The sequence below is a fragment of the Candoia aspera genome, chromosome 4 (assembly GCF_035149785.1).
Source record: "Candoia aspera isolate rCanAsp1 chromosome 4, rCanAsp1.hap2, whole genome shotgun sequence".
Taxonomy (NCBI): Eukaryota; Metazoa; Chordata; class Lepidosauria; order Squamata; family Boidae; genus Candoia; species Candoia aspera.
This window is the reverse complement of record NC_086156.1, coordinates 94432516-94504604: the sequence shown is the minus strand read 5'-3', so window position 1 is coordinate 94504604 and position 72089 is coordinate 94432516. Positions and strand designations below refer to the sequence as shown.

Genomic DNA, 72089 nt, shown 5'->3' with positions numbered 1-72089 from the left:
ATTGGCTAACTCAGCAAGGAATTTCTAGCCCAGAGCCCTTATTTATTTAGGTATAACAACATGAACAAAAGCTAACAATCATCAAGATAGCTCTGCTGCCTTATGTATTGAGGGAAATCTTTACATATTTAAACAGTTGTTTTCTTTTTCCAGATATGGATGCCTGCATGAAATGTCCAGAATTTCAGTATCCCAACCAGATCCACAATCAATGTATTCCCAAAGGATTGACCTATCTCTCCTATGAAGAACCTTTGGGAATCCTCTTCATATTGTTTTCTCTTTGATTACAACCTTTGTGCTTGGAATCTTTTGGATGCATCTGGAGACTCCTATAGTCCGAGTCAATAACTGGAGCCTCACTTGTATCCTCCTCCTCCCTTCTTCTCTGCTTCCTCTGCTCCTTCCTCTTCATTGGAAGGCCCGAGAAGATGCCCTGCCTTCTCCAGCAAAAAGCTTTTGGCATCATCTTCTCAGTGGCCCTTTCATCTGTATTGGCCAAAACCATGACTGTGATTCTGGAATTTCTGGCAACCAAGCCAGGCTCCAGAATGAGGAAATGGGTGGGGAAAGGACTGACCAATTCTATTGTTCTTTTGGGTTCCTTCATGCAGGTGGGAATTTGCATCGTGTGGCTGAGTACCTCTCCTCCTTTCCCAGATACAGCTCTGCACTCACGGAAGGAGGAGATCATACTGGAATGCAACGAGGGCTCAGTGATCATGTTTTACTGTGTCCTGGGTTATATGGGTTTCCTGGCTAGTGTCAGCTTTCATATGGCTTTCCAAGCCAGGAAGTTGCCCAACAGTTTCAATGAGGCCAAGTTTATCACTTTCAGCATGTTGGTCTTTGCAGCGTTTGGCTGTCATTTGTTCCAACCTACCTGAGCACCAAAGGAAAGTACATGGTAGCTGTGGAGATCTTCTCTATCTTATCCTCCAGTGCTGGCTTACTGGGATGTATATTTTCCCCCAAATGCTATATCATTTTATTGAGGCCTGAGATGAACAGGAAGGAACATTTGATAAGGAGAGAAAAGTAATTATCTTTTTGTGTTTTCTTGTAATGCATAATTCATTTAGCATCTTTAGATCACTCGACTTCCTAAAGTTTCTTAGATCTACTCCTATATGAAAATATTTAGCTTTATATTATTTTCCCTTCAAGGAATCTGGGAAAGACTCTGTGACCATACACCAAATAGATTTTTGGTAGAAAAAAATGATTTTTTAGGAAGAGATGTTCAACATGAAAGGATGGATTCAGCCCATTCAATATAACTTGAATGATCCTTATAGGAATGCTAAAGTTTATGAAAATCACTTGTATCCATAGGATCCCCTAACCTGAAAGAAGTATCATGCATAAACATGTAATCCCCTTAGGGTTCATCTGTTCCTGGATATTAAAAGAAACTATTTTTCAGCAAGTTGATATTTATATTATTTTCATTGTGATGTATTTTTATTGTAAATAGATCTATTATGTGTGCTATGTATTGAATATATCTCAATGGGAAGTATACTAGTCAAATTTTGGATTAATGGGGGAATTATTTCCTCCCTCCTTGGTTTATTGGAGTAACTACAATAGGTGAAGATTTAAATAAACATCTGTATGATTTGTCTTCTGTAAACCATGGATTATTGCTTCATAATCCAACTGTAGTTTATTCAGTAAACCAGAGTCTCTTAGCCTTGGCAACTTCCCCGAATTCCCCAGCCAGTAATGAATAACAATTAAGGAAATTATATCTTAACTGTGAATCTCATCTCATATACATAGATCTTTTTATCCAAGGCAGTCTCTGAAAAATATTCACAGAATAGAGTTGATTCAAGAGAGTGAGATCAACTGTTTACCTTTTTAAGTTTATTTTATAGCTGCCAAGAGAACTACCAGAGTATGTTTACAAAGTTACCAAGATGTGATCAACTTGATTGATACTTTGTGTTTCATTTTTCTAGTGGAGGTGTGACTTGCTTTATCTGTCTCTCTGTTTTTGTCTTTTCCTGACAGATTATTTTATTGTTTTATTCATTTAGAAAAAAATCTTCTTATGTAGATGGAAGTATCCTGAATGAAATCAATGAACTTTCCTCTTTAATGGACAAATTAAAATTATCAGTTTAAAACAATCAAAGAATCTGGAGCTGGTCTTAGTTTTCTTAAAAGTCCACCAAAGGTGGGAAAAAGTACCTTCACCTTGAGAACATTTCTAACATGTATTTGAGAACATTTCCAACATGTATCTTTGACAATTTATCAGAAGCTAAGTACCAGCGATACATCATCTTATAAAAATTATCTTTCAAATTATAATTCAGTGTAAGTTTCAAACCTTTGCTCCACATATTCTCCCACTGATCAAGCATGATATACCCACAGGGTTGTTGTTGTGGGGAAAATAGGAGGAGAAAGGAGTATTAGGTATGTTCGCCGCCTCAAGTTATTTATAAAGATAATAAAGGAGGGATAAAAATTAATTGATTAATTAATTAAATAAAATCCTTTGCCCATTTAATCATATAATCTTTGACATGGTCATCTTCCAAATTCATTTTCAATAAAAGTTTGTACATCTTAGCAATAAGATGTTCATCATTAGTACACAAGTCTAGTTCAAAGTGAGTTTTCTCATTTGCAAAGTTATACTGTAAATCTTCTTATCTAAATTAAATATTTCTGTCAGTTACATATAAGTAAACCAATGGCAAGTATAACCTTCAATTTACAATTCTTCTCTTGTTTTTAGTTCAGGTTCTCCCTCAACAGTCAATAATTTACCATAAGTCAACCATGTTGATTTCACTGTCATCTCTCTTCTAAAAAAGGCTTCTTGGGGTGACATCCACAGAGGAACTTTAGGAAACAGTCTTGCTTTGTATCTATTTCACACTCTCAGTATGGCACACCTAATGAAATGATTTTTAAAATCTATATTAACCTTAGCTTTCTCATACCACAGATAGTCATGCCACCCAAATCTCAAATCATGATCTTCCAACTCCAATAACTTCTTGTTTCTCAAAGTCACCCATTCTTTCATCCATACCAAATAACAAGCATCAAAATATAATCTTAAATCAGGAAGTCCTAACCCCTCTCTTTCTTTAGCATCTTACAACAACTTGTACTTAATTCTTGGTTTTTTAAATTTATAAACAACATTATTCCACACCTTAACATTATTATTTTGGAACAACATACAATTTTTATAGTTATTTATTTGAAAAACAGCTAATGCACCCACATCATTCAATTTCTTCATCAAATGTTCAATATCTGTCTGAAATTCTTGTATAATCAAAACTAAATCATCAGCAAAGGCCCTTAGTTTATCAACTTCTTTTTTTTATTTTCCAGACCTTTTATTCTTTCAGCTTGTCTAATGTCTCTGCACAACACTTCCAAAACTAAATTAAAAAGCAGAGGGGGCTGAAGGCATCCTTGTCTTGTCCCTCTTCCCACAGTTTGGTAAAATCACCATTAACAATAATGCGTGCCTTTGAGGTGTATAGAGTATATCAACTTAATTCCATGAATAAAATTTTCCCCAAATCCATATCCTTGAAGACTTTAAACATAAAAGACCAGTTCAAATTAACAAAAGCTTTCTCTGCATCTAAAAACATCAGTGCCTCCTGATTTTCATTATGTTGTTGCAGGTATTCAATGCTATCCAATTCTAACATGGTCTCTTAATTGCCGCTTGGATAAAAACCCACATTGGTCAATATGAAGAAAATCCTGTAAAATCTTCAGTCTATCAGCCAATATTAAAATAAATATTTTATAATCATTATTCAGCAATGAGATTGGTCTATAATTCTTATTTAAACTAAAATCATGTCCTTCCTTTGGTAATAAAGCAATATATGCCTCTTTCCAAGATTCTGGCATTGCAGATCCCTGCAATATAGAGTTCACCAAATTTTGAAGAGATTGTAAAAGTTGATCCTCAAAGCATTTGTAATACAAACTTGATAATCCATCTGCTCCAGGTGCTTTCCTTACTTTAATCTTTCTAATAGCTTCAGCTACCTCAAAAGTTGTTATAGGACTATTCAAAGTTTGTCTCTGTGGTTGTGAACATTTTGGCAGCTTTTCTTTCTTCAAATATTCATCTACCTTTTCCAGGGACACTTCCTTTTTTAATGTAAGTTTGAATAAAATTTATGGAAGGATTTCTGTATTCTCTCATTATCTGTTATAACAGTACTACCTTCTTGAACCTTTAGTATTATTTTCTTTCTCCTTCCTCAATTTATAATCTGTCCTCCTGGTTTATTTGCAAATTCAGTTTTTTTCTGCTTTGCATTTAGTCTCTATTTCTTGCACAGTCAACATAGATAAATGTTGATGTAAAAGTTTAAGTCAGTATAAAATATTTGTATCCATAGTTTTCTGCAACTCTCTCTCTTTTACTTTAATATCTTCTAGTATAATCTGCATTTTTTCTTGAGATTTCTTTTTTAAGTCCCAATTATATTGAACAAAGTAACCTCTCATTACAGCTTTACTAGTGTCCCAATCAGTACCTTTATCCAAATTGATATCAAAAAATACATTCAACTTCTTTTTACACTCTTCCACTACACTTTCTTTTTGTAGTATCGCTTCATTTAGTCTCCATCTAAAAGTTGTAGATTTTATTTTAATTATCAAGATGACTGGATTATGATCAGAAAAAGTCTTAGGTAAAATATCCACCTTGAGAATTTTATTGGCCAAGGTCTTTGAAATCCAAATCAGGTCAATTTGTGAAAAAGTCTTGTCTCTCTGAAAAAAAAAGTATACCCTCTAGACATCCCATTCTTATGTCACCAAGAGTCTACCAAAGCCAATTTATCCATCAAATGAGAAAAGGAATTTGGTAGTTTCCCTTGTTTAGGCTTAATTCCTTTAAGGAATTAATTCCTTAATTCCATCATTTTTCCTAATATGTGTCTCTTGTAGGCAAATAATATCTTGCTTTCATTTTTCAAATAATTAAATACATTTTTTCTCTTCTGAGGAGCATTTACTCCATTTATATTCCATGTTAAATATTTGTAATCCATAGTAAAGGTAAAGGTTTCCCTTGACATTAAGTCCTGTCGTGTCTGACTCTAGGGGGCAGTGCTCATCTCTGTTTCAAAGCCGAAGAGCCAGCGTTTGTCCGTAGACATTTCCATGGTCATGTGGCCAGCATGACTAAATGGAATGCTGTTACCTGCCCGCCAAAGCGGTACCTATTAATCTACTCACATTGGCATGTTTTCGAACTGCTAGGTTGGCAGAAGCTGGGACTAGCAACAGAAGCTCACCCTGTCACGTGGATTTGAACTGCTGACCTTCTGATCGGCAAGCTCAGCAGCTCAGTGGTTTAACCCACAGTGCCACCGCATACCTTGTAATCCATACTCAAGCCAAAAATTTAGAAAAGTCCATTCCTGTAGCACCTAATTCAGTATCATCTTTTGTTCCTGTTGCATCTGTTGTGGTTGTTGTGTAGGTCCCTGTGAAACCTCCATTTCCATTTCCTCCAATCCTCCCTTATAGTTTTCTAAAAATTCTCTCACCTTCTGAACAGAGTTCAGTCTAAATCTTTGCCGTTGAAGAGTAAAAATCACACCTTCCAATTTATCCCATTGAAATCTTCTTATGTGTTAATTTTTCGGCCAACAAGGAGTATTCTTTTCTCTTGTGTAAAATTCTAAAAGGAATCACTTTCAAAACAATTATATCTGTATTATCCATTTTCAGTCTTGTATTACAATGTTCTTCAGCAAAGGATCGTTACCTTGTCGTGGTGCTGGAGCTTGAGCACCTCAATGATACCATGAGCTAAACCGTGAAGGGCCACCCAAGACGGGAAGGTCATGACAGAGAGGTCAGACTAAATGCGATCCCTGGGGAAGGTAATGGCAACCCACCTCAGTATTCTTGCTGTGAAAACTAAATGGATCAGTACAACCAGAGATATGTCGGTATACCATCGGAAGATGAGACCCCCAGGTCGGAAGATGGTCAAAATGCTACTGGGGAGGAACAGAGGATGAGCTCAACTAGCCCCAGACGTGATGACGCAGCTAGCTCAAAGCCGAAAGGACGGCTAGCGGCCGACGGTGCTGGTGGTGAACGGCAAATCCGATGTTCTAAGGATCAACACACCATCGGAACCTGGAATGTAAGATCTATGAGCCAGGGCAAATTGGATGTGGTTATTGGTGAGATGTCAAGATTAAAGATAGACATTCTGGGCGTCAGTGAACTGAAATGGACTGGAATGGGCCACTTCACATCAAATGACCACCAGATCTACTACTGCGGACAAGAGGACCACAGAAGAAATGGAGTAGCCTTCATAATTAATAGTAAAGTGGCTAAAGCTGTGCTTGGATACAACCCAAAAAACGACAGAATGATCTCAATTCGAATTCAGGGCAAGCCATCTAACATCACAGTGATCCAAATATACGCCCCAACCACAAATGCTGAAGAAGCTGAAGTAGAGCAGTTCTATGAGGATCTGCAGCACCTACTGGACAACACGGCTAAAAGAGATGTTATTTTCATCACAGGAGACTGGAATGCTAAGGTGGGCAGTCAAATGACACCTCGAATTACAGGTAAGTATGGCCTGGGAGAACAAAACGAAGCAGGACACAGGCTGATAGAATTTTGCCAAGACAATTCACTCTGCATAACAAACACTCTCTTCCAACAACCTAAGAGACGGCTTTATACATGGACTTCACCAGATGGACAACACCGAAATCAGATTGATTACATCCTTTGCAGCCAAAGGTGGCGGACATCTGTACAGTCGGTAAAAACAAGGCCTGGAACTGACTGTAGTTCAGATCACGAACTTCTTCTTGCACAATTTAGGATCAGACTAAAGAGATTAGGGAAGTCCCACAGATCAGCTAGATATGAGCTCACTAATATTCCTAAGGAATATGCAGTGGAGGTGAAGAATCGATTTAAGGGACTGGACTTAGTAGATAGGGTCCCGGAAGAACTCTGGACAGAAGTTGGCAGCATTGTTCGGGAGGCGGCAACAAAATACATCCCAAAGAAAGAGAAAACCAAGAAGGCAAAATGGCTGTCTGCTGAGACACTAGACGTAGCCCAAGAAAGAAGGAAAGCAAAAGGCAACAGTGATAGGGGGAGATATGCCCAATTAAATGCAAAATTCCAGAGGTTAGCCAGAAGACATAAGGAATTATTTTTAAACAAGCAATGCGCGGAAGTGGAAGAAGACAATAGAATAGGAAGGACAAGAGACCTCTTCCAGAAAATTAGAAACATTGGAGGTAAATTCCAGGCAAAAATGGGTATGATCAAAAACAAAGATGGCAAGGACCTAACAGAAGAAGAAGAGATCAAGAAAAGGTGGCAAGAATATACAGAAAAACTGTATAGGAAGGATAACAATATCGGGGATAGCTTTGACGGTGTGGTCGGTGAGCTAGAGCCAGACATCCTGAAGAGTGAGGTTGAGTGGGCCTTAAGAAGCATTGCTAATAACAAGGCAACAGACGACGGCATCCCAGCTGAACTGTTCAAAATCTTGCAAGATGATGCTGTCAAGGTAATGCATGCTATATGCCAGCAAATTTGGAAAACACAAGAATGGCCATCAGACTGGAAAAAATCAACTTATATCCCCATACCAAAAAAGGGAAACACTAAAGAATGTTCAAACTATCGAACAGTGGCACTCATTTCACATGCCAGTAAGGTAATGCTCAAGATCCTGCAAGGTAGACTTCAGCAGTTCATGGAGCGAGAATTGCCAGATGTACAAGCTGGGTTTAGAAAAGGCAGAGGAACTAGAGACCAAATTGCCAATATCCGCTGGATAATGGAAAAAGCCAGGGAATTTCAGAAAAACATCTATTTCTGTTTTATTTACTATTCTAAAGTCTTTGACTGTGTGGACCATAACAAATTGTGGCAAGTTCTTAGTGGTATGGGGATACCAAGTCATCTTGTATGCCTCCTGAAGAATCTGTATAACGACCAAGTAGCAACAGTAAGAACAGACCACGGAACAACGGAATGGTTTAAGATTGGGAAAGCAGTACGGCAGGGCTGTATACTCTCACCCTACCTATTCAACTTGTATGCAGAACACATCATGCAACAAGCTGGGCTTGAGGAATCCAAGGCTGGAGTTAAAATCTCTGGAAGAAACATTAACAATCTCAGATATGCAGATTATACCACTTTGATGGCTGAAAGTGAAGAGGAACTGAGGAGACTTATGATGAAGGTGAAAGAAGAAAGTGCAAAAGCTGGCTTGCAGCTAAACCTCAAAAAAACCAAGATTATGGCAACCAGCTTGATTGATAACTGGCAAATAGAGGGAGAAAATGTAGAAGCAGTGAAACACTTTGTATTCCTAGGTGCAAAGATTACTGCAGATGCTGACTGCAGTCAGGAAATCAGAAGACGCTTAATCCTTGGAAGAAGAGCAATGACAAATCTCGATAAAATAGTTAAGAGCAGAGACATCACACTGACAACAAAGGCCCGCATAGTTAAAGCAATAGTGTTCCCTGTAGTAACATATGGCTGCGAGAGCTGGACCATAAGGAAGGCTGAGCGAAGGAAGATCGATGCTTTTGAACTGTGGTGTTGGAGGAAAATTCTGAGAGTGCCTTGGACTGCAAGAAGATCCAACCAGTCCATCCTCCAGGAAATAAAGCCAGACTGCTCACTTGAGGGAATGATATTAAAGGCAAAACTGAAATACTTTGGCCACATAATGAGAAGACAGGACACCCTGGAGAAGATGCTGATGCTAGGGAGAGTGGAAGGCAAAAGGAAGAGGGGCCGACCAAGGGCAAGATGGATGGATGATATTCTAGAGGTGACGGACTCGTCCCTGGGGGAGCTGGGGGTGTTGACGACTGACAGGAAGCTCTGGCGTGGGCTGGGCCATGAAGTCACGAAGAGTCGGAAGCGACTAAACGAATAAACAACAAAATTACAGTGTTGCTGCAGGACTTGATCCCTTGTCTTCTTTCGAACAAAATGCACCAAAATATCTCTGTCCTGGCAAATTCTATAAATCTTATTAATTTCTTTCTCCATATCATCTTCTTCTAAATAGAAAAAAAAAATGCCACTCTTGAATATTTTCATCTGGAACCTCTGGAACAGCTCTAAATCTTAGAATTCTTTCTTTTTCAATTCCTGTAAAGCCATGTTATCCAATTCTCTTTCCAGTTCTCTATCTTGAACCTCTGAGTTATTCTCTAAGATTTCTACTCTAACATTAATTTGCTTTACCTCTCCAGATATTTGTTTTATAGAATTTTCTATCTTTTTAAGATCTTCTCTCATCTCCTCTCTTAGCTTTACAAACTTTTATCCATTCTTTTTTCAAAAGCATCCATTTTATTTCCCATTTGCTCAACAGGTTTCTGTAGTGTATCTTGTGTCATTATTTTTTCCATAGGTTGTTCAAGTGAGCCTCGTCTTCCCTCTTTTGCCATTTTTCTAGTGGTCACTTGTAGTCCAAAGAGCAATAAACAAAAAAGAAGTCCTAAGCCAGCAGAATAGAAAGACAAGCCCCTGCTGTTTTCTCCCTTTTACTTTAGTAACTCTCAATAACCTTCACCATAACAAAGCTCACCTTTCCATGGCAACTAAACATCACAGTCTGTCTGTGCCTTATCTCTTGTTATGCAGCTTCCACCATTACATAGGCTCTTTAAGAATAAAGTGGACATTCCCATGCCAAGTTGATTTCTTTAGCTGGGATAATAATAATAATAATAATAATAATAATAATAATAATAATAATAATAATAATAATAATAATAATAATAGCAGCTAAGCACTTTCATCAAAAGTAAAAATAATAAAAATAGAAATAGAAAAATAGGGGAAAAGAAAAAAAAAGAAAAAAAAGAGTGTCCCTCACAAAAGAGTATTTTGCAAAACTTCCTTCCTTCTTCTCTTAGTTCAGCTTTCTGCAAATAGTTTTTAAATCTTTAATGTCTCTTGAGTTATTTTTGTAATCTCAAAAGAAGGTTTAACTTCTTTAACTCACCTCAAGGAGTCATATCATTGTTGCAGAGGAGATCTCTCTTCATCTATTACTAATTACTTCTCAAGGTGATTAGGAAGAGGGGAGAAGCAAGGCTGTAATGTCCATTTGGCTTCACTGCAGTTAGGAGCATAGATGAAAGTGCAGGTCTCCCAGTGGCTCAACCCCCAAGCCGGCTGCAAAAACCTTTCAGTTTCTGCAGTTAACTCAGAAGGATTACTGTCCAGAGCATAGGTGGTTTATCTCTTGATCTTCTTTTGATCCAAGAAAATTGTGCTGGCTGGAATCTGCATCCCAGCCAGCATTTCTCAGCTGTGGTGGCTCTCCAAGCTTGGAGAGTATCAGCCTGCCATGAATCCCCACCATAAGCCTAATACTCATTGGAAGCCTAGATTTTTAGGAATTTTGTGAGCTGGTTGAGACCCAAGCTGAGCTACAATGCCTAGTGTACTAATCAGCTGTTCTGCAGCTAGTGGCATGGTGAAGTGACAGCAATGTGTTTCCCTTATTTTTTTTTTAAAAAACCTTTAATTTCATTTACAGTACACTGATGAGAGTATAAAAGAAAAATAATATAACCAGATTTAATTAAATTATCTAGGAACCTGGAACTACTAATGAACAATCATTAGGCCTTTGTTGTTAATAAGTTAAAACAGATGGAATTTCTTTTTTTTCTGTTAACGTAATATTGGCATCTTTTTTGTTTTTAATCAACTTTTACATCTGAGCAGTCTTTCAACAAATTTGCGAATTGATAGAACTATCCCAATCCTTTCCTCTTTTCTAGGATCTTGCCACTACTGGTCTGGCTACAAATAAAAAAACAAAAATGAACAAGAACCCCCCATTAAATATTAACTCTTTATACTTGAAAATGTTGTTTGGGCTATCAAAATTAAGGCCACCTTGGGGTACCACCTTGGATTGTGAGATTTCCTATTTTAATAATGATGCAACAAGTTTGCAGAGCATCATATATGTAACTTCGTTCTTCACTTTTTTTTCTCCAACACAAAATTATAAATGTACAAAGTTTCCTAAATGTATTTGTCACTGTTCTCCTTTTTAAGAGTATCACCTTCTTATAAGTCTTTAAATTAATAGTCTTTTAATTCCCCATTTCAGTCCCGGTTCATTACATCTGCAATTTATCTTTTAATAAATTCTTCTTGCTGAGGTACCCAGGAGTTCCAAGTTGTCCATAAAATGATGGTTTTCCTACTGATTGAAGTTCATTGTGTAGGCCACTGAGTATGGAGCTATGGGGCCAAGAGAGCTGCTGCTTGATGTGAAGGTCTTATATGCACTCTCCCACTTACACAACATCTCCGGCCATGGCTTAGCTCTGCTCACTTTTGAGCAATGAAGACTCCATTGTCCTGACTGATTTTGTCTGGGCTTGGAAGCTAAGCAGAGTTGGACTTTGTTAGTCCTTGGATGGGAGAGCACCGTGGAATCCTAGGACTGTAGGGTAGACTGGGAAATAAAAAGCAATCTTGGAGGTAGGCAATCTCAAACATCTGGGTAAGACTCCAGGACGACATCCATTTACTCACCAGGAGTTGAACTTGAATCAAAGGCAATGGTAACAATTTTGGATAACCAAGTAAATTTAGGGCGAATTAAAAGAATCTTTAAGCCTCATTGTCAGGACTATGACCCCTTAAATAATGCTAACTATAGTATACCTTTCAATTTTAATCACTATTATCTATTTATTGTGTCTGAATGCTGACTTGTATATTTGTCAGGAAATTTGATGAAAAAATGGCTCATGACACTTTCATGGTGTCAAAAGTCAAAATAAATCACAGTCATTAAATACCCACTTCTACCTTTTTCTCAGGAGAGATGTGCAAAATATTGAGAGTTGCAGAGGACTTGATTATTTTTGCAATCATTGTCAAAATTACAGGTTCCTTCTTTAGCATTACTGATGATATTAAACTGAGCCTAATCACCAATCACCTCAGAAAGTCAGCTTCTACCTACCTTTAAAATATTATTGTTGAACAGTGTATAGAGAACTGTCATTTGAAGCCTTTCTATTCTAATCATCATATGATATTCCAGGCTGTCTCATCTCTAGCTCATTCTCTGATAGTCTCTGTAATTTTTTAAAATTTTTAATTTCTTTTTTCCCCTCTCATATTTCTCGTTCTACTTCTGATAAATGGGAAGATGTACTTTGTAAGACACACACACTGAGAAATTCTCTTTCTGTGTGTTCTGTTTGCTTAGATCACTTTTAGATAAGGGAATTTATCTTTACTGTGTGGAGAGATCACGGAAAAGAAAGTGTACAAATGGAAGCTTTATTACCTGTAAGACATGGTCATCAGGACAGAGTTCTATTAATTTAATTTAATGTATCTTTTTCTGAATGGCAATTATCAATAACAGGATGGTGGTGATAGCAATTTTTCTCCTTGTGTTGCTATTGTGTATTATATCCAAGACACACGCCATCAATTGTACCATGCGTGATGACCCACTTCCTATACCCCATCAATTTGCTCAGCCAGGAAATGTTATCATTGGGGCAATTGCCACTCAAGCCTTCTTCTTTCACAACAGCCCTTCCTTCACAGAAGAGCCCTCTCGGACGTTGATCAACGAAGTGGTGTAAGGAATTCTATTTTACTTCTCTTCAGACCACTGAGTGCAAAAGAATTGGGGGAAAAAAGTTAAGTGACAGGATTATAAAGTGATACATCTTTGAAATTTTTCATAACCACAGTGTCATTGGGAATTTTCTGTTAATTAGTTTGTTCTCTCCTTTAAGTATGGCTACTGAGTAGAAAACTCCATGTGTCTTTACACATTGCCCTAAATCCATATATGATTCCTCTGATTTTCACTTAGATATTTTCTGAATGCTGCCTTCATGATTCATAAACCATTTGTAATAGTTTAGGACAATTTTTCAATCTGTCATTTATAGGAGACTGAGCAAATCATAGCTGAAGCACACCACATCTTAACACAATGTGTGAAGTAAGTTACTGTCAAATATTTAATATTCTCTGAGACAGGGAAAGGAGATCCTATAATAAGGCTACATATTAGATTAGAAGAGTATCCTTTGGAAATGGATTCATAGCACACTTCCTCTTCATGGGAAGTAACCTGTTTCTTTCCAAAGATAGTTACTCCAGGAGATTAAAAAAAGCCAACTTTCCTTTTCTTTGGATTAGTCCAAATTAATTTGTCACCTCAAGGCAGGAACAAGTGCTTTTTCCACATCCCTTCAGACACCCATCTGAAGGGGCAATGAGACTTTTCTGAAACACTAGCAATGGGACAAGAGATAGGAACCCTTTTGTAGAGGTTATGCTGTTTGAAGGGTGGAGAACATCCACCCCTTGCTTCTGGCTTTCAGCAACTGCAGTCTGAGGTGGCTGCCTCTCAGGGAATGGTAGGGCTGGTTGTATGGTCTCCTTTGAATTTCATGGCCTACTGCTTTATAGCTCAGGGGACCCTAGATCTAAGAAAAACCAATAGTATAAAGGCATTTTTTATGTTATTTAATTAAGTTGATAGTTTTTATTACAGTTCTGAGCCAAAGTTGTATCAGCAAATCCTTTCTTTGGTGTTTGCTGTCAAAGAGATCAACAGGAATCCTGAGCTATTACCAAACATCACATTGGGTTTCCACATTGTGAACAACTACTTCACTGCAAGGATAACCTATAAGGCAATGTTGAGCCTACTTTGTACACACCAGAGGTTTGTTCCCAACTTTACCTGTGGTTTGAAGAAAAAGTTTATTGCTGCCATTGGAGGACGTTTGACAGAAGCTTCATCCATCATGGCCACTGTGCTTGCCAACTACAAGATTCCACAGGTAGGCCCTTGAGATGACTCCCTAGAAACCTCAAATTTCTTTAAATCCTCCCATTCTTAAAAGTGCCTTTAGGTTATTTTTCAGAGTTAGGACTTTCACAGCAGAGAATCTAGGGGAACACTGAACCATACATCAATTAATATAAATATGAATAAACTCTAGGGATGATTAATATTTTAAAACTGAGGATTCTTTTCAGTTTCACCTAAATATTGAAGATTGGTAAACAGCAGTTGGCACTGAGTTCCAAACAAGTTGGGCCAGTACAGAAAATATGCTGTCTCTTCTATGTGCTGCTTGACCCCCTTCAGACAGTAAAATCATAATGCTGTTTTGCAGATCATAAGTGCCTGACTTTTGATCTTGTATTATATTCAATTGTTAAAATGGGCTCAGAAACACACAGGCAAGCTTTGTAGCTGATACAATATTGCAGGCATTTGAGCTCAATGCATAATCTCCAGCAACACTTGAGTGCCTACATTCTCCCTTAGCTATGATGAAGATGGATCCCATTTAATATTCTCACTTAATGCTTCTTATTATTCCCTATATATTGCCCTTTAGCTTGCCTATGGAACATTTACACCCATACACGATGACAAAAATATATTTCCATTCTTGTACCAGATGGTCCCAAATGAAGTCCATCAATATACTGGGGTTATCCGATTACTTCAGCATTTTGGATGGACGTGGATTGGGCTCTTGGCTGTGGATGATGACTATGGGGATATGTTTTTGCAGAAAATTGTACCGTTGCTTTCCCAAAACAACATTTGTTATGCTTTCATACTTAGAACACCAAAGCGGACATATGTAGATGAATATATACACTTGATTTCAGTGGAGTTGAGATATGATCAACTCTTTATGGAACATAAAGTCAATGTGTACTTAATCTATGGAGCACCTCCATCTCTGCAAAATCTGAGAGTGATAATCCTTCTAGCATCTTTTACTTCATTGCCACCTTTGTGCAAAGTGTGGATTGTTACAACCCATTAGAATTTTGAATCATTGTCTATGCAGAAGCTTTGGGATATACAGAGTTTCCATGGTGCTCTTTCATTCACAATTCGCTCCAAAGAACCACCTGGATTCCAAGAATTTGTTCACACTGTAAGGCCATCCTGGTCAAAAGAAGACAATTTTATTCAGAATTTTTGGGAGCAGGCATTTGACTGCCCATTACACTTGTCCAGTGTAAATGAAGATAACAAATTATTGTGCACTGGGGATGAGAAGTTAGAGAGTCTACCTAGTACTTTTTTTGAAATGAACATGAATGGCCACAGTTACAATGTCTATAATGCAGTCTACATCATGGCATATTCTTTGCATGTCTTACTCAAGTCCAGATCCAGACATATAAGTTTAATGGGAACAGAGCAATTGATATTTCATAATTTAAAACCGTGGCAGGTACTTTATTGTATTTCTAATACACAAACCTTGTGTGTTCTATTGGGCCATCATGTTTCCCTGATCCCCTATAATGCTACTGGGAATGATGTTACATAGCACTGTAATGTCAGTTGCAGGGATATCGCTTCCCTAGTTGGGAAAAGAATATTACTACCAATTTAAAAACATTTCTTTGGTATAGGAAGAAGTGGTCTTCTATTCTACAGAATTCATTGGGTCCACAGTCTTTACCAGAGATGGCCACTGTTGGTTTTCTTAAGAGCTGTAGTTTTAGATATTAATTTGTTTTGGCTTCCAAGAACCATAGAGAATATGGCTGATGATGTGGTGATGTTCTGGAAGTGGGAAGGAGTAATATATTAAGCCTTATTTGTGGGATATTTTGAAGGTTCAGAATGCAGAAAAAGTAAAACCATGTCTTCTAAGGTTCAGGTTGGTTTAGCAACTGTAGACGACCCTTCCATGCCAATGAGGATTGGTCATGTTGTCATGGAATTTTGGCAGAACTATCTGGGTGTCCACTGTGGAATGTGTTCAAATACTACACAGCCCACAAACTGCAGGTTGCCCAGTGAGACCATTCTTTGTGAGTCAATTTCTCTCATGCTCCTAAAGATTCTTGCAACAGATACTTGTCACAACACTTACTATAATTGGTATAGGATATATCTCTTTCTTGAAGGTGATACCAACATCCTGTATTTTGAGAAGAGAGGATAATGTGTTAATGAGTGGCAGAGTGAAACCTGCACTCTAAATATCTAAGGATAATGCTTGTTCATGAATCCAGTGTGTATGAGGTGAGAGAGAGAGGCTGTGACTTTAAAATATCTATCATATATGATATCCTAAATCCTCATTTGCATTTTTCAAAGCAAGGTAATCCAGTTTGAAATAATGTTATGTAGTTGCTGTGATTTCACAACCTTGCTTTTACTTTCTTTCACTTTTTAAAAATATAGTTTCATTCTTTGTTGAAAAGCATCATATTCAACAACAGTATGGGAGACACTATCAGTTTTGATGAAAACAGAGAATTAATTACGGGTTTTGATGTTGTAAACTGGATCACTTTCCCCAATAATTCCTTTACTCGAGTCAAAGTGGGAACATTGGAACCTCAGGCTCCACCAAGCAGAGAATTAACCCTTAATGACAATCAAATTGTATGGCACAGAAGCTTTAATCAGGTGAGAAGAAGCTGCAGATTCTCAACTAAAGACAAAGATAAAGTATCCTTTGAAGCAATTGTCAAATACATGGCAGTAATTGAAGAAAGTGTTTTGGCCTTTCTGAAGCCTTTCAGGTGATGAGGTGTAACATCCTCTACATATGCAACTGAGCATTAATAAGAACCAGTCCATGGCAGGTTTTAAGACTATCACTTCCAATTTCACATGGGACATACGGGTTTCCAGTGTAGTTAGTGCCACATTCACGGTATGTATTAAACCATTCTGACCCCACCAGAACCTGGACAGCCAAGTCTGCATTTGCTCATCTTCAGAAAGAGCATTACATAAAGAACCCATTAGGAGTAATCCAAATACTGGTCAGATCTTATAAAAGCATGACTTTCTGTCATTCTTAATTGTACAGACAGTAAGCATTTCAAGAGTCTCCAAACTGTCTGTCTTGAAGGGCATGGGAAATCTATCCAGGATTAGTTTTATAACATTACTCAGCCTGTCTCTGAGAAATGTTATACATCTCTGATATGAGGATGATCTGGCTGTGGTATCTGTCACCTCATTGATCACTGGGGTTGATTTGGCTGAACCTGCTGGCTAGGCAGGTGTCCCCTCCCTCCCTCACTGCTCCATGTGGGTCACTCCTGAAGCTGCATGCTCAGTGGAAGAGGATGACCATCCCATATAGAAGGAGTGTACCTATCCTTGGTCAAGGGTATACCACATACGCTCCCCTGCTAGAACCTCCAAACAAGCCCATCCTAATTCCCTCCCATTCACTCAATTTTCCTCATTTTTATTTTCTTCTGCTTCTTCATCTCAGTTGTGGGTTCCTTGTTTGATGCAGGGGTTTTATTCCCTGTTTCTCTCACACATGTTTCTGTTTAGGTGCTGCCTCTCTCTGTGTGCAATGACCACTGCTATCCAGGCTACAGCAGAAAGAAGAAGGAGGGAGAGAAATTTTGCTGCTACGTTTGCGCACCATGTCCAGAAGGGCAGATCTCTGACAAAATAGGTACGACGGCAAAAACAAAAGAAAACAAAACAGAAATGAAAAAAAAAAAAGATAACCTCTCTCTCTCTCTCTCATCTATCTATCTGCTTCTCATGCATGTATATATGTAAATACAATTTTAAACTAAAGTTGTTTATGATGACATATTATACTGTAATCAGCAGTACATAAACAAATTTTAAAGGAATTCCTTCATAGGCCAAGATAACATCAGATTTTCAATTCACTGAGTAATCTGGGCCATATATTTATCCTTCCAATGTTGAAGGACTAGTCTCTAGGCCAAAAGGAAAGCATGGGAAATCTATTTCCAATGTTCAGCTATCAGTTTCCATGTAATGGGTATGTAGCTCCAAAAAATACATGCAACTGAAAATATTATATTCTATCTCAGGGTTGAATTAATGAATAGGATATGACAAAAACATGCCTTTCAGTGAAACATTACTCTACATCTCCAATAGCATGAGAATGTAGTCTTTGTTGTTCAACAGAAATATTGTTGTATCCAATAAAAACAGTCTATGATCCATTAAATCTTGTAATACAGTTGTTAAGATTGATTTCCATTGCTTAGACAAAATATGGTTCTCCAATTTCTTGTTCCATCCATCCCTTAAATTTGCATATCAGATTGATTTATATGTACAAAGTATTTATAGTATTTATTTTTAAAAACCCAACTGTCTCTGAAGCTGTAAATGTTCATAGCTGAAACTGGGTAGGTACATAAAGTGGCTATTAATAACCACCTCATTTTAAAAACAAACATGACAGAAAACACTAATATGAATGGCACTGTTGTTCTGATTTAGTATCATGTTGATCCTAGGGTTACCCTTACTTTTTGCCCAGAGTACAGTAACAAAATGATGAAATTCTCATTGTGGGTGGTAATACTTTGAGAAAAAGTAAAAGAAGTGTGTTGAGCTAATTAGAGATTTTTTTTTTGCTTCTTTTTCTCAGTCAACTACCTCTGTGTACAATGAATCATGTTGGGTTTGAATTTAAATTATGAGACTGCTGTAACTTTTTTGCTTTAAAAAAGGAGAATTCCTATCCTATCTTCACTAAATAGTTATCAAAATTGATTATTGCCCTATATATTGATATAAATTTTGATATATTTATAAAGAGCTTCTTTTTTTCTTTTTCCAGATATGGATGCCTGCATGAAATGTCCAGAAGATCAGTATCCCAACAAGATCCACAACCAATGTATTCCCAAGGTATCTACCTATCTCTCCTATGAAGAACCTTTGGGAATCCTCTTTATTATATTGACTATTTTTTTCTCTTTGATTACAACCTTTGTGCTTGGAATCTTTTGGATGCATCTGGAGACTCCTATAGTCCGAGCCAATAACTGGAGCCTCACTTGTATCCTCCTCCTCTCCCTTCTTCTCTGCTTCCTCTGCTCCTTCCTCTTCATCGGAAGGCCTCAGAAGATGACCTGCCTTCTCCGGCAAACAACTTATGGCATCATCTTCTCAGTGGCCCTTTCGTCTGTATTGGCCAAAACCATGACTGTGATTCTGGCATTCATGGCAACCAAGCCAGGCTCTGGAATGAGGAAATGGGTAGGGAAAGGACTGACCAATTCTATTGTCCTTTTGGGTTCCTTCATGCAGGTGGGAATTTGCATAGTGTGGCTGAGTACCTCTCCTCCTTTCCCAGATACAGACTTGCACTCACGGAAGAGGGAAATCATACTGGAATGTAACGAGGGCTCAGTGGTCATGTTTTACTGTGTCCTGGGTTACATGGGTTTCCTGGCTAGTGTCAGCTTTCATATGGCTTTCCAAGCCAGGAAGTTGCCCAACAGTTTCAATGAGGCCAAGTTTATCACTTTCAGCATGTTGGTCTTTTGCAGCGTTTGGCTGTCATTTGTTCCAACCTACCTGAGCACCAAAGGAAAGTACATGGTAGCTGTGGAGATCTTCTCTATCTTATCCTCCAGTGCTGGCTTACTGGGATGTATATTTTCCCCCAAATGCTATATCATTTTATTGAGGCCTGAGATGAACAAGAAGGAACATTTAATAAGGAAAGAAAATTAACTTTCTTTTTGTGTTTTGATGTAATGCATAATTCAGTTAGCATCTTTATATCACTCCAGTTCTTAGAGTTGTTCCTATATGAAGATATTTCATTGTATTTTAGTATGGATCAGTGGTTCTGAAAGTGTGGTCTGGGGATGCCCAGAACCTTCTAGCGGGTCCATAATGAAATAAATATTTCATATTTGTTTTTTCATAATCTCTTTGCCTAATATATTAAAGACAAAAAAGTCAACCTTTCAAGCACAACAATGGGATCTTGAATGGAAGATTATTTCCTCTTTGTAGGAGTAATCATACAGGATTAGAAGCACCTATGACAAGCTAGACTGGATTGCATTTGTTGCAAGTGGTATGCACTTGAAAACTGTTTTCCCAAAAGCATAGTTAAAATAAACTGTTCACCATCATACCACAATGAAAGTTCTAGTGGGAACATTTTTTAAAAAGGGGGAGCAGTAGCGGGCAAACTAGATCAGGGGTCCTTAACCTCCAATTTTCTAAGATTGCCTCTGTGAACCCCAAGACACTGTTGAAAATATAAGTTATATTGAAGATTGGTGCTTTGCTGTGTAGCACATTCATTTCTCATTCTTTTTTTTAAAGTTGAACATTAGAGCAAGGAGCTTCATATGTGTCAATGAAGGTAGTGACGACCACATTGTCACCCCTCTGGGCCTTTTAATCTGGAACTAGGAACTAGATTATGAAAAGTACACCTAGCTCTACATTTCCATGCTCTTGAGTAATTTTTATTGGTCATAGAATTCAGCTGTTCTTGGCTGAGGAATTAGATACTTGGAGCACTATGTGACAACATAAGAACAGCTGTGGCTTCTTGGGCCTAAAATAGACAATACATTAATATCAATGTAATGAAATCTATCATCTTCTTTGTTAGCAACCCAAAACAGGTATTTCTTTAAACTTTTTTTTTTTTGGCCTACTGTTATTCCTCAGAGGAATGCTTCTTTCAAATGGCAAGCAAAGCTAAGATATTACAATTAATTCTAATTGCCATGTGTCCAGCAAGTGTAATTAGAGTTAACTGGTGCTATTCTAACATCAGGAAAAAAAAGTAAAAATCTTATTTCTGTCACTGGCCACCATAAAATGATAAGAAACTATAGAGATGTAAAAAAGCACAGATATTTCAGCAGCAATAAACTTTAATATCGCTAAAATAATAATGTGTCAGCCCTTCAAGATCTGTACTACATTTATTATAAGCTTATAGCAATGGAAACTTGCAAGTCTGAATGCACTTCCCCCACCTCCCTTTATCTTCATGAGAATTAGGTAGGGTCCTGTCTGAGATCCTTTCTCAGGTTATAGTTCTATCCCAGACTCAGGTTTCTTTTATCTGACCATTTCCTTGGTAATGGCTCTTCCTCCTGTTCCTCAATGTCATTCCCTCTACCCATTACATTATGTGAGACTTTACTGTAAACCTCTTAAGTTCTGTGAATAGTTATTCTACTAGTATTAAGTAAATGAAAAAAAAGTTTACAAAATACAAAATAACAAATATAATACAATTAATAAACTTTATGTCTAAAACTGTAGATGTATAGCTCTGTAGACGTACAAGTTGACCCTTGAATTTTTAACCAAAATATCATGAAAAATCTGCCACCAGTGGATAAGCTGACCCTCAAATTTTTGTATGTTTTAATTTTCAAAATTGGCTTATCTGTGGGTAATCCATGGATTATCGATTTTTCATGGTATTTTGGATAAAAATCCATGTATCATCTTATCCATGAATGGGCTTGTATGTGAGTATATGTGGGATATATGGATACTTTAAAATAGCTGAGGGAAAAAATCTACCATATATATTTGTGGATAAGCCCATCTGTGGATAAGCCAAACCCAATTTTTTGTGTGTATTTGGGCACCCAAATTTCTCAGCTTATTCATGAGTATATGAGGTAATAATTAAAACAATTAAAAACATAGACAAAATGAAACAAAATAGCCCAAACTAAAAACAACAATTAAAACCAAGAATGTCAAACCCCTCCCTAACATAGTAACACCAGGATTGGAATCAAAGTCAGATTTTAAGGGCTTTTTGGAACCCCAGGAAAGAGGGTGCCAACTGTTTCTCTGGCAGGCATGCTGTTCCAGAGGATGGGGGCCATGACAGAGAAGGCACACTTCCTAGGTCCTGTTAAAGTGACAACATTTAATTGAAGGGACCTGGAACACACTGACTGCTTGAACATACTGGGTGGGCAGAAAGAAGGGGAGAAAGTCAGTAACCAGGTCCTATGTCATGAAAGACTTTAAAGGTAACAACTACCTTGAATTGTAAGGGACGCGGTGGCGCTGCGGGTTAAACCGCTGAGCTGTCGATCGGAAGGTCGGCGGTTCGAAACCGCGCGGCGGGGTGAGCTCCCGTTGCTCGTCCCAGCTCCTGCACACCAAGCAGTTCGAAAACATGCAAATGTGAGTAGATTAATTGGTACCGCTACGGCGGGAAGGTAACGGCGTTCCGTGAGTCATACTGGCCACATGACCCGGAAGTGTCCTATGGACAACGCCGGCTCCAAGGCTTAGAAACGGAGATGAGCACCGCCCCCTAGAGTCGGACTCGACTGGACTTTACGTCAAGGGAAACCTTTACCTTTACCTACCTTGAATTGTAACTGGAAGCCAACTGGCAGCCAATGCAGCTTCTGTAGCTGAATTGACATGTGTCAATTATAATTTCAGAGAAATATTCCAGTCTTTAGTATAGGACTGCCAAGATACATTTTCTTTTGCATCAGGTCATAAGACTCATAGGCATTTCTGAATACTGACTGCAGTAGTCCAACCCTTACTTACTTGAAGGAGAAGAATATACAGTGCTTAGGATTTGTGACTTAAAGTTAACTAAACCTAGCCATTTGAGCACTAGAGAGCAACAGGGAGAGGAGGCATGTAGATACTGGACATCATAGGCTATAAATCAGATCCAGGAAGCTCTTCTTTCCTTCATATATAGAATATATAGGATATACCTTTCCTCTCTAATAAATATACAATACATATTAGAATTTCCTCTCCCCAACATTCACTGACATGGCCAAGCCAAAAGGCAAGCCTTTTCAACTAGGGAGCTACGTATGTTGGGAAGACATGTCACTGGGATCAGGACAGCCACAAATTCACAAATGCCCATGCACACGTGCTCTATTGTTTTCTCTCGTAAAGCGACAAAAGGTGTTTTTTCCCCACAGCAATTTGTGTGTCTGTGGGCAGAGAGATAGGCTTTATTCTTGCCCTTTCAAGCAGCCCGAGTCAGTATATTTGGGAAGGCAAGCTGACATCTCTACTCGTTCAGATCCTATTCACTGAAAGAGATTCAGCTTATCTTTATCCATAATAAATATGGATACACAGTGGAAAAAGCAAATATAGTCATCCAATCTCTCTCTAACTTGAGAGATATGTGGCAAGTACAAACAATAGGAGCAAGATAGAAATGGGCATATTTGGAATATCAGGAAGATGTGGGCTCTTGCACAGAATGGTTTGCATAACAGGTAGGCCCAGTCACTAAAATGGTCCCTTTCTTAGTGGGCCTGAACACAACTTATATGACCTAATAACTGTGTCAGGTGTGATAAACATAGGGCTTGTAGTAATATTGTTTTCTAGTCAGGTTTGGGTTCCTATTCCAAATCAGAGCCACAGAGCTATTGTGCTCTCCTATATGGTCTACAGATCTGTGGTCTGTGCATTTGTAATCTCTTCCCCCCTTCTCATTCACTTGACATATCTGTCAAAGGAAATTCCCATCACTGTGTTCTTCTCAAAGCTTCTAAGGCTCTCTGACCAATGTTTTTTCTTCATTTCGCTTCCTCTCATATTCTACTGCAATGGAAGATATTCATTGTCATCCCTCTTTAGGTATTAATGCTACAGTATATTGACCTCTTTCCAACTCTCTGGCATTTTTCCTCTCTGTAGAATAAAATTCATCATATTTTGTAAAGGCTGTAAATGGTCATCCTCAAAACAATACATTTTAATAATATCATAGTAGCCTCCAAAAGCTCTTTGAAATAATTCAGTTTTAAAAGGCTTATGGAAAGTCAGCAATATGTGGGACAACTGAAACTCCATATTGCAGATTTACCCACTGAGAAAGTCCACCTAAGAGTGTCAGTCCATGTTTCACTCTCAAAAATGGGAAACTAGTAGCAGCTTCTCCTGGGTTGCACAGATTGGATAGGTTCAGTCTGGTGGGAGAAGACAGCCTGGCAACTATTTTGGTGTCGAGTCATACAGGACTTTATAAGTCAAAATAAACACTTTCAATTATATCTAGAAGTCAATAGGAAGCCATTATGGAGTCTGAAGTATAATATACTCAAGCTGCCATTTACCAGCCTACTACATTCTGGACCAACTGTAGTTTCTGAGTGGTCTTCAAAGGCACTCCCATGTAAAGAATTGCAGTAGTCCAAGCAAGTGGTGAGAAAGGAATAAGTCACCACTGCAAGTTCTTCCCATTCCAGATGTGTCAACAAATGCTTCACCAGCTAGAGCTGGGCCAAAGATCTGCTGGCCACTACCTCCATCTGCCCAACCAGCAGTAGCTGAGAGTCCAGGATGACCCCAAGTCCTAGACTTATTCTCCCATACAGACCCTCACAGCCTCCAGACACTGGGACAAGACACTGACTGCATCTTCTGCATAGTGATGTATGATTAGGTACTATACTATACATACTTATGGCACTGTACTACAAACTGATAAATTCATCTAAATGGTAAAAATTTAGGCCTCCACCCTTTTAGCCTTCTGGAAGGCCATCAAGACCTGGCTTTTTACCTAGGCACTGGAGTAGAGTGAGGGTGTTTTGAGTTGGTTGTTCAGTTATCCCAAGGGGATGATTGAGGTGCTGGATTTTGGTTGTGTATTATGGTTTTATGGTTTTTATAATTCATGAATTCAATTTATGGTTTTGTATTGTTGCTGTGTTTGTATGGCTGCTGCCCAGAGTTGTGTTTTAAGATGGGCAGCCATACAAATCTAATAAATAAATACTACACTACACAAGGTAGCAATTACCTGACTGATCTCATTTTCCCTCTCCCTGATTGGGACCAACCAGTAAGGAAGGAATGGAATTATTTTAAAACAGTGTGTCCAATCTCCAACAATGGTATCAAAGACTGCTGAGAGGCTGATAAGGACTAGGAAGTGTTCACTACCCTTGTCCAAGACCTAATAAAGATTGTCCACAAGAACTCTGACTAGAAAGGATCCAGGTGACCTACTGCTTGTAGGGTGCTCCTTACTCTGCCCCTACCAGAGTCTTAACAACCTTCCACAAAAAGGAAATAGTTGTCAAGTACAGATGGATTAGGGAGGTCCTCTTAAGTCTATCAGCAACATCCGCTCCTGAAGTGATGCATTGGCAGGAATGGCATGGATCCAGCCCACAAGTGGCTAGTGACAACCAAGAGAACACTCTGTTCACTTCATCAGAATAAACAGACAAAAAAGAATTTCAGATAACATGGCCAGATGATGGCCTAATCTCCACATCATACCTCAGTTGTGTGGAATGAAGACCTTGGAAATCTGAGCAATTTTATCAACAAAATACTAAGACAAATGGACAGAGTGGCAAGGCTGGGTTCTTTTAGTACTGAAAGTGCATTTGGTTTGCAAGAACAGCAACTGACACAGAGAAACAAGACAGTGGAGGCTTTAATGCTTTTTTTTTTACTGTATACAGTGAAACAATGTACAACAGGTATTAACCATAGGTATATACAACAGGATCCCAGTGTCAGGTTTACTCCTAAGTCTCTCTCCCAGAGACTACTCCCCTCTAGCTGTCCTGCTAATTACTTTACTTCATCCCCCTTCCCTCTGTCTCCCTCCCCTGTTTCTGGGCTTATCAAGAGAGAGTGAAAAGAAAGAAATGTGCTGCTTTACTGCTTGTGTGCTGATTGCAGCTTGTCTCCTTCTCCTGGATCCACTCAGATCATCTTCTTCTCCATTGGGGGAAGAACCTCTCTTGGGGTCTTCTGCCCAGTCCTTCTCCAGAGACAAGGGCTTTGCCAGCAACAGCCAATTCCCTCCTTCCTATCCTGGGCCTTGGGTGAAGATATTTTCTCTCTGGAACTCCCTTCCCTTCCTCCAGAGAAGCCACCTGTGGACTTTCTTCCTCGCTGACCGGGAACCAACAATACCTCTGCACACTCGCATAACTTCACTCTCAAACTTTTCCCTCCAGCCACTCCATCTTTTTCTCTCTTCTCCTTCTCTCTCTTTCTCTCTTTTGGGTCAGATAGGCAGCATGTCCCACAGCAACTGAGGAGGTGGGCATCCCCCCAAGGGCTCTAGTCCCCAATACATGTATACAAGATGGAACCAATGGGACTGCTGCATCTACATCTCCCCACAACAGCCCTGGTTAGCAGCCAGATCAGTCCATCAGCCCTTGTAAGAGCACAGCTGCCATTCAAAGCCAGAATTGAGCTGCTTTTCTTTTTTCTCTCTCCATTTGCTGAATCATGTCAGCACAACAGCAGCCATACCAAGCCACTATACCCATATTGTTGAGGTTTTCCTACTAACAGATTAAGCTACTATTATACCTAATCATTTGGCCGGGTAAAAAGGTTGCAAGTGATTGTCTCCTCTCACGTGCTTCATGCAAATAGCCTGGGGGAGGGGAGGAGCTGCCCGGACTTGTCTTCTCACTTCCTTTTTTTTCTCACTGCCGATATGTAGCGAGTAAGGCTTGCTCCAAAGGGGGCTAAGTCCTTTAAATGTTTTGCTTTTGTTTTTGCTTTCTGTAAATAAATTATTTTTATAGAAATGCTTGGTGTGTGATTTTTTTTTACCTCTCCTGGGCTAAAGGCTTTCCCAGCATCTGCCAACACACATGACACATAATATCTATCTATCTATCTATCATCTATTCTCTTTTCATCTAATGAATATTCTTTATGATGCCACTAGACAGTACTTAGAAATATTGTCAACATACTGTACTATCAATATAGCATACAGTGTACTCTCAGTATCTGTATACTATGTGGTATACTTGCAAATTTTCCACCTTATGGAATTATTCTGCCAAAAATGAGGAGGAGGAGGAGGAGGAGGAGGAGGAGGAGGAGGAGGAGGAATAATTAGCCCCTTTCACCAATACCATGAAACTCCATAATTCAAGAATAGTACAGAAGTAAACCTATGGTTTTCTTCTTATTAGCTGATCCTTGCACTTTAAAGAAAGCTTCAAGATTATAATGTAGCATTTGGGGGGAAAGATACAAATAAATAACCCAGCACTAGAGGCCAAGATTGAGAAATCTCCATGGCCACCATGTATTTTCCCTTCGTGCTCAGATCAGCTGGAACAAAAGACATTCAAACACTGCAAAACACTAACATGCTGAAGGTGGTGAATTTTGCTTCATTGAAGCTATCTGGCAACTTCCTGGCTAGGAAAGCCATTGTGGAAGCTGACCATAGTCAGAAAGCCCAAGAAGCCCAGGACCCAATAAAACATTGAGAAAAAGCCTTCACTGCATTCCACTATGATTTCTTCAGGCAGAGAATGCAGGTCAAAATCCTGGAATGGAGGAGAAGCAGGGTGCCAGACAGCACAAATACTGGCTTGAATGAGGAAGCAACAAAGGCAAATTGAGTTGGTCCATCTTTTCCCCATCCATTCTCTCATCTTAGATTCTGGCTTAGTCATCTTAAATGCTGTGACCACAGTCATTGCTTTTGCCAAAATGCAAGAAATAGCTACTGAGAGGAGGATGACAAAAGAAGATTGTCATAAATAGCAGGCCACTGTATGAGGCTGGCCAATGAATAACAAGCAAGAGAGGAAACAGAGCAACAAGGAGATCAGTAGGCAATAGGTCAGGTCTCTGTTGTTGGCTTTAACAATGGGGGTCTTCTGTTTTTTAATGGAAATAGCAAGTACCAAAATAGTGCTTGTAGAAAAGAAAAATATCAGGGAAACCAAACTGAGCCCCAAAGGTTCTGTGAAAGAGAGGAAGACTAGGGCCTTGGGAAGGCATTGTTCTTTATTCCTGCTTGGATACTGGCTTTCTAGGCACTTGAAACAATCATTCATACCTGAAAAACAGAACAAATATAATTTCAGTCTTTCAATCTATATATGATTTTTTTCTTGTGTTACTATAAGGTTTGAGTCTGACTCTGACTCTGAAAAAGAGGAAATCAAAACCTATGCTGAGCCAGAAGGGGAAAACAAAAGCTATCTGGAAGGAATCGGGGAAATTGAAACCAGGAGTGACTCAGCAAAGCAGGAAAATCCTGAGCAGCTGATTGGGCAGAAACCAGAGGGAGTTTCAAATCCTCCAATCAGTGCTTGTGGGACGAGAGCTGAGAAGCAAGCAAAGCAAAAGGTGGCCCGATTGGCTACAGAGGAGAGATGACACAAAAAGGATCAGATAAAAAGGCACCGGTGCAAGGAGCAAACCTCCAGAGACAACCAATCCACTGAGCTAACTGCTTCTTCAGGAAAGCCCTCATTGGAATCTGGAGCCTTGCCTGTAGCTGACATGGAATCAGTGCTAGCTCCTCCCATCACTGTGGACCTACCTCCTCTGCATTCTGTACCAGCTGAGTCCTGTCTTGCCTCTGCAGTCAAGACTTGTCCTAGCACTCCAGCCAAGTCCAGCCTTGCCTTCAGTTCCAAGCCTTGTATTGCCATTCCAGCCAAGTTCCGCCTTGCCTCCAGATCTGAGCCTAGCCTTGCCTCCAGATCCGAGTCTTGTTTTGCCACTCCACCAGAGTCTAGTCTTGCCTCCAGAATCAAGCACTGTCATGCCATGCCAGCTTGTTCTTGCCCTGTCTCCACACCAAGCCTTGCCTTGCCGCCTTAGTCAAGTCCTGGTTTGCCTCTGCAGTCAGACCTCATCTTGTTGTTCCAGCAGTCTTGCCTTGGGAGCAGCCTTCAACCTGCAGTTGAACCTCAAGCTTCATTCTTGCCACATGCTCTAGCTACACCCAGTCTTGATGCTTCATTGTGAGGATTAGCCAAGTTTTGGCTTGCTGTGTTGCCAAGAACTGCCTCTACTCCTGATCCTGCAGCCTTGCCTCATTTCCCTCTGCTACCTGGGTGGACTTGATTGAACTGTATTGCCTAACTAAAGACTCTTATTTGCTGTAAGTAGTTAGTTGTAAACAAAGAATTCCCTTTTATAATCTGTCTGGCCATCTCATAGTCTGAATAGGACAGATTGTCTCCAGCCAGATGGAGCAATTAGCAATGGACAACGCACAGTTGGTGCAACAAGTTGACTTGCTAACTGCCCAAGCAAACCAGCTTCAGAACCAGCAGCCTGCTGCCATGGCAGCCATTGCACCTTGCCATAAATGTCCAGTAGTAACTTCTGAGAAATTTGACGGAACCCTGAAGAATTTGTTGACTTTCATAATGCAATGCCAACTGTACTTGAGCCTCCGTTCTGAGGACTTTCCCTCCAATCACCATAAAGTAGGTTTTGTCATAAGCCTCCTTTCAGGATCTGCAGTGCAATGGGTTTTTAATAATCAGCCAGTAATATTAATTGAAAATAACAGTAATATTAACTGAAAATAATACTACTGTAGCCACAGAAGCATTTCTATAGTCATGTTTTGGTGGAAAACATATGACTATCACACTCCACCCCACAATACTACAAAGTAACTCCTGATTCGCTTAACAACTGTGCTGCTCACTTAACAACCAAAGGAAGCCACAAGCCCTGATCTTGATTCACTTAATGACCACTGTGACTAACTTAAAGATCATCATAAAAAGGTCATAAAATGAGTCTAGACTCACTTAACAATTGTTATGACTTACAACCAAAAATCTGGGCTCAATTGTGGTTGTTAAGTGAGGGCTACCTGTAATGTTTAATTAATTTATTCAGTTTAGGCAATACCCAACTTCAGATGACTCTGGGAAGCTCACAATATAACAACAATTAAATATCATATGAATAATAAAAAACAAATAAAGAAAGAACAACGAAACCAAGAACAAAATCAAAATCAAGATGGCAGTCTGGTAACGATACACAAAAATCATCCCCAAAAGGGGTCTGTCCACCCTAGCACAAGGCTTCAGAGAACTGCATGGTCTTTAAGGCCTTCTGGAATTCTATCAGGGTGGAAGCCACATGGATTTCAGGAAGAACTTCATTCCAGAGTACAGGTGCCACAACAGAAAAGGCAAACTTCCTAGATCCCAAAAGATAACATTGTCTAATTGAAGAGGCCCAGAGTCCACCAACCCTGTCAGTTTGTACTGGCCAGGCAGACACCATGGGAGAAAGGTGGTCCCTCAAATAACCAGGCCCCATGCCACCTATATCTTATAGGTCATAGCCAGCACCTTGAATTACACCCAGAAGCACACTGGCAATCAGTGCACCTCATAGAGCAAAGGTGTCACATGGACATGCTGAGACATATCCATCACTTCCCACAATGCAACAATAGACCTTGCTACATTCTGGACCACTTGAAGCTTCTGAGTGGTCTTCAAAGGTAGCCCCATATAGAGCACATTGCAGAAGTTGAGCTGTGAGGTGACTAGGGCATGAGTGACTAGGGCCCCCCAATCTAGAAAAGGTTGCAACTGGCACACCACATGAAACTGTGAAAGCTTGGCCACAGGTGCCATGTGCTCACTGAACAGGAACTATGAGTCCAAGAAGACCCCCAGATTGCAGACCACACTTGAATTGTGAATTAAAACCCCATCCAAGTTTAAAGATAGATAATGTAAACAGGGACATTGGCACCACTGGGAACCAAACTGAGGAAACTGGAAACAGAATATCATAGTTCATTCAGAAGGAATGATAGACATAAAATAATTATATAGCATTATATAACATTATTATATTATACATTATATTTCTGACTTTCCTGATTTGAAATCTTCCCATCTGGACATGGAACACAGTCATAGCAACAAAATGCTTTTCCCTCCTTCTTTTTTTGACTGTATTCTGGATGGCAATTGTCATTACACCTAGCTTCAGGAAGGACCTATGCATTAAAAAACAGAACAAACCTGATGGCTCTTCCTATCATGAAATCACGAGACCATAAGAAGATTTGGTGATAACAATGGGGAACAGTTAACATGTATATGAAATAACACAATTTCTTTTAATTTTAATTGCTTGGCTATATCAAAATCAGCCTAACAATTTTTCAAATATTTGTTTCATCTATGGACATGGAAGAGATGACATCTCTGCTGACTAGCAGGCAGCAAATGAAAATGCTATATCATTGTACCCCTAACTTCAGAAGAGCATCTCTCTGAATATAGGAACAATAGACATTGAGTCAGGTAATGCATCTCTCCTGAACCAAGAATCATCAGTAGAACAGCCATGACAAAATCATATTTAAAACACTACCTTCCATGGATGCACATCTTGATGATCCAGTCTACTTCTACCCTTGATCAATTTTGGTGCTGATTTCAATGAAAGCATTTTATGTAAAGCATGTGCTATGGCATGGACTGCATTATAGATGCTATAGCTTTGGCCAGTCATGGTTGTCTCAAAAAGAACACCAGGGAGATTTTCCAGTTTCTCATGTCCAGTGCATATGTCTGTACTACCAAGTTCATTTGAAGTGGAAAATAAGCAACCAAGATCTTCCCAGAAGATGCTGATAAACCCATCTCCATTCAGTGAGTTCAAATGTAGGTTCTGAAGAAAATGTTGAAAACTCAGCAGTCATTTGTGTGGATTGTGAATGACAGCATACCATGGAAGACGTGGATATCCAAATCTTTCTGTACTGTCTGGGATGAGAAATCCCAGTTGGCTGTCATAATCCACATCTTACTGATGGATGCCTCTGTCATGCCTTCAAGTATTACATAATTTATTTGGATTAACCCTGGAGGAAGAGAAGCCATATATTCATCACAGAAATAATAGAGCTACCTTATAATGATTTATTAAATTATTGTATGCCACTGACACTCAAAGCATCTGGACATTTATTTGTTTCAGTGACTAATATGTAGCAATAATAATAATATAATAATAATAATAATAATAGCTGTCATATAGCTTTTTTTTTCAGCAAAGTGCCAGGAAAGACTTTTTAAAAAGTTATATTTGGTAGGAGTTACTTTCTCTTTTAAACAGTGTTCTGGGTAATTGGAAAGAGGGAGAAAGGAAAAGAACCAGAAGTAGCAGCAGCAGGAGTAATAATATTTGCTTGAAAGACTTAGCTTAATCAAGTAAATGAACATGTTAGAATATCCTGGAGGTGCAAATTTAGGGTTGCATAAGAAGGCACACATTTGTTAACTCCAATCCATTCAGGAATTCTGTACATCTTTATCTGTTAGTTCTTTCATGTTATAAGAACCTTAAGGGCATTTATTTGTTTCTCTGCCTTTTAAAATATCCTGGAAGGGGGAGTTGAATAAAGGGTTTGAGATGCACACTGTCAAGACATATATATTTCAATTTCCATTCCTCAACTAGTCTCATATGTAAAAAGGAAGGAGAATTCAATATAGATTGAATTATTTAACATTGAATTATTTAACAATTATTTATGGGGGAGGGAGGGAGGGAGGGAGGGAGAGGGAACCCTGAATTTAAGATAATACTCCCTCAACCAAAGATAGGTAGGTAGTTAGGAAGTAACAGATGTGTAAAATGTAGAAGAGGTTCCTTATCTATCTTAAGAATTTCTTTGTCTCTCTTTGTTTTACATGATCCTGAAATGATAATCCTTTCCCAATTCTCACTTGTTAAAAACCCAGCTGAATACATTTCATGGCCCACAAACTCAATTCTACCTGTGGGATCTTGTAGATATGTAATAAAATGGCCATTTGAAGTGAGATTTCAGAGTCAAGGGACCCAATGACAGCCATCAGCTTCTTATGCTGGTCACAATGAAAATTGGGGACAATTCTTTCCCTGGTAGAGAGAAGTTGCAGAGTGTTTGATGGGTCATTCTGGCACTCAAGTAACTGTCAAAGATGTGGAAACCCAGTGTGATGTTGGGCAGGGTCTTCAAATTCTCATTGATCTCCTTCACAGCAAATATGAAGGCCAGGACATGCTGGTTACTTTTTGGGGTTGCTCTATAGAAAAATTTGCAATATATTTAACACATAGTCTTATTACCCAGATGAATAATAAAAGGTTATGGTTATGATGATATGTAATAAAGGACCTCTTGAAGAGTATGTCACTATGCATAACACTGGATGGAAAAAGATACAGCTTAATAATCCAACACCAGATGCCAAGGTAGAGAAAATTTCCCAAGTCAGTAAAACACAGGCACTGCTAACTGCCTATGTCACTACATCCTGCAGCTGAAGCTTCTGAATGGTCTTCAAGGGCAACCCCATGTAGGACACATTACAGTAGTTGAATCTAGAGGTCACTAGGTCATGAGTAGCTGTGAGGAGGGCCTTCTGACCATGATTATGGCAACAACAATCAATGTTATCATTCCAAATAGACTTCCCTTTATTATTCATATCATTCCCTTCTAATTTACAATAATCTCTTCCTGTGCCAGATCTCATTCATTCATTTAGAAGGCTGATTATTTTTAATGCATCCCCTGACTGGTGGGGATGGGGTAGCCTCTGCTAACATAATCCCACAGATGCCTCTTTTTATGCTTTTCCCGGGCATGATTTTTTTATTTAGAGATCCCATTCTGGGTAACCTTTTCATCTTGAGCAGTTCCAGGTATCTGACCTTGGCCTTTTCTATTCTGATTCCTTTCCAAAGTCTTAGATTGGGTCTGCTTCCCTAGATGTGAGGGAGGTGAGCTGTCCTCTTTTTTGATGAAAGAAATTAACTATATCTGAAGAGTTTTGCAATTTTCTCACCATGGGCTATAAAGATTCTGAATTTTCCTTCACTTCCTTCAAGGAACAGACAGGAAATCTCACCATTAAGTTTGGTTTTGTTTTGTTTCCCCTAAAGTTGCCCATAGTAAAATATAACACACTGCACCATTCCCTGTGGACAAGTCTTGGAACATTGTAATTATGTGAGATGACAACATTTCATCCTTCCTCTGCCAAACCCATGTGCATTTTCTCAAGCCAGTGAACAACTTCAGTAATAATCTATGAATGCTTATATACTGTAAAATATTGTGGTGCATTTCAAGCTAAAAAATAAGGTCAAGAAAATTGGCAGGACCCAATCAGTCTGATATTTCACTTTATCAGAAGAATCCAGTACTGTTATATCTGGTGACTAAGGACCTTCAGAATTTGTTTGGACGTAAAATTGTGTAATGAACTAATCTAAGTTGCCTTTCTCAGCCTAATTTTTTGATAATAATCTTCTTATTTGGATCATGCACTCTGTCATTCCTGTTGCAGTTCTGCACTCATTGCAAAATTTTAAAAGGAAAGAATAAAGAGAAAATCTGTATTGTTTGCAGGAAATTTATATCTGCAGGAAATGTATATAAAATGTGTATTTTAGGGCAGCTGCATACATTCAGAGAGAAATCCAAAGAGGGAAAATATTTTTTCATTAATAATGTGGATTGATTGAAATATGCTTTTCTCCATCCTTTTTAATTCACAGCCTAATGCAGACTGAACACTGGCAAAACATGTAGAATCAAGAAATCTAGTGCTGGACAGTTTCTTGAAGCAATGCATGGCATGGAAAGGGTATTTCTGCTGCAGCTTCTCCTTTGGCAACTCCTCCACCCTGTCCTGACTAAATTCAAGGCATATGATACCATCTGCTCTATGAATGACCCCTTCCAGTTCCCATATGAATACTGTAAAACAGGGGATCTAATAATTGGAGGGATTGCTGCCCAGTTTGACTGCCTTTTGGAAATAAGCAACTTTGTGGAACCCCCTGAAACAAAGGTGGTAGATGAACTCATGTAAGGAAATTTTTCTACTGGAGGTTCCAGTGACTGGAAGGAGGAAGTTATATACCCAAGCCAAGAACTGGGATTACTCTGAATAATCTAGTTCATAAAAAAGCCTGAAAAAAGACTTTTTGAAAAATGCTTTTTATTGTTACGGATTGCTACAGTCTTACAGAATTAATTTTTAATTCACTTTCTTCTACATTATATTTCTCTATGGTGCCAAGTGTCGCTTTTCTATCTCTTAGAATGACCATTCATTATCCCATCACTTCCTCCTATTTTATATTCATGCTTATTACTACTTCTTTCTGATTTCATCTTCCTACCAAATAGCAGTAGCATTTCTATTTTCTTTGTTCTGAGCTCTTGTAGTTCACTTTCCTTTTTTCAACAGATCATATTATCATCTTGATTGTTCAAATTTATATAGATTTTTTATAATCTGTTATGGTCCAACTCATCTGTTAATCTATATAAAGGAATTTAAATAGGATCCAGGATGTGCTGGCATAAATTAGAAACTGTTTTTGGCAGGGCACACTGTAACCAGTTGGGATTTAATGCTTTTCTTGACATGTTTAAAGGCAATCTGTAATCCATACTTTTCATTGCTTTTGAGTAAAACAGTTGTATGTGAAATAAATTAGCCTTGACGTTTGATTTTACAGTTGATATTTAGGCACCTCTCCATCCTTAGCAGATCCCAACAAAGGCTAAGCATTGTCAGATCTGCTTATTGCTAGGATAGGAATCTATAAGTCCCGTTGATTAGACTGTTGAGAACTATCACTGAAAGCAGTGGCAACTCAGTTCCATGATGCTGCCAGGAAACTATGGGTGTGTTCTTTCAAATCCTGGGTGTCATGCTTAACCTGAGAGAGTCTTTTTCTTATTCAACATGGCTGGGAAGATATATAACTTCAACTTGAAATTTATCCACAAGGACAAAGAAATAATGTATTTGTCAAAAAGTATTTAAATGGTGTCGATGAAGAGTCATGTCTAAATAAGAATATGTATTTGCGACAGCTCAAATATTTAACTTTGTTGGTAGACACAATGAAGTCCATGCAAAGTCTGTGTGATAGTTATCTCATATATTATATAAATCTTCCCTCAGGGTAATGTTAAAGAATTACCAGCATGTCCTTTCATTAATATTTGCTGTGAAGCAGATCAATGAGAATCCCAAAATATTATCCAATCTCAGCATAGGGTTTCACATTTATGACAGCTACAATAACGCGAAGATGTCTTATCACAACACCCTGAAACTTCTGTCTGCCCAGAGGAGGACCGCTCCAAATTACAACTGCGGGAAGCAAAGTAATTTGATAGCTGTCATTGGGGGACTTGATGCCAAAGTCTCCCTTCATATGGCTACTGTCTTAGGCATCTATAAAATTCCACAGGTACGTGAAGGTAGGCCATGAAATTCACAATGCTGCTATATTAATCTTTCAGGAAAGTTCACAGTGACAGTTGAAATAGCCCAGGAAGGTCATTGAAGAACAGCACTTTGCCTGATGAAGCCAGGTTTCAGATCTCCTGTCTAGCTCCACATTCCACCTAAGATTATAAGATGTGACCAGCCGCATTTATTATTCTCACCCCTTTTATTTCTGTGGTTTTTAAAAACCAACTTAGCTTTGAAGAGTTCTTAACCCTTGAAAATGTTTGCACCATTATGTAATCTTGAGTTGTCCTAATGCAATTATGTCCTCAAATGGGTTTTAGAAATGATTCCTCTTTATTCCTTCACCTTTATTCTTTTCCGGAAGAAGAAAGAGACTTCAGGAGAATATTTTTAACTTTAACTCAATCATGCAAGGGGTTAGTAACTCAGTTTTCAACAAGTGTAAAATGCTGTGGGCAGGTTCACATTTGCAAATAGATGCAGTCTCAAATTCTCTCTTTCCATGTTGGTTTGCCAAAACTACGTGGTTCTTGCCTACAAATGTTTTATCAGGACTGCTTCTTCAGACCTAACCTTTTGCCTATTGTAGGAAGACAATATGCTTCAGAATCTTAGGGTCAGTGCTTTCCTAAAAAAGACAATGTTCTTCAGAAGTGTGATGTCAACACAGGAAATAATTGAGATACTTCCTGGATATTTTTTGTAATTCTACCCTTCTTTCTTTCTTTTAACATCTTTTGCATAGATTGCTTGCTGTGTGTTTGCTCCAGTAATGAACAGTAACACCCAGCTCCCTTTTTTCTACCGGATGATCCCCAGTGAAACAAATCAGTACATGGGAGTTATTCAGCTGCTCCTTTATTTCCAGTGGAAATGGATTGGGATTATTTCACCGGATGATGATAAAGGAGAAAAATTTGTGCAGGCATTGTTACCCCTGCTTTCCCAGTATGCAATCTGTGCAGCAATCATTGAAAGAACACTATCCCTTTCTGGTGTTTTAGAGAATTTTGAGTCATTTGAACCCCTTCTTGCCATGGCTGTTTCATTATCCTCACCCAGCATCAAAGTCTATATTGTAAATGCAGATCCCCAAGCTGTGTCATGCTTGAAATGGCTGCTATACATTTATGGGAGCATAGAAAGCCCAACACAACTAACTATAGGCAAGGTGTGGATTATGACAGCCCAGTGGGATTTCTCATCAGAGACGTTTCACCGGGATTTTGATGTACAAGTTTTCCATGGTGCCTTGTCTTTGGCAAGTCACTCAAATGAAGTGCTGGGGTTTACAGAATTCTTGCATTCTCTCCATCCTACCTCGTCAAAAGGAGATGGGTTTATCAGGATCTTCTGGGAACAAGCATTCAACTGCCTATTTCCTGATCCTAATGTGGACAAAGAGAATAATAATTCTTGTACTGGTGAAGAGAACTTGGAAAATCTCCCTGGAACTCTCTTTGAAATGAGCATGACTAGTCAAAGCTACAGCATCTACAATGCAGTCCATGCCATAGCAAATGCTTTCCATAGGATGTTCTTATCTTCCACCAGTAGGTTAGATCCCCCAAATCTGTTACCTTGGGAGGTAATGCTTTTCAAACAGATAATTCTCTTTATTATGGTTAATCCAATATGTCAGAGCTATTGCTTCTGAGAGGCTATCAAGACGTTTGTATTTCTTTACAATGTTATGTTTTCAACTTTGCATCTTGCCTGTGATGAAACAGATACCTTTCTCGCCCAGGCATCACAAGCAACATAGAAGCAATTAAGCTCTGTTCTGGTTCATGGGACTAATCCAATATATCTCTTTCTCCTTCTCCTTCTCCTTCTCCTTCTCCTTCTCTTTCTCTTCCTCTTCCTTTTTTCTTCTATAATCTATCTTTATCTAAATAATAATAATAATAATAACAACAGTAATAATAAATTAAACTTGTATGCTGCCCAACTCTCAATGACTCTGGACAGCACACTAGCCATCATAGTCCAAATCTTTTAGCAAGGTACATTAAATCTTTGTCTCTTGATGAAAGCTAAAATGTTCTTTTCTCTTGTTTTCTATTTCTATAAATCAGAAAGAGAAGTTTATGTGGGTCTATTTTGAGCCTCTTCAGGAATGTTGGACAAAAACATGTTTCAGAACGTTTTGTCACTGTTGTCATGGGACAGTTCTGACATGAGAACTTGTTGCTCTTGAACTGGTGTTCTCAAATTATCAGAGCAGCATAAAAATTGAATTTAGTTTTTTTCTTGGCTTCATCCACCAGTTTGTGGAATATGTGCCTTGGTATGCCATAAATTTTAGCCTGGATGTCGTAAATTTCAGCCTAGAAAAAGTTGTACTGTAAGTTCATGGAATATAAGAAAATAAATTCTGGCTCTGAAGGCTTACAATGTAAACTTTAGTCTAGGTAAAGAAAACAAGAAAGGAATTGGAAAAATAAAGGGCACAGTAAATGGGGTACTTGAATTAGTATGTCCATTACAAACAGTATTTTTATTTCATTTCAACTGTTGAATCCATATTTGCATTCTTAGTTCAATATCACATGAAAACCAGAGAACTGGTCCCAGGGACGTTCTCATATTCAGCTTTCCTACATTTCTACACAAAATGACCTGACTGTCATCTTTTAGACTAATGAGAAAGATCAGAATTTAAGGTATCCAGTAGATTTCATATCAAGCATAACCAGGCTTCATTTGGACAGAGGTAATATAATGCGTTCCATGTTTAGTAGCATAATTGGCTTCGTGTTGTGTGCCAGGTACACACTTTGTTGGATCGGGAAGCCCCCCAACCAGTCACTCATGCCCTTGTTATCTCCCATATAGACTATTGCAATGTGCTCTACATGAGGCTACCCTTGAAGAGTATCCAGAAGCTACAGCTGGTCCAGAATGCAGCCACGCAGGCTATCTTTGGTGCCACTAGATTGGCACATATAACACCCTTACTACACGAGCTGCATTGGGTACCAGTTTGCTTCCAGGTCCAATTCAAGGCATTGCTTATCACCTTTAAACCCCTACATGCAGCCAGGTTACCCGAGGAACCGCCTCTTCCCCATTACATCAAACTGGCCCACCCGATCATGCAGAAAGGGTATAGAAGATAGATAAATAGAATACTTTATTGGCCAAGTATGATCAAACATACAAGGAATTTGACTTCGGTGGAAGAGCTCTCAGCATATCTGTACAACATCAAAAATAAGAAATAGTAAAGCAATAATGTTATTTACTAAAACCATACAATCAAGAAAGAAAGAAAAAAATGAAGGAAATAACATTACAGCTATCAACCAACACACAGTCATATTTAAAAGGAAAATTTATGTTGCGGACTCCGTCAGTAAGAGAATTCCGTTTGGTGGGGTCCAGGAAATGGGCCTTCTCTGCAGTAGCTCCTGCCCTCTGGAACATCCTGCCCCCAGAGGTGAGGTTAGCCCCATCGCCCCTGGCCTTCTGGAGGGACCTGAAGACTTGGCTCTGTCAGCTTGCTTGGGGCGGGGACAGGAGTAGTTACGCTTGGGGACGGCTAGTGCCTTAGAGCATTCCTCACAGACATGGACTGAATGAGACCTTTTCCCACTTTGATTTTATTCTTATTCTTATTCTTATTTGTTAATTGTAATTACACTTTATATACTGTATTTATATTTTATGCCTATTGTTTTAATAGACTACATTTATTGTAAACTGCCCAGAGTACCTCTGGTGAGAGGAGATGGGTGGTGACAAATTTGAGGAATATATAAATAAATATCCTACCAACCATACCAAAATGATAAACTTTGGTTCTCATCTGACATTTGAACTTGCATGAAATCTGTTCTTCATGCAAGAACAGATAGTACATTTATTATCTCATTTATATTTTTAGATTGTAATTTTAGGTCTATATGTTTTTATTATACTTTTTTGTAAACCACCCAGAGTCCCCCATTGGGGGGAGATGGGCAGTGATATAAATTTAAATAAAATAAATAAATATATGCTGGGATGTGGTGGAATTGTATTCTATTCCTTATTTTTTCGAAGATAAGATGTTCAAATACATCTGAAAACTAACTGAAGAATAATATTAAATGAACTATATTATAGATAATAATTGCATTCTAACACAAAAACGGATATCACAAATGGCGGCCTCTCACAACAATAGTAGGGATTGTTGGATTGCTCAGTATTAACTCTAAAGGCATCTTTAGCTAGCCATAATGATGCCAAAACGATGAAACAGGCATTGTGACATGATGCACTTTCCATCTTTTCATACTAGCATCATGATGTTGCATACAAGTATGTAAGGGGAGGAGTTTGCATTAGGACCTCATTTTGTCATTTGTACTCCTTGCCCTGCTTCTGTGGATGCCAATGACCAATTATTGGGGATATGAAAATGCAGGTGCTGTTACACTCATGTTTTTCCTGCTAGTTGCCTGCCACATGATCTGAATCAGTTTAGACTGATGAGTTTGGATTCATATAGTAGAGCTTTTTTATATTCTCATTTTGCACATATTGAACAATATTGAGAGAAAGCACTTATTAAAATGAAAGCTGGAGGGTAGGTCCTGCTTCTCCGGTTTGTAAATTATATAAACAACATTATCCAAACACACAGTTCTTCTCTACTTACAATGTTTTATCATTGCTTGCCTTTCTCTCTTTAGCTTCACCGTTTTCTGAGGACCATCTCATTTAACAATAGTGCTGGAGACACTGTATCTTTTGATGAGAATGGAGAATTGGTAGCTGGATTTGATGTTATCAACTGGGTCACTTTCCCAAACAAATCCCTTCTTCGTGTGAAAGTTGGATGGTTGGATCCACAGACTTTACATGGTCATAAATTAACTCTTCATGAAGAGGCCATCACATGGCACAGTTCATTTAATCAGGTGAAGTACAAATATAATTTCAAGTATGAAAAGCTAAATGGGAAAGTGCCCCAGTCTTTGCAATTCATAAATGATTTGTAGCCAGTAGAGCTTAGAGGTAAATAAATAAGTATTTTCTTATACTAACAAGCTATCATTTAAAAAAACTACCTTCTAACTCTAAATCAAAGGCAGCTATAGACTGGCAAGGAAGAGGTAAGAAGAAGAAAAAAACCCTATTCTCTTGGTTGTTTTTTTTAAAAAATCCTTCCCAACAACATGAAATTGTTTTAGAATGCATAGAATGCATTCCTTTCTCACTTCCTTTGACATGCAATATGAAATCAGATTCATTTGGGGCTTGAGTGTTTAATCGTTTAATAGCCAAGGGCTGCTTATACTATTTAGTGTGGGGTCTGAGGGGCTACGTTATTTATATAGAGTAGTCAAGGGCTGGCTAAAGGGGAATTTGGAAGGCTTTCTATGTTTTTTAATAGTTATGTCTCTAGTATAGGACTTAATATTTTGGAGACTTAAAGAGTGGAGAAATAATCCTGGGACCATTAGCTCTTATTAATATCTGATTCAGGAGCTGTAGTCATTGACATAATGTTGACTTTCCAGACACACCTTGATGCTTATCCTTTCCACTTAGTTCTGAAAAATGTTCCCCAGATTAAAAAAAAAAAGATTCTGTAGTAACTAGACTACTATGTTTTCAAGGACATGCTTATTCATTTCTTTATCCTGTGGATAGAACCTGCCCATTGCTCTGTGTAATGAGAAATGCCATCCAGGTTACAGGAGAAAAAGGAAAGAAGGGGAGCCATTCTGCTGCTACAGTTGTGTTCCATGTCTGCATGGGAAGATTTCGGACCAGAAGGGTAGGAGACGTAATATTCAATATTAGGAATTACAAATTGAATGGACACTGGTAGGAAAAAGAAAACACAACAATTTCTTTACCAGTACTACAGTCAATACAATAATCTCTCATGGTAAGCAAGTCATACCAACAATTAAAGCATGTCTTCATTCTCCAGAATCTGAAGAAAAAAAAATATTTATCAGGGTATGTTGCTAAACCTCCAAAACAAGGCACCACCATCACTCAGAGGTTAGATTCATAGGTAGGTAGGTAGGTAGGTAGGTAGGTAGGTAGGTAGGTAGATGATTGATAGGTAGATAGGTAGATGATAGAAAGATAGATAGATATCCCAAGACAAAAAGAAAACTTCCCCTCCCTCTGGCACATTCTTACCTGGGCCTAATAGCTAACAGGCCACATAATTTCTATTTGGTGGCAGAAACTAATAATTTCTTCCTCCAGTAGAAAGCTATGGTGGCAATGTCAAAATGCTGCTTATGTTATAAATATGACAATGCATGTATTAATATTTACATAAGACAGGGATCTTTCTCCTTCTCCAATACAATACATCTATCACTTAGGAAGAACTATTTACAAGTTTAAATATCAAGGATGAGGTCTCAATTACTTCTTTCTCTGTACAGCTTTGCAGCATTTGGCAATGGCAACGTTTCCCATTACCTAAATATTAACATACATATGAAATACCATAGGGAGTGTTTGCAACTTTTGTGAATGTATAGCTAGTTTCTATTAAGTTGTGAAAAGAACTTAATTGCATCCCTCTTTTAAGCATGCATTTTTTCCTTTGATTTAGAATTGGGTTCAATAGAACAAATTATTATAACCCATAAATCGAAATCTCTAGTGATGCTAGTGAAACTTTGACTGCAGTAAGTTTAGAATGCAGAACACTTATTGGTCTTTGATGTCATCTCTATTCTATAGTTAGGGGTGAAGAAGAATAGGCTGTCACAGGTATTACTGTCCCACCAGTTCAGAATGAGGAGTGAATCAGCTATGCTTAATATTCTACCATTTCACATTTAATTTCTCTTTCTTGTTAATTTTTGTACAGAGTTGAAATAAATTCTATGTAAAACTTGGCAGAAAGGGCCATTCAGTTCATTACATTATGTATCTGTTTTGTTTTTTGTGTTTTAGACATGGACAATTGTTTCCAGTGTCCTGAAGATCAATTTCCAAATGAGAGCAGAAATCAATGTATTGCCAAGAGATTGCATTTTCTCTCTTTCCTGCATCCTTTGGGGATTACTTTAGCATTTTTGGCTCTCTTGTTTGTTCTACTCACAATCCTGATACTAGGAGTTTTCATCAAGAACCAGAACACCCCCATTGTCAGAGCCAACAACCGGGACCTCACCTATTCTCTGCTGATCTCCTTATTGCTTTGTTTTCTCTGCTCCTTGCTATTTATTGGCCAGCCACAAATAGTGACTTGCTATTTACGACAAGTTACTTTTGGTATCATCTTCACAGTGGCTGTTTCTTGTATATTAGCAAAAACAATCACTGTAGTCCTAGCTTTCATGGCCACCAAGCCAGGATCTAGGATGAGGAAATGGGTTGGGAGAAGATTGGCCACCCTCATCCTGTTTGGCTGCTCCTTTGTTCAGGTCAGTTTTTGTGCTGTATGGCTATGTACAGCTCCTCCATTCCCTGATTTTGATATGCACTCACTCCCTGGAGCAATTCGAGTGTGCTGCAATGAAGGATCAGTTGGCATGTTTTATTGTGTCCTGGGCTACTTGGGATTTTTGGCTATTGTCAGCTTCACAGTGGCTTTCCTAGCCAGGAAGTTGCCAGATAGTTTCAATGAAGCCAAGTTCATCACTTTCAGCATGCTGGTGTTTTGCAGTGTATGGCTGTCCTTCATTCCCTCATATCAGGGCACTAAAGGAGAATATATGGTGGCTGTGGAGATCTTCTCTATCTTGGCATCTGGGGCTGGATTATTAAGCTGTATCTTTTTCCCTAAATGTTACCTCATTATCCTGAGGCCTGAACTGAACATCAAGGAACAGTTGATAAAGAGAACCATTTAAGCAAAAATTTCAATTTGTAATTATCTAGAATAAAATAAAATTATTATACTATTCCTGAATGGAAATTGCTACCTTTTTTTCCCCTAATTTTTGAGGCATTCCTAATAATTTAATCCTCAGCTGATTTCTATAAAGAATAGTACTATCTGAAAATAATGTTGAACCCTGGAGGTAATGGCTGAAGTTTTTTTCTGAGAAAATTGTTGAAATGGGTGACAGCATGGACCAGAAGGAAACTTTAGTCATTCTGATCTTCAGAAGAGTTCATAATATGAACTTCCTGGTTATACATGGAGTTTGTGCAGAAAAGAACTAAAGTGTTTTGCATCTCAGCAATAAAGCATGATTTACAGTAGGTATTGTGGTTCAGGGCAGACCCTCCATATTCATTTTAAAAGGAATGACAGAGTGTCATTAGCATATTGATGACAGCACACTTAGTCAGCCTGTTCCAGAAATTTCCTGATACTGTGGTCAATAGGACTGAGAGCTGCTCAAAGGTCTGCATAATTAGCAAATACATATTATTCCATTACAGTTTCCACCACTGATGATCCTCCAAGGTGAACAATTTGTCTAGAATAAAATGGAAATCAGGAATATTGAGGAAATCCTGGGGTTTGGTTTTCACATGTTCCAGAATGAAAAATTGAGGTTAGCCATCTAGAATGGTAGAAATTTTTCAGGAAATATATATATTTCTGAATAGGCAGCTAGAGATGGTCAGATTAAATAGTTTTCTACTAGTGCTCCTTGCTAACTTTACCCCATTATTCTTTTTTTTTTAAATGCCCATTTTCTACTTCTTTGTCAACCTCATTCATGCCATAGCTGTAATACCAGTTGGAGGGAGGGGTTTTCTGTTATTTCTGATTATCCATTAAAATACAGAGTGCATCGTGCACAACAACAAGAAATACCTGGATTGTGACTACACAACCAAGAAAAAAAAAACCAATATAGAAATATAGCAAATGACTCTAACACAAATACAACTGTTTAAAAACTTCTTTCTTAAATGTACTGTACCTTGGCTGAAAAAAAAGTCTACATGATCACTAGATGGCAGCCAATTTTTGTTTCCACATACTGGAGATCCAGATCTTTATAGCTTAGATTGAATGACTGAAGAAAAGCAGTAACAATAAGGACCCTCTCAGAGACCATACCCATGGAAGTTTTTAGGTTCCCAAGATAGGAGCCATGTGAAATGAAAGGTCAGAATCATGTCCTCCACTTACAGGAATTGGATTATTTAATTTATTACAACTGAAGTTTGGCACAATCCTTTTCCATCTGGATAGAAGTTTTAGAGCAGTGTTTTTCAACCAGGGTTCCATGGAACCCTAGGGTTCTGCGTAGGGTCACTAGGGGTTCCCTGGGAGATCACAATTTATTTTAAAAATAAATTTATTTCAAATTTGGGCAACTTCACATTAGTTTCATTCTTTAGTTTTAGTTGAAGAACACTGTTAATGCCTATATACAGGCCTACACATGAAACAAATATAGCAATTTTGTAACCTCTGGCCTATATTTGAGCCTGAATGTGTAGGGATTCCCCAAGGCCTGAAAAATATTTTCAGGGTTCCTCCAAGGTCAAAAAGTTGAAAAAGGCTGTTTTAGAGTGTTCTGAAAAGTCATCTTTTCATTTGTAAAAAGAGGGAGGAAGGATAAGGGGACTCTCACAAACACTGCAAGAAGCTTCAAGACTGTTGCAGTTCACTTCAGAACAACAACAATAATAATAATAAAAAGCCACCACAACCTGCACAGTAGTGCTTAGTAGAAAATCTGCAGGAGTTCAAACTTATGAAGTCAAGTTTGTGAAGAGCTTGTGATTCTTCTTTACCTTTTTTTTTTTTTTAAAGAATCAAATCAGTGCAACAGTATAGCAAAACTCATATACATCACTATGAATCAGGTATGTCCAAACACCAAGATAATCAATGATGGCAAATAAAAATTAATCTAAGAAAGCTTGTTTGATTCCTCTTATTAAAATAATATCACTTAAGTAAATAGAAACTGGTTTAAGAACTGGCCATGCTTTCTTCACTTAGGGCTTGACTCCCATACATAAACTGGTTGAAAATGAAGCCAGTTTTCCTGATTTTAGTGCCTTCCTCCACTTTGGCCATATCACTCTTAAGTTATTCCCGTTATTCCTGGATTATATCTTTTATTGATTTCAGTAAAAGGCAATGCACTAAATGCTTGGAAATCTCATTTCTGTCTCTTTCCACCCTGTGTGTGAGTGAATGAGTGACCCTGTGAGCCAGCTGTTCTCTCTAATCAGCTATCACAGCTCTTCTCAGGGTTAGATATGAATACCATACATGCAAAGAGAAGCAGGAAGTTCCATCACTTGGGCTCTATAACCACGAAAACAATCTACATCCCAGCAGAGCTTCCCCAGAAGATATGAAGACGTGCATGGAACCATACGGAAACCAACCATTAGTATCATATCTTTTTAATAATAAACTCAAGGGCCATAAATTTGTCATAATTAAGCACATGGGCAGAATATTTCTATTGCTCCAGTCATCAAAGCCTCCAACAGAAGTCATGCTCTGCAGGGGTTTGGTAGTCAGGATGGAAGAAATGGTGATGAGTTTTCTCTCTCTTTCTCTCTCTGCTCCCAACCCTGGACGGAGATAGATGGTAGATCCTCCCAACCCTGGAAGGAGATAGACTCAAAAATGGAAGGGTGGGGATCCGATGTTCAATGTTCTTTTTTGAGTTTGGGGAAGACAGATGCAACTTGTGGTCTTTGGTACTTTTTTTTTCCAAACAGAAAGGTGAAGCAATTAATTAAATTGCCCCTATTACAATGAAAAGCTTTCAGTTTGCTTAAAGGAGGCATGATACATTGTTGTGCACTGTAACTCTTACCATTATATGGAATAACAAAGAGTGTGTCATGTTCCCCTGCCCTGACAAAGTGGGCTAATGGATAATCAAGAGATTTTAAAAAAACAGAATTTGGCAACATATAGAAGCATAATGTAGATGGAAGTGAATTAACAATTAATTCTGTAAGACTAACAATAAAAAAGCATTTCAAAATTTTTCAGGCTTTTTTTTTTGTACTAGATCATTTGGAATGGTGCCAGTTTTTGGATTGGGTACTTAATTCCCTACTTTCAGTTACTGGTACCTCCAGCTGGAAGATTTCCTGACATGAGTTCATCTACCACCTTTATTTCAGGGTGTTCCTCAAAGTTGCGTATTTCCAACAGGCAGTCAAACTAGGCAGCAATCCCTCCAATTATTATATTCCATTTTGCAATGCTTATATGGGAAGGGGTCACTCATAGAGCAGATGGTATCATATGCCTTGAATTTAGTTAGGACAGGGTGGGGCAGTTGCCAAAGGAGACACTGCAGCAGAATTACCTTTCCATGCCATGCTTTGCTTTAAGACACTGAACACAGCTCTGTCTGTTTCTTGACTTCACCTGTTTTGCCAGTGTTCAATGTGCATTAGGCGGTGCATTTTAAAAGGATGGATAAAATCATATTTCAATCAACCCACATTTTTAATGAAAAAAAGATTTTTTTTCCCTTTGGTTTTCTCTCTAAATGTATGCATTTCCCCCAAAATACTTGTTATGGTTGCATTCTTTCCAAAATAAATAATAAAATAAAATAAATAATAATAATAATAATAATAAAAAAATAGCTATGCTTTTTGAGTACAGAACTGCAGTATAAAAGTCAGGGTGTATCACCCAAATAAGCAGATGATTATCAATATATCAGGCTGAGAAAGGCAAATTATCTATTTTATTTATCTAATTTTCCCCCTCCCATCTCCTCCCATTGGAGGACTCTGGGCAGTTTACAACAATCGATTAAAAACAACAACCCAACCATAAAATACACAGTATAAAATACAATAATAAATAATATAAATAAAGTTAAAAATAAAGAATCCAGGTGGTGAAGAATCTAAAACAGTCCAAGTGTGGGAGAAGTGGTCTATAGCAACTATTCCCCTCTCCACCTCAAGCAAGGTTAGATTAGTTCATTACAAAATTTTAGATCCAAAGAAATTCTCAAACTCCTTAGTAATCAGATATAACAATACTCATTTTTTCTGATAAACTAATATATCAGACTCACTCCATTTTGCTTGTATTCTAGCCTTTTTTCTTTTTTCTTTACTTTTAAGTGTACCATAATATTTTATATAAACTTTCAGATATTGCAACTGAAGGTATTCACTAGCTCGAGAAAATGCCCATGGGACTGGCAGAGGAAGGGTAAAATGTATTAATCTGACATAATTACAATGTTCCAAGTCATGTTCTCGGGGAATGGTGCAGTGTGTTATGCTTTCTTACCTGCAACATTAGAAACAGATACCAACAATTAGGGAAAGTCCAGAAATAGTTTCTTTTATCTCTTTCTTTTGATTATTTCATCTCTTTTGTTCAGTTCTGGCCTCAACAAAATAATGTAGCATTTGGGGAAAAAGATGCAAGCCAGCAGTCCAGTGCTGGAAGCCAAGATAGAGAAGATCTCCACCACCACCATGTATTTTCCTTTGGTGCTCAGGTATGTAGGAATAAAGGATAACCAAACACTGCAAAAGGCCAACATGCTGAAGGTGATGAACTTGGCTTCATTGAAACTGTCAGGTAACTTCCTGGCAAAGAAAGCCACAAGGAAGCTCACAAGAGCCAGGAAGCCCATGTAGCCCAGGACACAATAGAACATGACAGCCGAGCCTTCGTTACACTCCAACACAATTTCTTCACCCATTGAATGCATGTCATGTTCACATTCTAATGTCTGGTTAACATTGTAACGTTTCACATGTCATTCTCTGTTCCGTATCCCTTCACCCGGGGTTTTTCCATTCTGTTGCCCTCCCTTGTTTTGAGGGCTTGGAATGCATGTTTGGGTTTGCGCTCCTGTTCAAGGTTACTTTCCCAGGCGCATCTAACGGCATTCAGCACCTGGGAGGGGGAGCGTCCTGACGGGCGATCGGGCGGGACCTGCCCACAAGCAAGGCTTTTAAGTTTGTATTTGGCGCGCTTTTGCTCATTCTCAGCTTTCTCTGTATTTGCATACTATTCCTTTAATAAATCAGTTATCTTTAAGCCCGAGCTTGTGAGACTGAGTATTTGGGTTTAGGCAATCATTACATAAAGCTGAGAATCATTTTTTCCATTTTCCGCTGGCCCCATCCAATCCTTGGATAAGAGGGAACGCTAGCGATGACAGAACCTCAACTTCGCGTAAGTGAGGGAGGCGAAGAAGAGCGGGAGGTGGTCAAAAGCCGGCCAGCGCTAACCTCGAGAGCGCAAAGAGCAGCACGTCGGGAGTTGCGAGATACCCAATTGGACGAGCTGTTGACATCCATACAGGAGAGTCTCAGGAGTGAACAGAGATCTGTTATGGAAAGAACCACGGGGAGGGGGTCTCCCCAATTGGCCTGGGAGCACGAAGTCCCTCTGTCACCGAAGGTGGTGATAACCAACCAACCCCCGGAGGAGCCGGTCACTCCGGCCCGTATGAGGGCATTGGAAGATAAAATGGATTTAATAGTAACGATCCTCAAGGATCTACCCAGAGAGGATCAGCCCAGAGAGGCAGAGCCCACCCCGGAGGATTGGGAGGAAGAGCCGTCACAGTACCCCAGGCACAGCACCCTGTCGACCCGGGGGAGAAGTAAGACTCGATCAGCCCATCAAAGGGGAGAGCGAGAGGCAAGACCTCCTAGGGATCGACCACTTGTGGGGGCTCGGCGTACGCTGTCATTCGCGGCACCGCCACAGCCAGCTGAGCCGGCAAGAACCTTCCCACCATTTGGAGTGAAGTTTGATGGGGATCCCGCAACGCTCTCCTTCTTTATTACGAATGCCAAGCATTATATGGAAGATTGGGGTCGGAACTTTCGGTCTGAACACGGCAAGGTCAATTTCATTGCCAACAAGCTGAGAGGAAGGGCAGCGGATTGGTATGTGCAACTATGCCAAGCTGAGGCAACTGAGTTAGAGGACTTCGATGAATTTTTGTGGGCACTTAAAGAGCATTTCGAAGACCCCCTAGCTCAAGAAACGGCTAAAAATGACCTGCGGAAACTTTACCAAGGGTCCCTCTCAGTTGCCAAATATGCGTTGGAGTTTAAAGCCTTGGCAGGAAAAGTGGAAGACTGGTCTGAGCCAACAATCATCGAATTGTTCAAGCAGGGGCTTGAACCCGAAATCCTTCGATGGGCTCTGGGCAGAGATGATCCCAAAACGCTATATGGGTGGATTCAGTTGGCGGGAAGCGCAGAAAATGCCCTACGAACCTATGCCCATACCAAAGAGCTTAGACAAACACGTCTCGCTAGAGGAGCGCGCGCATCTGGACTTGCCAGCCGCCCCAAACCGAAAACCTGGGAAGAAGAGAGGGAGCAACGGTTCTCCAAGGGTCAGTGCCTCCGATGTGGAAAAGAAGGGCATCGAGCCACGTCGTGCCCGAGACGCCGTCCAGAGGAACGACAGACGAAACCCGCGATAAAGACGCCTGCTCCTGCTCCACCGCGAAAACTGAAGGCAGCCCTCGCGGAACTGGACCCCCCCGACCTACCCTTCGGAGAAGAGGAGGAAGAGTTGCAATTCGAGCAGCCGGCGGGAAAAGCCTACCACCTGCCCTGAAGGGCGCCCTAGGGCAGGTGGAAGAAACCGGGCGTAACCATGATTCGGTGAGTGGAAACTTTCCCACACTGACTGTTAAACTTAAGCTGGGCTCACAAACCAAAACGGTGGAAGTGTGGGCCATGCTAGACTCGGGTTGCTCCCGTTCTCTAATGCACCCTGATGTCGTAGCGGCTCTAGAACTGCCCACGTTCCCTTTGCCAAGACCCATGATTTTCACCCAGTTGGATGGAACTATGGCGGGAGGGAAAGCAGTTAATCTTTCCACGGGACTGGTCGCCTTGCAGATGGGCTCCCATCAGGAAAAGCTGCCATTTGTGGTAGCTCCAGTGGGGGGTCCTCTGGTAATTTTGGGGATGCCTTGGTTTGTGCAACAAAACCCTTTCATCAACTGGCTGCATAGAACTGTGACGTTTGCGGATGGATTTTACAAAGTACCCGAAAAGGACCTATTGGAGGACATGGAGGGTGGAGGGGTAGCGTATACCACTGTACAAACGCTTCAACCTCTTGAGGGGCTACCCAATCAGTACCAAGATTTTGCTGAAGTATTTGGGGAAAAGGAAGCAGATCGCTTGCCACCCCACCGAAAAACGGACTGCGCCATTGAGTTTTTACCAAATGTAAAATTGCCTCACCCAAAAATATACCCCATGTCTCCCAAAGAGCTTACCACGCTAAGGGAGTTCATTGACAAAAATCTGGCTAGGGGTTTCATTGAGCCTGCTAATTCCCCGGTAGGAGCTCCTGTCCTATTCAGGCCAAAAAAGGATGGGTCATTAAGGCTTTGTACCGATTTCCGCGGGCTCAATGCGGTCTCAATATTAAATAAATATCCTTTGCCCCTGATCAAAGATATGTTATCACATCTGGCCAGAGGTAAAATTTTCTCAAAACTGGATTTGAGAGAAGCTTACTTTCGCATTCGCATAAGAGAGGGGGATGAGTGGAAAACAGCGTTCAACTGTCCCCTTGGGGCTTTCCAATATAAAGTTTTACCATTCGGTTTATCTGGGGCACCCGGGGTTTTTATGCAGTTAATCAATGAGGTCTTGCATGACCACCTATTTAAGGGGGTACTAGTATATTTGGATGATGTATTGATTTATACTGAAACCATGTCAGAACATATCCACTTGGTGCGTCAGGTACTGGCTAAATTGGAAAAAGCAGAGTTGTACGCAAAACTGTCAAAATGTGCGTTTCATCAATCGCAAATTGATTACCTAGGCTACCGAATTTCAGCTCAGGGCATTGAAATGGACCCTGCAAAAGTAGAAGCTATTGTAGCATGGGAGCCTCCCCGTACCAGGAGACAATTACAAAGTTTCCTTGGATTCTCTAATTTCTATCGGGCATTCGCCCAAAATTTTGCAGAAATCGCCCTCCCCCTTACTGAACTGTTAAAAACTAAAGGACAGGGGGATACGCGACGTTCGAAGAACCCAGGCGCGCTCCTTAAATGGACTCCAGCCTGTCAGCAAGCGTTCCAAACGCTCAAACAACTTTTTACCACCGAACCAATTTTACAGCATCCAAACCCCTCTCAACCCTTCGTTGTACAAGTCGATGCTTCGGATTTTTCCATAGGCGCAATTTTGTTACAATCTGACCAATCTGGCGCTTTAAAACCCTGTGCCTACCTCTCTCGCAAATTCACTGAAACAGAGAGACGTTGGCACGTTTGGGAAAAGGAGGCTTTTGCTGTGAAAACGGCTTTAGAGACGTGGCGACACCTATTGGAAGGTACTTCCAACCCTTTTGAAGTCTGGACTGACCATAAAAACCTGGAAGCTCTAAGCACCAGCCGAAAACTCAGTCCCAAACAGCTGCGCTGGGCTGAGTTCTTCAGCCGCTTTGACTTCACTCTTAAATTTATACCAGGCAAGAAAAACTTTTTGGCTGATGCACTCTCGCGCAGACCCCAAGATGATGGCCCAGGGCCAACGGTCCAAGGCACCGTCTGGACCGACAAACAATTAAGTCTGGCAGCAGTGACTCGCAGCCAGACTCGAGCACAATCGACTCCGCCTCCAGCCGCTCCGCCTTCCAGCAGCTCACCTCCCTTGTCAATTCCCTCCGATTTGCAACAACAGTTGCTCTCCCACCTTAAAACGGATACTTGGTTGCAAGCCAACCGACACATGTTAACTTTCACCGATGATCTTGCCTGGCGCAACGATCGTCTCTATGTACCCGCAGCTATGCGGAAAACCATACTACAACGCTGCCACGATGACAAGCTAGCTGGGCATTTCGGCTACGTGAAAACTTTGCACCTCGTTCGCCGGCAATTCTGGTGGCCAACTTTACTCAAAGACTTAAAAGAATATGTCACTGCGTGCCCGGTATGTGCGGCGATAAAGCGCAAACCGGGCAAACCCCAGGGTCTCCTTCAACCCGTAGCCACTCCGTCGGTCCCTTGGCAGGATATCTCCATGGATTTTATCGTTGATCTACCCCCTAGTCAACGCAAAACTGTCATTTGGGTCGTCAAAGACTTTTTCTCCAAACAAGCCCACTTTATCCCCTGCGCTTCTATCCCTACCGCGCAACAGCTGGCACGCCTCTTCCTCATCCACGTGTACCGTCTCCACGGTATCCCCGCCCGTTTGGTGAGTGACAGAGGCACACAATTTACGTCACAATTTTGGCGCGCATTTTTGAAACTTCTGGGTACGAAACAATCACTTTCTACTGCTTGGCATCCAGAAACGGACGGATCTACAGAGGCTGTTAATTCTACCTTAGAGCAATACCTCAGAGCTTTTGTTAACTACCAGCAAGACAACTGGGTCGATCTACTCCCATTTGCTGAGGTCGCTTACAACAATTCCATTCATCAAACCACTGGTCAAGTTCCCTTTAAAACAGTTTTTGGACGCGAATTTGTTCCCATTCCTGAACTTCCTCATCCTCAACCGCTCCCAGCCACCCTCGCTGGCTGGGCGGACTCTCTCAAGGACTCATGGTCTAATATTCTACTTGCCCTCCAACATGCCCAAGCTGCCTATAAACGCCATGCTGATGCAAAGCGTTCCCCAGAACCATCCTTTGCAGTCGGGGATAAAGTCTACTTATCAACTAAGTTTATCAAGTCCCCACAACCCTCTAAGAAACTTGGTCCTAAATTTGTCGGTCCTTTTTCAATTGTTGCTCAGCTCAACCCTGTTACGTTTAAACTCGATTTACCTCACAACCTTAAACGTTTACATCCTGTTTTCCATTGCAGCTTACTCAAACCCTGCCTGTCATCGGACCGTTGGCATCCACAACCCACTCCTCCACCTCCCCTCATGATCGACAACCAGCAACACTTCGAGGTGGCATCTATTCTCGATTCCAGACGCCAGCGCTCTACTCTACAATACCTCGTCCGCTGGAAACATTTCCCTCATCCTGAATGGGTTGCTGCCCCAGACGTGCATTCTCCTCGTCTCGTAGCCCAATTTCACTCTGCCTATCCTGACAAACCGGCTCCCTAATTTCTTTTGGGGGGGCAATATGTCATGTTCACATTCTAATGTCTGGTTAACATTGTAACGTTTCACATGTCATTCTCTGTTCCGTATCCCTTCACCCGGGGTTTTTCCATTCTGTTGCCCTCCCTTGTTTTGAGGGCTTGGAATGCATGTTTGGGTTTGCGCTCCTGTTCAAGGTTACTTTCCCAGGCGCATCTAACGGCATTCAGCACCTGGGAGGGGGAGCGTCCTGACGGGCGATCGGGCGGGACCTGCCCACAAGCAAGGCTTTTAAGTTTGTATTTGGCGCGCTTTTGCTCATTCTCAGCTTTCTCTGTATTTGCATACTATTCCTTTAATAAATCAGTTATCTTTAAGCCCGAGCTTGTGAGACTGAGTATTTGGGTTTAGGCAATCATTACAATGCATATCCAAATCAGGAAATGGGGGAGAAGTAGCTAGCCAGAGAAGACACAGACCTGCTTGAATAGAAGAGCAGAAAAGAATGATAGCATTGGCTAGTTTTTTCCCCATCCACTTTCTCATTTGAGATCCTGGTTGGGTGGCCAGGAAAGCCACAATCACAGTAATGTTTTTTGCCAGCACGCATGAAACAGCCACCGAAAAGATGATTCCAAAAGCCATTTGCCGGAAGAGACAAGTCAGATTCTGAGGTCGGCCAATGAAGAGCAATGAAGTCAGGAAGCAGAGCAGAAGGAAGACAAGGAGGGTGTAAGTGAGGCTCCTGTTATTGGCTCTGATCATAGGAGTGTTGTGATACTTGATAAAAATCCATAAGATCCAAACTGTGATGAAAAACCAGAAACATGCAGAAATGGCTAAGCCCATCCCCAAAGGTTCCTCATAAGACAAGAAAGAAAACCCCTTAGGAATGCATTGACTTTGTTCCTTGTTTGGATAATGATCTTCTTGGCACGTGTTGCAGGAATCCATGTCTAGAGGAAAGAAAAGTTGAACGGTCATACTGGATTTACATGTTCCATTTTTCAGCTGCAGACTATCTGCCAAGGTATGTTCTTGATCTTCTTTGAGAGATCAGAATCCAAACTGGTATGGTTATCCATGTCTGTTGATGCCTTAACAAATTGAATAATACCCCCTTTTAAAAGTAGATAGATACCTTGTGATGCCTTCAAGTGGGAAGTTAAGAATTAAGACAAGAATTCTAAGAGACTCCAGCAAAGCGTGCTGAAGCAAAATTCCAGAGTAAAGTGAATGATGTTCAGAACAATGGAGTGTGATAGTTCTGAATGAATTGACCAGGTACTATTTTAACATATGCCAGTGAAAAGAGGGGATTTATGGGTGAAGGGAAGTGTTACTTTATCTCATGTCTCTTTTATCAGAACTGATCTATGCAGAAAGCCTGATAATACTATGAACTATCAACATTGTACCTGTCTGGGGAGCAACTTTTCCTTCTGGGCATGGAACACAGTCATAGCAGCAAAATGGCTTCCCTTCCTTCTTTTTTCGACTGTATCCTGGATGGCAATTGTCATTACACCTAGCTTCAGGAAGTACCTATCCATTAAAAAATAAAACAAACCTGATGGCTCTTCTTATCATGAAATCATAAGACCATAAAAAGATTTGGTGATAATAATGGGGAACAGTTAACATGCAAATGAAATGACAATATTTGTTTTAATTTTAATTGCTAGGCTGTATCAAAATCAGCCTAGCAATGTTTCAAAGATTTCTTTCACCCATGGTAAAGGCTTGCAATTTTCCATCTTATTCTCAAGATATATATTTTTTTCCAATTCTATTGATAAGGTTTATTTAGCTTATTTATTATGGAGGGTAGAAAATGGGGCTTCTGGTGAGGCTTCATAGCAAACTAGAAGTCCTTGAAGGAGTGGGGATGGCACTGTAAGGAGATTGGCAGCTAGATGGTGAACACTGGCCGGCACAGTCTTTCCAGGTAAAGGAGAGATGGTGAGATCTCCCACTTGCACTCCAGACAGCCTCTCATCATGAGTAGACTGCAGGAACTGAGGTTTTGGCAGTCAGCTCATGAGTTGAGTGGCTGGGAGTTGAGGGATTTCAATCAAGCTCACAGTCGTAATGCAGCCTATATGTAGACAAGTTCTGCATGAGCCTCATTTCTTAAACACTTTTGGATGTAATCAATTTACAGATAAACAGAGATTTTCTGAGTGGCAGGATAAGAAATTTCCACTTGGTGAGTCAACATTCTTTCTGGATTACAAAAGAAAAAAAAATGTTTTTAAAGATTTAAAAACTTTTGGCAAACCATTTAACAAGGAGTAGATGTAAAAAAGCTTAAAACAGATAAAGGGGAAAGATTATTTTTTGGCCATATATTTGAGACCCAAGGTCTTTCTTTAGTGATTCATGGACAAACCGTTGCAAATATGTCATGGAACATGATAATTGCACCAAGATTACTGTATGCACAAAGATGGAAAGATTCAGTATTACCCACTATAGAGGAATGGTTGGTGAAGTTGATGGAATTTGCTGAGATACCTAAACTGACTACTTTGATCAGGGAAAAGACAATATCTACATTTATTGTTGACTGGAAACCCCTTATGGAACTTTTGCATAAAACAGAAAAAAACAAACAAACTTATGATTTGTGGTTTTGATTATTAGACAGGATAGATTATAGAAAGAAGAGAGGCATGTTCTAATCATAGAGTAAGGTAAATTTATAACTGTACTTATAACTGCTGTAAAGAAGATTGGAAGCCTCTTCTTTGTATCATTTTTCTTTTCTATTTTTCTTTTACTTTTGTCCCCCTTCTTCCACTTTTAGTTTTCTCTTTGATTTCTTTCTTTTTCTATTCTTATTCTTACTTTATATTATTTTGTATTAGTTTTTATCTATCTATCTATCATCTCTCTCTCTCTCTCTCTCAGTAGAAGTTCTGTTACAGATTTTGGTGCCTTTCAGACACAGATATTTTATTTTTAAAGTAATAACAAAATAAAAGGATTTTATATATCCTCAGTAAACCATGAGAATTATTGGAGAGAACTATAGAACATTCCTATTTATTTTCTGTCTGTCTATCCTATTTATTTGTGCTGCACAGCCCTGGGGTGGTTGGTGGCTTGAGGATGCTTTCTGTTTTTAACTTTGTATATTTTTGTAAGGATTGTTATGGTCTTCTTTTTTTTACTCATGAGCTGCTCAGAGTCACTTATATAGTGAGATGGGCAGCATATGAATTTGATCAATAAAATAAATAAAATTTGGATCCCACCTGATTAAATATGCCATGCCATGTGATGGCCTCCCTATTGATTGTGAACTCCTGACCTGGCAAAGCTTTTGGCTCAATCATTCCAACTTTTCTTCTTAAGAAGGATTTATTTGGAAAAGTGACCCAGTTGATAATATCAAATCCACCTGCTAATTCTCCGTTTTCATCAAAGGACACCAAGTCTCCAGCAGTATTGTTAAATGAGATACCCCTCAGGAAGAAATGAAGCTAGAATGAAGAAGGGGGAAAGGTAAATGGTTTGTTAGTTTGTTTATCTTTTTTTTTTTTTAAAGGTACTGTAAAGGAAGAATATGCAAAAGACCTATTCACTAATATTGTTCATGTTTGCTGGAACCTAGAACAGTCTTCATGGTCTTGGATTTTGGGGAGCTGTAGACCAGCATGTTTGAAGGGATCAGTGTTGGGGAAGCTGTCCTATAAGGTTGTGCTTCTTGTTAGTCTAGACAAAACAGGCTGTGCTATGAAAGGGTCTACTTTGTTCATCAGAGAATGGGGTGGTGGTCAAAATAAAATTGGTAGTCTGTCATCTCTCCCTAATAGCCTACTTTCATTTTCTTATTTTAAAATGGCAAGAAGTTTGCTTGCTCAACCACTTGAAGTTAATATTTGGATGTTCCCCTAATTCTTCTGCACTTTAAAATACCAATTCAAAATTCAAAACAGAATTTTGATGAAAAGAGTTCCTGAAGTATGCAGGAAAAAGGCAGAAGAGACTCACGCAGGAATTTGAGGGCCATCCTACTTACCCAAAGCTGTTGAACCCTATGCTTTGTTTAGGGACATGGAAGAGATGACATCTCTGCTGACTAGCAGGCAGCAAATGAAAATGCTATATCACTGTACCCCTAACTTCAGAAGAGCATCTCTCTGAATATAGGAACAATAGACATTGAGTCAGGTAATGCATCTCTCCTGAACCAAGAATCATCAGTAGAACAGCCATGACAAAATCATATTTAAAACACTACCTTCCATGGATGCACATCTTGATGATCCAGTCTACTTCTACCCTTGATCAATTTTGGTGCTGATTTCAATGAAAGCATTTTATGTAAAGCATGTGCTATGGCATGGACTGCATTATAGATGCTATAGCTTTGGCCAGTCATGGTTGTCTCAAAAAGAACACCAGGGAGATTTTCCAGTTTCTCATGTCCAGTGCATATGTCTGTGCTACCAAGTTCATTTGAAGTGGAAAATAAGCAACCAAAGGCCTCTTCCCAGAAGATCCTGATAAATCCATCTCCATTCAGTGAGTTCAAATGTAGGTTCTGAAGAAAATGTTGAAAACCCAGCAGTTCATTTGTGTGGATTGTGAATGACAGCATACCGTGGAAGACGTGGATATCCAAATCTTTCTGTACTGTCTGGGATGAGAAATCCCAGTTGGCTGTCATAATCCACATCTTACTGATGGATGCCTCTGTCATGCCTACAAGTTTTCCGTAATAGAGCAACCATTTTAAACATGTGACAGTCTGAGAATCAGCATTCACAACAAAAACTTGGATGTTGGAATTGGTTAATGAAAAAGTCATGTTCAGTAATGGTTCTAGTGACTGAAATGTCTCTAAAACATCAGACAGGTTTGGTGTTTTTATAATGCTGGCTGTACAGATGTCCTGCCCATAAAGCAATGGTACCAGTCTCTGCACAAAGTTTTCTCCTTTGTCATCATTGGCTGTAACAATCCCAATCCATGTCCACTGAAAATGGTGAAGGAGCTGGACAAGCCCTAAATACTGATATTCTTCATTAGGCACCATCTGGTAGAAGGAAGTGAGATGGCTTCTAATGTTCCTTCCTGGTGCTAATGAGCAGTATGCTATCTAAACAAACATATATATATATATATATATACATACATACATACATACATACATACATACATTTTAGTGGGACACAGAATGCACATCAGTTTGTTATGATAGACCCTAAAAATTTATTTGGATGAACCCTGTAGGAAGAGAAGCCATACATGCTTTCACATAGGTAATATCAGAAAGAATAGAGCTACCTTATAATGATTTATTAAATTATTGTATGCTGGCTGACACTCAGAGCCTCTGGGCATTTATTTGTTCAGTGACTAATATGTAGCAACAACAACAACAACAACAACAACAACAATAATAGCTGCCATATAGCTTTTTTTTTTGAGCCAAGTGCCAGGAAAGACATTTTAAATAGTTGTATTTAGAAGGAGGGAGAAAGGAAAAGAAGCAGAAGTAGCAGCAGCAGCAGTAGTAATATTTGTTTGAAAGACTTAGCTTAATCAAGTAAATGAACATGTTAGAATATCCTGGAGGTGCAAATTTAGGGTTGCATAAGAAGGCACACATTTGTTAACTCCAATCCATTCAGGAATTCTGTACATCTTTAACTGTTAGTTCTTTCATGTTATAAGAACCTTAAGGGCATTTATTTGTTTCTCTGCCTTTTAAAATATCCTGGAAGGGGGAGCTGAATAAAGGGTTTGAGATGCACACTGTCAAGACATATAAATTTCAATTTCCATTCCTCAACTAGTATGTGAAAAGGAAGGAGAATTCAATATAGATTAAATTATTTAACATTGAATTATTTAACAATTATTTAAGGGGAGGGAGAGAGGGAGAGAGAACCCTGAATTTCAGCTAATACTCCCTCAACCAAAGATAGGTAGGTAGTTAGGAAGTAACAGATGTGTAAAATGTAGAAGAGGTTCCTTATCTATCTTAAGAATTTCTTTGTCTCTCTTTGTTTTACATGATCCTGAAATGATAATCCTTTCCCAATTCTCACTTGTTAAAAACCCAGCTGAATACATTTCATGGCCCACAAACTCAATTCTACCTGTGGGATCTTGTAGATATGTAATAAAATGGCCATTTGAAGTGAGATTTCAGAGTCAAGGGACCCAATGACAGCCATCAGCTTCTTATGCTGGTCACAATGGAAATTGGGGACAATTCTTTCCCTGGTAGAGAGAAGTTGCAGAGTGTTTTGCTGGGTCATTCTGGCACTCAGGTAACTGTCAAAGATGTGGAAACCCAGGGTGATGTTGGGCAAGATCTTCAAATTCTCATTGATCTCCTTCACAGCAAATACGAAGGCCAAGATGTGCTGATAACTTTTTGGGGTTGCTCTATAGAAAAATTTGCAATATGTTTAATTGCCTTATTACCCAGATAAATAACAAAAGGTTATGGTTATGATGATATGTAATAAAGGACCTCTTGAAGGGTATATCACTATACATAAGATTACTGGCACATAGATTGGACTGAAACTAATAGAGCAAGATGTTAGACAACAGGGATACAAAAATACAGGAAGATTTTTTTAAAGACAGCCACCAATTTCTTTAAAGAGGAAATGCAATGATGTTGTCAAAGTGGATTCAAGCCCAGCAACAAAAATAGCCTATTTGCGTATTTGGCTGAAAGAGGAAAATTACACACATAATTATACATTCAAGCATATTTCTACTTACTGTTTTTAATGAGAGAAATCTTCTTGTAGAACTGATTGCACCAAATAAGTGATGTATAGAAATATATAAATAATTGAAAGAGATGCCTCAAATCTTGCAACAATAATTGCAGATGGTGTCACTTTTTTAAAAAATAAGCTAAAAAGAACATTCTCATTGGACCTGCACTTCTATTACTCTGCTCATTTCAAGTTGTCTTTTTCTTAAATATAGAAATTTAATATGAAGTTATTTTTCTTCCTCATTTTTTGCAGATATAATATGAAAAATATATTTAGGAACAATTAATCTTATCTTGTTTTAAATACAGCTGATGGGCATGACTGTACCTAGGTGCAGTGGCACAGTTATTTCAAATACAATAATAAATAATAAAGTACACAGCACCTTATTCCTCAGTTTTGAATGGATCTTCATTACCAACAAATATCTGTTTACTGTAAATTATGAAATAGACCTAAATCTACATCTAGAGTGGTAAAACCACAATTTAATGGAAATTGATACAGTGAATCATCCTCTCATTGCATTTCTGTTATTTGCATAATGTTGTTGCTGTAGATGATGTACTCACTAATTTAATGGATAATTGGGAATAACAGATACCCCTTCCCTCCAATTAGTGCTATAGCTAGGGCATGAATGGAGTTGGAGAAGATTTTAAAGTTTAGTAGAAAAAATTAGGCTGATAGACTATGATCTAGTATTGCTGCATGCATTCATACAGTCTGTCAGCAGATGTTATCAACATGCACTGGTTCATGTTATATTGAAAAAAAAATCCTTACATAAGTTCATTTACAAGCATTGTTTGGGGATGATCACTGAAATCTATTTTATCAAATAGGCAGTCAAACTGAGTAGCAATCTCTCCGATAATTATGTCACCTGCTGTACAATATTGGTTTGGAATCAGGAGAAGATCATTCATGCTGCACGTCACAGTTTGAGTTTTGCATTCAGCGTGGAGTACATTCACCAACCACAGGAGCATCATATAAGAAAATGTTAATGCTTCCATGTCACATGTAGATAATTAAGAGAGACGTCCAGTCACTCTATAGTTTACGATCAATCAACAATGAACTTGGGTACAAGATACTTTTCTTCTGTGGCACTTGATTTCTCTGATAATGTCATAAAACAGGCTGCTTCAGCCTCTCATGACCACAGTTCATTGTTGCACTGCGTAACAGTATTTTATCTGAGCTCACACAGTCTAGTCACTATGCTAGGTTGGCAAAGTAGAGAGGAAATTCTAGCAATCTGAGATAATTACAATGTTTAAATCATCTCCTAGCATATTGAGGAATGCACAATCACCCATGAGGACAAAGAATTAAAGAGTGCATGATTGTGAACGCTCATCTGACAATGTCTTGCAGCTTGATGAGAAAGAAGAGGAGGGGCATAAGGCTTGTTATGAATGTCACTGAATCAAGAGTGGGAAACTTAAAGTGAAAAACACATTACATTTAAGTTTGTTTGCTTTTTCTCCTTCTTATTGAAAAGTATGGTGAGGGAATTTGATCCACACTGAGACCGTAATGTTAAGAGGAAGAAGCTTATGGCTGCAACTGCATTTCTAATCCATGTTAGCTATTTGGAATTGCTTTTTAAAATTTTCATTGACATTTTCTAAGTTGTTCAATGGGAGGATGAGAATGAGATACCTGGAAGTAAAAGACAAACTACTGGGATTTCATGGTGGATTAGAGAAACCAGAATTAAAATATCTGATGGGGTGTGGAACATGAAAAATATGGCTGTATATTGTGTAAAACAAAATAATCATGTTATTTGTACAAAAGAAAGACTTGGAACATGTTGTTTGGGAACATGATAACCAAGCCCCAGGATTCCCTCGATATTTCCAATTTCCATTTTGCTCTAGTCACATGTTGGAATAGCAATGAGTTTGATTATCTTGGAGGATGATCAGTGATGGCAACTATAATGGAATAATATGTCTTTGCTAATTGTGCTGACCATTCAATTCCCTTGACCACTATATCAAGATGGGCATGACTGTACCTAAGTGACTAAGTTATCTGAGTGTGCTGGCATCAGTATGTTGACACTCTGTCATTCTGTTTGAAATAAATATACAGTAAAAGGTATGTCATGTTCACTGTTTCAATGTGCCTGGTACATTGTAACACTTCACATGTCATTGCTACTCCCGTATTTGATTTGTAACACTTCATGTGTCAGTTGTTAATTGTGTGTTTGATTTGCAGGGAAGGGAGGCTTCCATACCCTGGACCATTATCTCTGGGCTGAGGGAATGGAATGTGTTTGGGTTTTCTCAAATGTTCAAGGTTGCTTTCCCAAGGATGGTGAAGACAGTTACTGGCACCTGGGGGGGTGGGGGGTGGTTAGAACGGCCGGGTGGGGGGAGGTCTTACGTTTTGAGCTGAGGGTTCTTAATTTGTATTTGGCGCGCTTTTGCTCATTCTCAGCTTTCTCTGTACTTGCATACTAATCCTTCAATAAACCAGATTTCCTAGAGTCTACTGGTGAGCCTGTTTTTTTTAGGTTAGGCAACCATTACATAAAGCTGAGAATCCTTAAACCCTTACTGCTAACCTCTATCCAGAGCAATCTGTGAGGAACCAGAGTTAGTGATGACTGAGCCTACTCCTTTCTCGGGGGAGAGCGAGTATTCAGATGCTGGGGAGCCAGATTCCACAGCTAAAAGAGGTGGGAGAGAGCCCACTCTGGAGTCGGAGGACCTGTTGGGGGTGTCGAGTCCCAGTCCTGTGATCCACAAGGCTGTGAAGTCCAAAGTGGTGAAGAAGGCGGAGGAGGCGCCGACCGAACAGGTGATGTGGGATGAGGAGCAGGGAACCCTACCAGTGACATCAAAGACGTCTTGGAAGCCAGGGTACCCGCTGTCCCCGAATGTGACCGTGGCTGGTGAGAGAGGGTCGGAGGACTCGGCAACCCCTGTGAAAGCACAAGGGTGGGACGCCAGGTTGCAATCCCTAGAGGCAATGGTGCTGAAAATATCATTGGCTTTGTGGGACCCAGTCGGGGAGAGAAGGGAGCACGACTCCCGACAGTCATCCCCCTCTCCTCCCCGCTCGCCGGGTGTGAGGATGAAAGGTCGGAGGAGACATTGGGCGGGTTCACCATCTAGCAGCCCCAGACGATCGTCCCCATCACCCCCACGGCATTTGGACGACCAAGGAAGGAGAATGGAAAGGGGGGAGAGGAGTCATCCCAAAGTCAGGATTTTGGATTCCCCCCCCCCCCAGATGAAAGATCGATGGGTGCTAAGCGAAAGGCTGGGCAGAAGGAGAGGAAGAAGAGCCTGCTGGCTGCTAGATACAGGGACTTTACGGTCAAGTTTGATGGGGACCCCACGAAGCTGTCATTTTTCCTGACAAATGTGAAGAGCTATATGGAGGAATTTGGGATGCTGTTTCCTTCGGAGAGAGCTAAAATAAATGTGGTGGCCACCAAACTAGAAGGCAGGGCAGCTGATTGGTTTGTACAATTGACTGAGATGGAGGCCCTAGAATTGACCGACTTCGAGGACTTCTTGTGGGCGCTCAAGTTACATTTTGCTGACCCGTTAGCAAAGGAAAAAGCCAAAGTGGCCCTGAGGGAGTTGATCCAGGGATCAAGGTCGGTAGCAGACTACGCCCTAGAGTTCCAAGCTCTAGCTGCCAAGGTGGATGATTGCTGGAAGTGTAGAAATGTAGTGGATAGATATACAAGGTCCCAGACTTTAAATTTCCATTCTGGGCACCTATGGTGATCAGCATTTTTTTTGTGAGTATCATGTGTGTGATCCAATGCCTGATGAATAACAGCCCAATCCATGGCAATCTGTGCAGCCCAGTCAACCATTGAGGAATCAGGCAAAGAGTGGAGCTGCAGTTCTGGAATGGGAATGAAGTCCTGGCCATAGACAATGTGGAATGGGGAAAGCCAGTGCTTTGATGTACAGAATCATTATAAGCAACTTCAGCGAAAGGAAGGAGGTCAACCCAATTGTCCTGTTGAAAGCTGATGTAGCAGCATAAGAATTGCTCTAAAGTTGACTGCACTCATTCAGTTGCTCCGTCCATTTCCAGATGGTTCGATGAGCTGAGGGATTGTTGGACTCCAATTAATTTTAAAAGTGTGCACCAAAATTTGGAAGTAAATCCGATGCCTCTGTCAGAAATTACACACGTGGGGCAATCATGGATTTTGTAGATATGAGTGAGAAAGCTTTGCTAATTGCTGAGCCATTGGGATTTTGGCACAAGGTATAAAATGAGCCTGCTTGGAGAATAAATCAATTACAGTCCAAATAACAGTTTTGTTCTTACTCTCGGATAAATCCACGATAAAATCCATGGCTATTTCCTTCCATGGGGCTTTGGGGGACGTGATGGGTTGTAAAAGTCCTTGCAGTTTCTCCCCCTTTCTCTTTGCTTGGGCACAGACATGGCATGAGGTGACATAGGATTGTATGTCAGAGTGAAGGGAGGGCCACCAAAATTGGCATCTCACCAAGTGGAGAGTTTTTATAAAGGAAAAATGACTGGCAGATTTATAGTCATGGGAACAGTGTAAAATTGGCTGGCGAAGAGATTCAGGCACGTAGATTTTACCATTGCAATACCAGACATTGTCAATTTCAGTCAATTGGGCTTTGTTACATTGTAGTCAGGGATCGTTAGGGAGCGCCTGAAGCAGTTCCTCTTTTAGGTCTGTTTGCACTTTCACTTTCTCGGTTACTGCTTGTTTGCATGTTACGCAAGCAAGTCCAAGCTGTTTTTGAGAGAAGACAGTGTCTACAATTTCAGTTTGGGTAGTATTATATTGCAGGAGGCAAGAAAGTGCATCAGCCAGAAAATTCCTCTTTCCAGGGAGGAAATTAAGAGTAAAGTTAAAGCGGCTGAAAAATTGAGCCCAGCGAATTTGTTTGCCATTCAGCTATCTGGGGGGTTGTAAAGCTTGGAGGTTTTTATGATTGGTCCAAACCTCAAAGGGATTTTCAGCACCCTCTAGCAAATATCTCCAATGTGTGAAAGCTGTTTTAACAGCAAAAGCTTCCTTTTCCCAAATCGTCCAGTTGCACTCAGAATCTGAGAACTTGTGGAAGAGGTATGCGCATGGCTGGGGAAAGCTGGTTTTGTCCTTTTGAACCAAGACAGCCCCAACAGCTGAGTCAGAGACATCAGCCTGGACAATAAAGGGGAATTTTGGGTCTGGGTGGGCAAGGATGGGTTCTCTGGTAAAAAGAAGCTTTAATTTGTTGAAAGCAGCTTGACAATTAGGAATCCGAGCAAGCTTAGCCCCTGGGGAGGTAACTTTTCATGTTTCCTCTCCTCCTCTAGTTTTCAGCAAATAAATAAGGAGCAAAGTGATTTGTGCAAATTGGAGAATAAAATTTCTATAGAGATTTGCAAAGCCCAGGAAGCTTTGAAGTTGTCTCCTCATATGAAGGGGTTCCTACCCCAATATGTCCTGTATTTTAGCAGGGTCCATTTCAATGCCATCTGCTGAAATATGATAGCCCAGATAGTCTAATTGGGACTTGTGGAACTCACATTTAAAGAGCTTAGGGTATAGTTTTGCATTTCTGAGTTTTTGCAGGACTTTTTAAACCAGAGGAATGTGTTGCTTTAAGCTGTCGGAATAGATTAAAATGTCATCTAAATAGACCAAGACTCCCTTATACAAATGTTCATGAAGGACTTCATTAATGTATTGCATAAATACTCCAGGGGCCCCAGTCAATCCAAATGGGAGCACTTTGTATTGGTAGGAACCCAAAGGGCAGTTAAATGCAGTTTTCCATTCATCCCCCTCCCTGATTCGAATTCAAAAGTATGCTTCTCTGAGATTGAGTTTGGTGAACACCTTTCCTTTCGAAAGGTGTGCTAACATGTCCTTCATTAAGGGCAGAGGGTACTGGTTGTTTACTGAGATTGCATTGATTCCATGGTAATCAGTACAGAGTCTAAGGGAACCATCTTTCTTTGCCTGGAAAAGTACTGGGGCTGCTAAGTGTGAGCTGGCAGACTCAATGAAACCTCTCTCTAAGTTTTTGTCTATGAAATCCCTAAGAACCTTTTTTCTCAGTTTCTGTCATAGCATACATTTTTGGTTTGGGTAGTTTAGCTGTTGGATGAATTTCAATAGCACAATCGGTTTTTCTGTGAGGAGGTAGTTGGTCACATTCTTTTTCATCAAATACATCAAGAAAATCAGAATAAGCAGAGGAACTGTCTAAAGGTCATCAGGTTTTTCTGTTGGAATTTGGTTGAGGAGAATCCCCGCTACATTCCGTCCACTTCGTGGTATAGTGAAGAGGTTGCTGGTGCTGTCCTGACAAGCAGAAACCACACTGAGATGAGGACTTAGTCTCTAGTTTTATTACTGCTAATCTAGACAGAAAATCCTACCAAACTGAAGAACCGTGGGGAATCCCAGACTTATATCCCCCAATTGTCATGGTGGGTCTGTTCTGTGTCTCTTTAAATGACAACTTAACTCTTCTCTATTACGGATGCATTTTCCCCTCTGGATGAGAGTCTCCTCCTGCTCACCTCTAGATCTCATGACAGGTTCCTTCTTTAAACAATAAGGTGCCAGACTCCCAGTCAATGTGTAGTTTTCTGCTCTTTAGCCACAGGAGTCCTAAGGTGATGGAATAGTTGGCGATAGGGGCAACAATGAATTGCAAAGTTTCTTTATGAAATTCAACAGGACTCCTGTGGGCAATGGAACCATCCATCTGAGTGAAAACAATTGGTTGCTTAAGTCTCTTAGTTTTGAGGCTTAACATGTCAATTAAGGCAGGGTGTATTAAGCATTTTGTACACCCTGACTCTCACATCGCTGTCAAGTTGGCTTTGTGTCAGGTCCTTATGTTTTTTATTTCTACTTTGACTAACAAAGTGGGACAATCGCTCACCAAAGGGTCCTCTTTGTCTTCTTCCTCTGAAGTAGGTGTGTTGCACCCAGAAGTTTCCACCTGCTCGTGGGTGCGATCTAGAACAGGTGAAAGTTGTTTCCCACTGGCTTCTGGTCTTCCTGATTGAAGTGTTCATTTGACTCCCTCAGGGGTTTCACATCTGGATCTCTACATGCCATCACGGTCGCAGTGGTTGCTTTACACTTGGTGCATAGGGTTTTTGTTCGCTTGGTCCCTCCTTTAGGGGCATTGGTCTCCCCGCAGGGACATTCCGCTGCCCGATGGGTGTCTTTTCTGCACTTGAAACAGCTGCCTTTCTTCCAGGTGCAGTCCCTTGGGACCTCTTTATCCCGAAACAGCTTATTCTGGGCAAAGGGAAACTGCCCTGGTGCTCTGGTATTCTTCCCAGTTGCTTGTGCATGGAGTTGCCTACGGAATTGGTACTGAGTGTTCTCAACCTCTCCTGCCAGGGAAATCCATTCTTTTAAGGTAGGGGGGTCTCCACGGCAGAGTGCCCATCTGTAAGCCCCCTTTGAAATAATCAATCTTAGTGGTCTCTGACCAGTCCATAACTTTCCTGGCAAGGGCTTTGAACTCCATGGCATGTTTTTCCCCCCTTGCCTAAGTTGCTGGCTGGCCGCCTTTGCTCTCAACTTATCAAGTGGGTCTTCAAACTGCTCTCTCAGTGCTCTCATGAAGTCTCGCAGACCGTTTAGCTCCAGGGCCATGGCATCGTGCAGTTGCATGAACCACTCCACTGCAGTTCCCCAAAGCCTGGCACCTACCTGGCTCACTTTCTTGTATTTGGTGGGGAAGCAAGACCCATATTCCTTCATGTAGATGGACACATTGGTCAAAAAGAATGCAAACTGCCATGGATTGCCATTGAATTTAACTTGTATCTCCTTTGGAGTTGCTGCCAGCATCACCTTGCTGGATGCAGCTCTCCTCCACTTGCTCTGGCTTTTCTGATGGCCTCTGCTCCTCTGGTGACTCACTGGGGATTTGAATCCCCAGGTTGGAGTTAGGGTGCATTGCCTTCCCCTTGATTCCGGTGATGCCACTCTGGACAGCTGAATAAAGATTTCTGCCAAGGGGTATGCCATGGTTTTGAGGGTCTTTGACACTTGTTGCAGCACCATTTCCATAGCCGACATCCTCGCCTCAAACCCCACATCTCCTGTGGAGTTCTGTTGTGGTCTGAGATAGTTGTGTGAGACCCCAGACTCTGCACTCTTACTTGTGCCTCCACAGAGTGAGGGCTCTTCCTTCCTCTTCCCTGGCACCGGATTGTGACTGTCCCATTTATGGTTCTTCTATGATCACGCTTGGTGATTGAGGCTCTCTCACGAAATTGAGGGAGAGAAGAGCACTTTCTAATCCTGTGGTGTTCAGCTGGGGCACCCCTTCTCTGCTCCCAGAGCTCTCCTCCAACTCAATCTTTTCTTCTTCCACCTTGGCATACAGCACTGTCCTCTCTGATGATGGTAGAGGCTACAGTTGCTTAGTCTGGGATTTTCCGTGTTTAGGCATGATTTGTTGACTCTCAGCTGAGTTACTTTCTCAGGAAGAGTTTTCGAATAAACAGCATTCTCAGCTTAATGTCAGCACTTGGTCATTCGAGCATTCACACAATCACAGTCAAGAGGCTGGGATTCTCTTTAACTGGTTTAATGAAGCAAAATTATCAGTACAGAAGCAAAGCTGCAAATGGAGAGTTCCTGCTTAATCCTAGATTTAAAACTACATTCCCTTAGCTAGTTCCCTTTCCCATGAAAGCAAGTCACCCCACTCCCATCCAGGTGGTGTTTCTGGTGTATCTCAACCCATTGTCCTTGATATCGGCCACAGCCATAATAATCCAATTCGCACTCCAACTTCATACTCCCTCCCATCTGGTGACACAGAGTCTACACCATTCATAGGGAAATGATAGCAGATGCCCTGATAAGGGGTTCTGTGAATCCTTTGATCAGGGGGATCTGACATATTTCATATCAAATATTAAAACAGAAATTTAAAACTGCCATTAAAACCTTTGAAGAATAGGAGACTGGTGACAGGAAAAAAAAAAAGGGCTATAATCTCTGGTGTAAGAGAACTCAAGGTGTGTGGAACCCAAGGTCACATGTTGCTTTTGTCTTAATTACAAGTGGGTTTGGGCTTAATTTCAAAATCCCTTTGCAAGATATCAGTTTTACCACACACAAATGCTCTCTTTTACTAGGGAGGGGTACTCGTGACTTTAGTTTCCTGCTTTACCACAGCCTATTATTTGGTCCTGAATAGTTTATGCCTAATGTTTTATAACTTCAGCAAAGGATTGTTACCTTGTTGTGGTGCTGGAGCTTGAGCACGTCAATGATGCCATGAGCTAAACCGTGAAGGTCCACCCAAGACGGGAAGGTCATGACAGAGAGGTCAGACGAAATGCGATCTCTGGGGAAGGTAATGGCAACCCACCCCAGTATTCTTGCTGTGAAAACTAAATGGATCAGTACAACAAGAGATATGTCGGTATACCATCGGAAGATGAGACCCCCAGGTCGGAAGATGGTCAAAATGCTACTGGGGAGGAACAGAGGATGAGTTCAACTAGCCCCAGATGTGATGATGCAGCTAGCTCAAAGCTGAAAGGATGGCTAGCTGCCGACGGTGCTGGTGGTGAACGGTGAATCCAATGTTCTAAGGATCAACACACCATTGGAACCTGGAATGTAAGATCTATGAGCCAGGACAAATTGGATGTGGTTATTGGTGAGATGTCAAGATTAAAGATAGACATTTTGGGCATCAGTGAACTGAAATGGACTGGAATGGGCCACTTCACATCAAATGACCACCAGATCTACTACTGTGGACAAGAGGACCACAGAAGAAATGGAGTAGCCTTCATAATTAATAGTAAAGTGGCTAAAGCAGTGCTTGAATACAATGCAAAATATGATAGAATGATCTCAATTCAAATTCAGGGCAAGCCATCTAACATCACAGTGATCCAAATATATGCCCCAATGACAGATGCTGAAGAAGATGAAGTAGAGCAGTTCTATGAGGATCTGCAGCACCTACTGGACAACACGCCGAAAAGAGATATTATTTTCATCACAGGAGACTGGAATGCTAAATGGGCAGTCAAATAACATCTGGAAGTCAAGGTAAGCATGGCCTGGGAGAACAAAACAAAGCAGGACATAGGCTGATAGAATTTTGCCAAGACAACTCACTCTGCATAACAAACACTCTCTTCCAACAACCTAAGAGACAGCTTTATACATGGACTTCACCAGATGGACAACACTGAAATCAGATTGACTACCTCCTTTGCAGCCAAAGGTGGTGGACATCTATACAGTCGGTAAAAACAAGACCTGGAGCTGACTGTAGTTCAGATCACAAACTTCTTATTGCACAATTTAGGATCAGACTTGTCATGAGTAAGGATGGTGAGCAGGGGGCTCCCATCCAGTCTGTAAAGCGCATGTGTAGCACTGAGGAATTAGGTAGCCATTCCAAGAGACACAGATCGGGCCCGCCTTAACCTTTGGGGTTTATATGTCTGGGTTTTTCCCATGCTTCTTCAGTTTGTTAGGATTTCCTGTTATGTAGCAGTAATAAAATACTAGAGACCTGTTCTTTGTCTCAGTGTGGTTCCTGGTTGTTAGGACATCAATCCTAACAAACTCCTACTCCCATCAAAAGAGGGAGGAACAAGAATTTAAGGAGAGACATTTGGAAATGTCTTCAGAAAACCAAGAAATTCGGCTCGACATCCAACAATTGGCAGCAGCCCTGCAACAACACCAACAACAGGTAGATCTACAGGTTAACACATTACAAGCTGCCATGCTACAGCAGTTACAACAACCAGTTCCGATTAACCCACAACTGGCTCCAGCAGCAGCAGCAGCATGCCCGCCAGTAGTCTTGAGATCCCAGGGCAGTCTACCAGAGAAGTTTGGAGGAGAAGCAGGACAGTTGAGAACCTTTCTCACACAGTGCACAATGTTTTTCGACAGCAGACCAGCAGAGTTTCCCACAGACAGAACCAGAGCCACCTTCATCCCAAGTCTGCTAAAGGGACCAGCAGCCAAATGGGCTATTCCCATGGTGAAGAACAACGACCTGATTCTCAACAACTACCAGAACTTTTTGGCAGGGTTCCGAGCACACTTTGATGACCCGATCAGAGAGGTCACTGCCAGCCGGGAAATTCGGAAGCTCAAGCAAGGTAACAAGAGGGTGGGAATCTACATTGCTGATTTCAAGTTGTTAGCAGGAGATCTGGACTGGAATGAGAGTGCATTAAAAGACCAATTCAAACAGGGGCTGGATGAAGAAATTAAGAATGAATTAGTGTGCCATGGAACACCAGCTACCCTAGAAGCCTTATATCAGTTGTCTGTGGTCATAGATGCCAGGCTAGAAGAGCTCAGACAGATGCAGCTGGGGAGAAACAGGGCCCTCAGAGTGTTTCCAGGATTTCCAGCTCTCTCCATAGCATCCACTCACTCAGGACCAGAGGAGCCGATGCAGA

At 40.1% G+C, this 72089-nt stretch overlaps 3 protein-coding genes across 3 annotated transcripts in view; 2 read left to right on the top strand and 1 right to left on the bottom strand.

Moving 5' to 3' along the window:
- The window catches only part of LOC134496697 (vomeronasal type-2 receptor 26-like), a 28043-nt gene extending 8449 nt beyond the window's left edge, over positions 1-19594 (top strand). The window contains 6 exon segments of the mRNA XM_063302406.1: positions 615-856; positions 13610-13901; positions 14469-15326; positions 16292-16519; positions 17408-17534; positions 18693-19594. Coding sequence (XP_063158476.1) covers positions 615-856; positions 13610-13901; positions 14469-15326; positions 16292-16519; positions 17408-17534; positions 18693-19594 — 2649 coding nt within the window.
- A 16167-nt stretch (positions 19595-35761) lies between these two features.
- On the top strand, positions 35762-43754 carry LOC134496695 (vomeronasal type-2 receptor 26-like). The gene is made up of 5 exons (XM_063302405.1): positions 35762-35923; positions 36674-37516; positions 40611-40838; positions 41575-41701; positions 42853-43754. Exons 1-5 carry the CDS (start codon positions 35762-35764, stop codon positions 43752-43754), a joined length of 2262 nt encoding a protein of 753 aa, XP_063158475.1.
- A 4407-nt stretch (positions 43755-48161) lies between these two features.
- Positions 48162-68709, bottom strand: LOC134496694 (vomeronasal type-2 receptor 26-like). The gene is made up of 7 exons (XM_063302404.1): positions 68174-68709; positions 59991-60282; positions 58124-58921; positions 57135-57362; positions 55293-55419; positions 54304-54830; positions 48162-48536 (listed from the first exon to the last, which is right to left on the bottom strand). The coding sequence occupies exons 1-7, from the start codon at positions 68707-68709 to the stop codon at positions 48162-48164; spliced, it is 2883 nt and encodes a 960-aa protein (XP_063158474.1).
- Positions 68710-72089: the final 3380 nt, after the last annotated feature.

Coding starts and splice junctions, on each gene's coding strand:
- LOC134496695 (XM_063302405.1), top strand. CDS start 35,762: ATGTCTTATCACAACACCCTGAAACTTCTGTCTGCCCAGAGGAGGACC. Junction 35,924..36,673: donor GCATCTATAAAATTCCACAG/GTACGTGAAGGT, acceptor TCTTTTGCATAG/ATTGCTTGCTGTGTGTTTGC. Junction 40,839..41,574: donor GGCACAGTTCATTTAATCAG/GTGAAGTACAAA, acceptor TCCTGTGGATAG/AACCTGCCCATTGCTCTGTG.
- LOC134496694 (XM_063302404.1), bottom strand. CDS start 68,709: ATGTCGGCTATGGAAATGGTGCTGCAACAAGTGTCAAAGACCCTCAAA. Junction 55,420..57,134: donor GGCATGGCATATTTAATCAG/GTGGGATCCAAA, acceptor TTTAATGGATAG/GTACTTCCTGAAGCTAGGTG. Junction 54,831..55,292: donor AAAAGTTGCTCCCCAGACAG/GTACAATGTTGA, acceptor TCTTTCCTCTAG/ACATGGATTCCTGCAACACG.